Genomic DNA, 68,291 nt, shown 5'->3' with positions numbered 1-68,291 from the left:
AATTTAAAGTAACTTTTTCTAGTTTTGTGAAGAAAGTCAATGGTAGCTTGTAGGAATATTTCATCCAATTTTCCAAAGCTTACATGAAATAATTTTTTGAAAGAGTGCATGAGTAATCTAGGAGTAGAATTTCCCTGGGCTGACTTAACAGAGACAGCCAAGAGTAATAGGAAAGGATCTCCGAAACAAGCTCTATACTACCTTTCTCTTTTTGAATGTTCCAGTTGGATTTGTGTGTTGGTAAAGTGGCTAAATGAACAATTATGCCTGAGAAATATTCACAGTTGGTGATTTTACGTGGCACAGGGAATATCTTCCTAAGGGACAACATGTTTGCTTTGTAATAGTGAAGATGAAATGTGCTTGAGACTGAGATAGGGAGAGGAGTCACAGCTAAATCCCAGAAATTAGCTAATAACTTTGAGAGCAAGAGATTTAAAGATTATTGACTGCTACATTTTTACAACCATTGATCTATGTAACTCAACATTATCATGGTAAAAATCCTCTGGAAATTAAGGCATTGCACATTAACCCCTGTTGCTAAGGTTTGAAAGTAGTATACATTAAAGCTAAAGAGGTATTCTCCCTTGATCTGCGTAGGTTGGCTTTCAAACTATTGGTCTCTGCCATCAAGAAACATTTGCGCATCAAACCAATAAATAGAAGGACTTTTTCTTAGAACTTTGGGACTGGGTTGGTCTAACCTCTTTTCTCTTTCATTCATGTTATTTAAAAATTACCACAACAAATTCCTTTCTGCTGCTATATTACCTGTACTCTCATTCCTATATTTGTCAACTCCACTAGCTGAATAACTATTTACTGGCTAATTCTTCTGTTCTCTGTTAGAGACTCCATTCAGTTGTGAACAACTTCTCCTTCTTCCTGTCATCCCTTCCAATCTTATGACTTCCTTGCTGACCTCTGGCTGGATAACATCAAAACTTTCATCTCCATGTTACCTTCAGGCCTAGAAGTGAATTTCAAATTGCCTGCAGAGTCATGAAAGATTTACAGTGAAGCTAAGGAAGCTTGAGTTTGAGAGCTCCTCATTTGAATTGGTATCTTCCAAGGGCTCTAGAAATATGTTCATACAGTTTTGTAAAATATGTAATATTTTAGTATTTGATTACAATAAATTATGACCACTTTTAATTAAGATTCACTTTTGTGGTATAATTTTATCTTTGTATTTTTTTTTTACTTAAGGAGGACCTCTAAAATTGTATAAATGTCAGATGCCACAGAACCAGTATCTGCCTTGTGAATTCACAAATAAAAAATGTCTTATTTAAAAATTAATGGGAATAATTGTTTGTTCTAAGAAATTTTCTATTTGTCACCTAGGCCATTCTGATACACCTCAGAGTGTGTGCTAAAATACTATAAATCAATTTCAGAAATCACCTTAGTAAATCATGCTTAATAAGGTGGAAAAAGAAGTAATCTATTGCACTGAAAAAATATGATGTATTTTGAATTAACTATGGATCCGTATTATCTCATTCTTTGTTCCCCTTTATTGACATAGATAATGAAATTTTGGCAATATATTTAATTCTGTTCTTTTTGGGCAGAGGTAAGTGTATCTTTATCAGGTTGCAAGGATTTACCCATACAGTGAAAACTTTTTAACACTGAGGTAGAAATTATGGGCTGATATCTGACACAGATTGACAAAAATTAAGCAAAGTTTTCCCCTCTGAGCTTTGACTTTTTTTTTTTTTTTTTTGAGATAGAGTCTCGCTCTGTGCCCAGGCTGGAGTGCAGTGGCGCCATCTCGGCTCACTGCAAGCTCCGCCTCCCAGGTTCACGCCATTCTCCTGCTTCAGCCTCCCAAGTACCTGGGACTACAGGCGCCTGCCACCACGTCCGGCTAATTTTTTGTGTGTGTGTGTGTATTTTTAGAACAGATGGGGTTTCACCGTGTTAGCCAGGATGGTCTTGATCTCCTGACCTTGCGATCCGCCCGCCTCGGCCTCCCAAAGTGCTGGGATTACAGGCGTGAGCCACCGTGCCCGGCCGCTTTGACTTTTTTGGGACGGATGGGGAGATGTTGAGTGTTGAGTATCATTTGATCCATAGCAAAGGCTTTCATCTAACAATGCTATTTGATTGCTTAAACAACAAATATCCATTTCTCACAGTTCTAGAGGCTAAAAGTCCTAGATTATAATGCCAGCATGGTGAAGTTAATGGTGAAGGCCTTCTTCCTGGTTTGCAGGTGGCCATCTTCTCATGGTATTCTTCTAGTTGTGTTCTCAAATGGTGGAGAGTAGAGAGAGGAAGCAGGCTCTGTTGTGTTTCTTCTCATAAGGATGATAGTTCCTTAAAAGCACTTTACTTTTTTTCATTACAAAGTGAAGAGAGTTATGCATTTTACATTTGAACACTTCACTGATAGCCTATGTCAGGGTGTATCATAATAAAGTAAATAAAGAACTATGAGATAAATGCTTGAATAATTTATCCATTATTTCATATTTAAAATATGGGTCTCCATAAAGAGTATATATATAGTAAGTTTCATGTCACAATTATTTTTAAATAAGCCTGCATAATGAGTATCTGTTTATTAGAAATACTATAAATGTTTCTAATTGATTATTATATCTAAAACAATACACGTAGAAAAAAATTGTTTGACATTAGGATGGTGCTAAAAGGAGACATAGTTTAATGAAAAACTCTTACTGTGTAGTAACATTTAATATGTATATATAGATTATTTAAAATAATTTATTTTCTATATCCTATATTTCAAGATATTTTATATTTATATTTTATATAAATATCCCTTGAGACATGTTAGTTTATATACTCTGTCTCGATACTTGCCTGATTTTAACTCTCCAAAATGATTACCCCATTTTAAAACCTAATAGTGCCTTTTCATTTAAAAAATGAATGCCAAATATTTTTATATTACCACTTAAGATTTTAGTACTTTTTTCTAAGCATTTAACAATGATAACTAGGAAAATATAGTGCCAATAGTATGTAAATGGTGGAGTTTATTTAGTGTAAATTGATATTGATTATTGGCAAAAGGGTGAAAATCAAAACTTGAGAGAAAGTACAGCTAAAATTAGTCAGAACTTTATGTGATTCATAAAAGTTAAAGTATTATTATCATATTCTTATTTGTCACCATGACAATATGGTTTGAAATAATTTTTCATTTACACCTCCCTCTTTATTTCTGGATTGGTACCAAAAGCTATGCAGGAAAAGTCTCCGAAATTTTATGAGACTCTCTTAACTTCTAATTTATTCAGTTTATTTTAGCCAATCCAATCCAGTCCCATTTAGCACAATAGTATATATTCTAAAAGACTTGGTATAACTTACAAATGAGCACCTTAAGTTTTCTTTTAGCTTTCTATAAACTTCAGGGTCTTCTGAAGCAGAAGCAGGTATAAGTTTACATTGTGTTAAGAAGCTGAAAATAAAATAAATATACACTTACTTTTAAATTGTGAATCTGTGCAATCAATGTAGTAAATTTTTTGTTTCAAAATTTATCTCCTTAACACATCTTGTTCATTTATCTTATCTGACAATGTTGATTTTGATAAAAAACTGATTATGTTTATAAAAAGATAAATTATTTTTTAAAAACCAACACTTCCAAAATTTTGGACCTGAAATGCTACTTGCAGGTCACCTGAAAAAATGTCTGATCAGAACTTAACCTCAGAGTGACTTTCAAAGTGAAATACTCAGAAGCTGCATGATGGAGTGGAATATAAACAAGCTAGAAATGTAGACACTTGGCTCAAGTAGGAACTCTATTAGGCAATTTCTTGAAAAGTTACTCTACCATCTGGATTGCTCTAGCCAGCTTTAATCATTCCTAAGATTACGTAAGTACAAATAAACATTACTTTGTAAATTAGGTAAATTTATTTTAATTGCATATTGGTAAACTAATGTTGAATGTAATACCTCAGGTAAATCCTATTATAATTTTTAAAAGAATATTATACATGAATAGATGTTTTCTAGTTTGTTTCTTAACATCTGTATTGATATGCACTTGATTTCCTTAAAAAGGGTTACACAGACTAATAATTTTGTCTGATTTCACTATATTTCTTTGGTTTTCTCTTACACGATCATAATTTTATATTGCAAAGGTCACCCATATCATGAGTTCTTAAAGAAAAAATATATATTGTCAAAAAATATATTTACAGGTGCTAGGTTGGGAGATTTGAAAACATATTTAAGGCCAAGCACAGTGGCTCATGCCTGTAATCCCAGCACTTTGGGAGGCTGAGGCAGGAGAATAGCTTGAACCCAGGAGGTGAAGGTTGCAGTGAGCCAAGGTCATGAGATTGCGTGATGGCACTCCAGCCTGGGCGACAGAATGAGACTTTGTCTCAGAAACAGAAAAAAAAAAAAATGTTTAAAACCCAAAGAAGGTTAAAAAAAAAAATCAGAGTAATTCAATTTTGACATTGTAACTTTAACATAATAATATACTGCCCATTTATTTTAATGAAAAAGATTGCTAATATATACTTCTTTATAAGATTGTTTCTGAAAGAAAATCTTAGGGTTTTACTTTAGTAGAGAAGCATCCCTATTATTTTTGATGCTTTCAAAGCACCATGATGTGATGTTTAGAGCCTACGTGCATTTACCTATGTTGATTCCTCTTCCAAAAATGTTTATTCCACATCAACTCTGCATTTTTAAATCCAATAAATATTTCAACAACCAACTCAGGTAGACTCTCCTGCCTGCCTGAAGGGTTTTGTAGAACGGTTAATTAAAATCAATTAATTCAATTCATAGCAATTAATATCGAAATTTTAACTTTTGGTCTCATTTTCTTCTCATAGTTATTCAGTTTTATCTGTCTCAGACATTATGGTGACTTGAGGGCAAAGATTTGATGAACAGGTATACTAACATGAGATTGTGTTAGGGTGTGCAGTTGTGATTATATCTGATCAGTTTTTTTCTTTTTTACTTTTCTTGGGAGATGCAGGAGAATTCATAGTATGGCTTCAGAGTTTGGTGGTCAGCCAATGACGCAGGTGGATGTTGTGTTTACGTACCTTAAGTCTATAATGCTTCTAACTTTAGCAAACCAAGGTGTGTGGCTTAAGAAACTTCTTCAAAGTCAAAGCCGGTTCTCGAATTTTCCTTGGCTTCTATTTTTTGCAGAGACCTCCTAGATTTCTCCATATGTGCACAATTGAGAAATCAGCTATAAATATTTACAGCTTTTTATATCAGTATTTCTATTTTTTATCTCACTTACAGATCTTCCTGTCAAATCCTAGCTGTTCTTTCTCTCAACCCACACTTGGCCTGTAACCTCAGGATTGAAAAACTAAGTTTTTTTCCAGTAGTTACAAAGCTAGTCTTACATTTAACTGGAAAAGCCATGGGTTTTTGCTACATCCTACTACCCCGAAGCTTTCTATTGTGTCTTTCATCTCTTATTTCAAAGTCACTAGGTTTAGTCGTCAACCACAAACAGTGAAAGCTATAGTTTTCTCTAATTAAGCTGGTGAGTAGGATGGCAATAGCCTCAAACAAGAAGGCTGTAGATTTGCCACCATTCTAACCTAATAATATTGGAGTTTTGAAAAATTGTTTCTCAATTTGTTGTTTGCATTTGATTGTTTTCTGGTATTCTAAATTATGATATTTTGATTTTTTCAGTTTTGTATTTGTTTTCTGCTGAAGGGATCACTCAACCACCTCATATTGTAATTATCAGAATGTCTGATAAAGTTTGTTTTTTAAGGAATTCTTACTAAAACCCAATAAAATGTGGAAAAAAAGTGTAAAGATGCAGAGGATATCATTCCTTAGGCAGGTACTACTGCATCAAGTAGAAATTATAAACAAAATAATACCTAATAACATTTAGGCATCATTGAATATCCACATAGCTGAGTTTTGTAAGCATACATGAGCGTGTGTAGCATTTTAGCAGACTAAATAATGCAAAGGTATGTTACTTGATGTAAAATAGTTACATGTATTACAAAATAATGTTGACGTATTTCTCCAGAACAAGGAATAACATTCATCTGACCTCAAATCAGAGGAAAACTGAAAGTGGAAATTATGTGTTGAAAACAAAACAATTGTCATCTTCTGAACAAAGAACCCCCCCAAAAAAGTCATTTTTCTGTCATTTCTTAAAAAGCATCAAGTTAAGTCAAGTGCTGCATTAACTGGAGTATACTGTAAGATTTATGACCCAATTTCTTTTACAAAAAAAAAAAAATACAGTGTTGAATAGTTTCAAAAGTACCTTGCACTTAATGAGTTAAAGATATTGGACAGCCTTTTTAACTTTCAAAAACCAGAACATCTCTTTCTCTCCAAAGGATCACAACTCCTCACCAGCAAGGGAACAAAACTGGATGGAGAATGAGTTTGACAAATTGATAGAAGTAGGCTTCAGAAGGTGGGTAATAACAAACTCTTCCAAGCTAAAGGAACATGTTCTAACCCAATGCAAGGAAGCTAAGAACCTTAAAAAGGTTAGACAAATAGCTAACTAGACTAACCATCTTAGAGAAAAACATAAATGACTAGATGGAGCTGAAAAACAGAGCACGAGAACTTCGTGAAGCATAAACAAGTATCAGTAGCTGAATCGATCAAGTGGAAGAAAGGATATCAGAGATTGCAGATCACCTTAATGAAATAAAGTGTTACGACAAGATTAGAGAAAAAAGAATGAAAAGGAACGAACAAAGACTCCAAGAAATATGGGACTGTGTGAAAAGACCAAACCTACATTTGATTGGTGTACCTGAAAGTGATGGGGAGAATGGAACCAAGTTGGAAAACACCCTTCAGCCAAATTGGAAAATACCCTTCAGGATATTATCCAGGAGAACTTCCCCAACTTAGAAAGACAGGCCAACATTCAAATTCAAGAAAAACAGAGAACACCGCAAAGATACTCCTTGAGAAGGGCAACCTCAAGACACACAATCATCAGATTCACCAAGGTGGAAATGAGGAAAAAATGTTAAGAGCAGCCAGAGAGAAAAGTCGGATTACCCACAAAGGGAAGCCCATCAGACTAACAGCAGATCTCTCTGCAGGAATCCTACAAGCCAGAAGAGAGTGGGGACCAATATCTAACATTCTTAAAGAGAAGAATTTTCAACCCAGAATTTCATATCCAGCCAAACTAAACTTCATAAGTGAAGGAGAAATAAAATCCTTTACAGACAAGCAAATGCTGAGAGATTTTGTCACCACCAGGCCTGCCTTACGAGAGCTCCTGAAGGAAGATCTAAACATGGAAAGGAACAAACTGTACCAGCAACTGAAAAACATACCAAATTGTAAAGACCATAGACACTATGAAGAAACTGTATCAGCTAATGGGCAAAATAACCAGCTAGCATTGTAATGACAGGATCAAATTCACACACAACAATATTAACCTTAAATGTAAATGGGCTAAATGCCCCAATTAAAAGACACAGACTGGCAAATTGGAAAACAGTCAAAACTCATTGGTGTGCTGTATTCAGGAGACCCATCTCACATCCAGAGATACACATAGGCTCAAAATAAAGGGATGGAGGAAGATCTACCAAGCAAATAGAAAGCAAAAAAAAAGCAGGGGTTGTAATCCTAGTCTCTGATAAAACAGACTTTAAACCAAAAAAGATCAAAAGAAACAAAGAAGGGCACTATATAAATGGTAAAGGGATCAATGCAACAAGAAGAGCTAACTATCCTAAATATGTATGAACCCAATATAGGAGCACCCAGATTCATAAAGCAAGTTCTTAGAGACCTAAAAAAGACTTAGACTCCCACACAGTAATAGTGGGAGACTTGAACACCCTACTGTCAATATTAGATCAATGAGACAGTGTGGGGGAAAGAAAGAGATCAGACTGTTACTGTGTCTAGGTAGAAAGAAGAAGACATAAGAAACTCCATTTTGTTCTGTACTAAGAAAAATTCTTCTGCCTTCAGATGCTGTTAATCTGCAACCCTAGCCCCAACCCTGTACTCGCAGAAACATATGCTGTGTTGACTCAAGGTTTAATGGATTTAGGGTTGTGCAGGATGTGCTTTGTTAAAAATGTGTTTGCAGGCAGTATGCTTGGTGAAAATCATCACCATTCTCCAGTCTCGAGTACCCAGGGACACAATGCACTGCGGAAGGCCTTAGGGATCTCTGCCCAAGTAAGCCTGGATATTGTCCGAGGTTTCTCCCCACTGAGACAGCCTGAGATATGGCCTCATGGGAAGGAAAAGACCTGACTGTCCCCCAGCCCGACACCCGTAAAAGGTCTGTGCTGAGGAGGATTAGTGAAAGAGGAAGGCCTCTTTGCAGTTGAGATAAGAGGAAGGCATCTGTCTTCTGCTCGTCCCTGGGAATGGAACGTCTCAGTGTGAAACCCGATCATATATTCTATTTACTGAGATAGGAGAAAACCGCCTTATGGCTGGAGGTGAGACATGCTGGCGGCAATACTGCTCTTTACTGCACTGAGATGCCTGTGTAAAGTCAAACATAAATCTGGCCTATGTGCACATCAAGGCACAGAACCTTTCCTTAAACTTATTTATGACACAGAGACCTTTGCTCACATGTTTTCCTGCTGCCCCTCTCCCCACCATTACCCTAGAGTCCTGCCACATCCCCCTCACCGAGACAGTAGAGACAGTGATCAATAAATACTGAGGGAACTCAGAGACCTTTGCCAGTGCAGGTCCTCCGTATGCTGAGCACTGGTTCCCTGGGCCCACTGTTCTTTCTCTATACTTTGTCTCTGTGTCTTATTTCTTCTCTCAGTCTCTTGTCCCACCTGATGAGAAATACCCACAGGTGTGGAGGGGCTGGACCCTTTCAGACAGAAAATTAACAAGAATATTCAGGACTTGAACTCAACTCTGGACCAAGCAGGCCTAATAGACATCTACAGAACTCTCCACCCAAATCAACAGAATATACATTCTTCTCAGCACCACATCACACTTGTTTGAAATTGACCACATAATTGAAAGTAAAACACTCCTCAGCAAATATGAAAGAACGGAAATCATAACTAACAGTCTCTCAGACCACAGTGCAATCAAATTAGAATTTAGGATTAAGAAACTGACTCAAAACCGCACAACTACATGGAAATTGAACAACCTGCTCCTGAATGACTGCTGGGTAAATAACAAAATTAAGGCAGAAATAAATAAGTTCCCTGAAAACAGTGAGAATAAAGACACAATGTAACAGAATCTGTCGGACATAGCTAAAGCAGTGTTTAGAGGGAAATTTATACCACGAAATAGCCACAAGAGAAAGCAGGAAAGATCTAAAATTGACACCCTAACATCACAATGAAAAGAAATAAAGAGGCAAGAGCAAACAAATTCAAAAGCTAGCAGAAGACAAGAAATAACTAAGATCAGAGCAGAACTGAAAGAGATAGAGACATGAAAACCCCTTCGAAAAATCAAGGAATCCAGGAGCTGGTTTTTTTAAAGGATTAACAAAATGCATAGATCGTTAGACAGACTAATAAAGAAGAAAAGAGAGAAGAATCAAATAGACACAATAAAAAATGATAAAGGGGAGATCACCACTGATCCCACAGAAATACAAACTACCATCAGAGAGTACTAAAAACACCTCTATGCAAATAAACTAGAAAATCTAGAAGAAAAGAATAAATTTCTGAACACTTACACCCTCCCAAGTCTAAACCTCCCAAGTCGAATCCCTGAAAAGACCAATAACAAATTCTGAAATTGAGGCAGTAATTAATAGCCTACTAACCAAAAAAAGCCCGGGACCAGAAGGATTCACAGCCGAATTCTACCAGAGGTACACATTCTGAAACTATTTCAAACAATAGAAAAAGAGGAAAACCCTCTCTAACTCATATTATGAGGCCAGCATCATCATGATACCAAAGCCTGACAGAGACACAACAAAAAAAGAAAATTTCAGGCCAATATCTCTGATGAACATCGATGTGAAAATCCTCAGTAAAATATTGGCAAACCGAATCCAGCAGCACATCAAAAAGCTTATCCACCATGATCCAGTCGGCTTCATCCCTGGGATGCAAGCCTGGTTCAACATATGCAAATCAATAAACGTAATCCATCACATAAACAGAACCAATGACGAAACCCACATGATTATCTCGGTAGAGGCAGAAAAGGCCTTCGACAAAATTCAACACTCCTTATGCTAAAAACTCTCAATAACCTTGATATTAATGGAACATATCTCAAAATAATAAGAGCTATTTATGACAAACCCATAGCCAATATCATATTGAATGGGCAAAAACTGGCAGCATTCCCTTTGAAAACCAGCACAAGACAAGGATGCCCTGTCTCACCACTCCTATTCAACATAGTTATGGAAGTTCTGGCCAGGGCAATCAGGCAAGAGAAAGAAATAAAGAGTATCCAAATAGGAAGAGAGGAAGTCAAACTTTTTCTCTTTGCAGATGACATGATTGTATATTTAGAAAACTCCATCATCTCAGCCCCAAATCTCCTTAAGCTGATAAGCAACTTCAGCAAAGTCTCAGGACACAAAATCAATGTCCAAAAATCACAGGCATTCCTATACACCAATAATAGACAGAGAGCCAAATCGTGAGTGAACTCCCATTCACAATTGCTACAAAGAGAATAAAATACCTAGGAATCCAACTTACAAGGGATGTGAAGGACCTCTTCAAGGAGAACTACAAACCACTGCTCAAGGAAATAAGAGAGGACACAAACAAATAGAAAAACATTTCATGCTCATGGATAGGAAGAATCAATATCATGAAAATGGCCATACTGCCCAAAGTAATTTATACATTCAATGCTATCCCCATCAAGCTACCATTGACTTTCTTCACAGAATCAGAAGAATCTACTTTAAATTTCACATGGAACCAAAAAAGAGCTCACATAGCCAAGACAATTCTAAGCAAAAAGAACAAAGCTGGAGGCATCATGCTACCTGACTTCAAAGGCTACAGTAACCAAAAAAGCATGGTACTGCTACCAAACAGATATATATACCAATGGAAGAGAACAGAGACCTCAGAAATAACACCACACATCTACAACCATCTGATCTTTGACAAACCTGACAAAAACAAGCAATGGGGAAAGGATTCCCTATTTAATAAATGGTGCTGGGAAAACTGGCTAGCCATATGCAGAAAACTAAAACTGGACCCCTTCCTTATAACTTATCCAAAAATTAATTTAAGATGGATTAAACACCTAAATGTAAGACCTAAAACCACACAAACCCTAGAAGGAAACCTAGGCAATACCATTCAGGACACAGGCATAGGCAAAGTCTTTATTACTAAAACATCAAAACCAATGGCAACAAAAGCCAATATTGACAAATGAGATCTATTTAAACTGTGCTTCTGTTTAATTAGAAACCATCTTCAAAAGAAACCATCTTCAAGAAGAACAGCACAGCAAAAGAAACCAACTTCAGAGTGAACAGGCAACCTACAGAATGGGAGTAAATTTTTGTACTCTATCCATCCGACAAAGGGCTAATATCCAGAAACTAGAAGGAACTTAAACAAATTTACAAGAAAAAAAATAACCCCATCAAAAAGTGGGCAAAGGATATGAACAGTCATTTCTCAATAGATGACAGTTATGCAGCCAACAAATATATGAAAAAAAGCTCATCATCACTGGTCGTTAGAGAGATGCAAATCAAAACCACAATGAGATACCATATCACGCCACCAATTAGAATGGAGATCATTAAAAAGTCAGGAATCAACAGATGCTGGAGAGTATGTGAAGAAATAGGAACACTTTTACACTCTTGATGGGAGTGTAAATTTGTTTAACCATTGTGCAAGACAATGTGGTGACTCCTCAAGGATCTAGAACCAGAAATACCCAGCAATCCCATTACTGGGTATATACCCAAAGGATTAGAAATCATTCTACTATAAAGACACATGCACATGCATGTTTATTGCAGCACTGTTCACAATAGCAAAGAATGGGAACCAACCCAAATACCCATCTATGATAGACTGGATTAAGAAAATGTGGCACATATACACCATGGAATATTATGCAGCCATAAAAAAGAATGAGTTCATGTCCTTTGCAGGGACATGGATGAAGCTGGAAACCATCATTCTCAGCAAACTAACACAAGAACAGGAAATCATACACTGCATGTTTTCACTCATAAGTGGGAGTTGAACAATGAGAACACATGGACACAGGGAGGGGAACATCACACACCGGGGCCTGTTGCAGGGTGAAGGGCTAGGGGAGGGATAGCATTAGGAGAAATACCTAATGTAGATGACGGGTTGATGGGTGCAGCAAACCACCATGGCACATGTATACCTATGTAACAAATCTGCTTGTTCTGCACATGTATCCCAGAACTTAATGTATAATAAAAAAAAAATTCAAAACAAAGACATTGAACATACTATGTCATGACATAAACGGTCTTATTTGAATAGGATATACAAAATTTTATCTAGGTATTCATAATGTTGTGATTTAGTGTCTCTATGGTACCAACATGATCCTTAGATCCAAATAGGTACTATTTGGATACTCTTTCTCTCATTTCAAACACTGTATCTCAAAACCTGAAGCTCCATTGTATGGGGAAAGATATGAATACATTATTATTTTCTTTTTTTTAACCTAGAAAGACATGAGTTGTCATTTGAAAAACTAATAGAACATATTTAACATTATTATTTATATCTCATTCCTTCTATGACTCAAAACATCATAACCCATCAGTTTCTTCAAGCTGGTGTCTAAGAGTGTAAATTAGTTTTATCCTGTACTCTCTCTATACTGGTCCAGGCTACAGATATCTATTTGTTACACAAGTATGAACTTAGCAATTAGATATTTGCAATTAGCCTTTATTTAAAAGCCTAACTGCAATACTGATTTTAGTTTTTTGTGTTTACATTTTGAGACCTCAACAACTTATTTAAATATCCAGTTCTCAATATCAAGAAATATGGGCTTAATAATATTTACCTAACATTTTTTTTAAAAAAATAGAAGTAAAACATTTTTTAAAATTGTCAGTGTATAAGAAATTATTAAAATTAGCTGGGCATGGTGGCATGCGCCTGTAATCCCAGCTACTCAGGAGGCTGAGACAGGGGAATTGCTTGAACCTGGGAGGTGGAAGTTGCAGTGAGCCGAGATCGGGCCACTGCACTCCAGCCTGGGCATCAGAGGAGATGCCTTCTCAAAAAAAATGAAATAAAATAAAATAAGAGATTATTAAATTCTTCCTTGTTATTTTGTTGAGAAAATTTTAAAGTTAAATCCATGCAGTTAAGCCTAGAGAACAAATCAAATTCATCATTTAATATAAGTTGGCATTTTTTATCTGACTAAAATGGAAGAAGGGGATTAAAAAACTTTCTCTCATTTCAAACACTGTATCTCAAAACCTGAAGCTCCACTGTATGGGGAAAGATATGAATACATTATTATTTTCTTTTTTTTAACCTAGAAAGACATGAGTTGTCATTTGAAAAACTACTTATTTTTCAAGCACCTGTGGGGGAAAAGAAAAAAGGAAAAAAGTAGCATTAAATCCCTTTTGGACACATGATTACATAAATCTCTAATATCTGATTGTCAGATGGAGGAGAATGAGATAAAGCTCAACAATTTTAAAAGACTAGTTTTATTCCCGTTGGAAACTGTCTGATATAATAAAGCCCTTCAGAGGAAAGGTCTGACTCTGAAAAAGACTTGACCTTGGAAGTAGACTAGATTATTTGTTAAGAACACTCTCACCTAGAATGTATTCTGTTCAGGTATCATTGCTGAACCTCTGTGCTGAGTGAGTGCCCAGTCACACAGGACTTGATTCTCATGAGCCAGGATTCGTATAAAGAAATTGACTTTGATATGAAGTCACCACTTCCAGGAATATCGCTTTCAAGTCTATTCAGGTGGGAGACATAAATTTAAAAATATGTTTGGGAGAAATTTGATCAGTAGAGTAGAAAAAAACATAACATTTGCTTTAACTGTCAAGCAAGGAATTTGGAAAATAGACATGTGCCAGCTGAAAGGGAACTTGAGAAACACCTCATGGGAGATTGACGGGAAATGAAAATAGCTTGAGGAAAATCAGCAGCTTTGACAATATGTGAGTTAATTTGAAATAAATAAACTCTAAAAGTTTAAGATCTTAAGTGGTTCTTTACACTTTAACTTGCTAGAGGGGCAAATAATTTATCAGAATTCTAAGTTTAATTATTTCTTAGTATATCTATCCAAAAGATATTCTGTATAGAGAATTCACAAAAGAGAAAAGTGAGTAGAGTTGACTTATGTTCTTGTAAAGAACACAGGGATAAAAAAAAGTGTATAACTAGAAAGGGAAAGTCACACTGAAAATAAATGTAATTTCATGGTACTTTCTCCCATAATTTAACTTGCAGAAAAATTCATTAAGAGTTTGTGTTTGCATAGCAATGAACATATTTCTAACTATTTTAAAGTGCATTTTGTCAGTTTTTATCAACAATGACAATGATTGGAAAAATCAACTTTTAAAAAATGTGAATCTTGAATATCTTCCCTTTGAATAATGAATCAGAATGGAGAGGATAGATAAGCAAACTTGACATTATCTAACCTCAGAGGTGAATGATATTAGGGAAATATATTTGCTGTATTTCTGTGTACATTTTATATGTGCAGTGGTGATAGCAGTTACTGACAGCTGGCTAGGGTAATGTAACACCTGTTAATAAGCTACAGCACTGGGGAAGGCTCTAGAATAGTTATCAAAAATTATATAAATTGATTTTAATTTAGTTCTCCTTAGTCAAGTTTAGGATCTTCTGTAAATCTGCAGTTGGCTCAGTGACATTTTGAATGGTGAATCTTTGTTTTAGGACAGTAATAAATATTTACACAAGGGAAAAGGAATTTACATTGAGATTTGGCTTTTAGTTTTGCAAGATTTCAACCTTGCAAATTACATGTATTGCAAAATGCACGTCATGCGAAAGCAAAATTGTTGAAGTAAGCATGTCCTGAATTTACTCATTGGCCTGCTATACTTGCATACTTTGACTCCTGTATTTGCAGCCCACAGTTATCAAGGTGCAAAGAGAGGAGCCGAGGCAACTAAAAAGATAGAAATATAATAGAATTAATCACTTTTCCAAATATAGTCAGTCTGGGTCCAAGGAAGTAAGTTTTTTAAGTAGCAAAGGCATTTATGTGATTATAAATCTGGTACTTGTCACAATGTCCCCTTTTCCCACATGTATCTTTCTGTTTGAGCTGAACTCTCTAATTAACCTAATAAGAGGAGCCCCTAGTTTGAAACTCTGTCTCTTCTTTCTGTGAATGTATATGCCACATACTTGAAGATTTGACTAATTTTTCCAAATTGTATTATAAATTTGCCCCTTGAACAGAGTAAATTCTTTTTAATATCTAACAAATTACATTTTTTGTTCTATTATGTGTCTCAAAGAACCATTTTGCTCAAATTTAAAGTGCTAGTATATAAACTGAGCAGTTTTTTATTATCACTTTCATGTTGAAACATACTCTCATAGAGAAGAAAAAAAATAATGAAATATGCCTGAATTCAAGTGGCTAAACTCATATGAAATAAAGAGAGATAATTCAACTAATAATGTAACACATTCTTTCAAAGAATGTGTAAGTTGTTTCTGTGTCTCTTGGTTACTGTGAATAATGCTTCAATGAACAGGAGAGTGCACAAACTCTTTAAAATCCTAACTTCATTCATATATATATATACCCAGAATTGGAAATGATAGATCATATGGTAGTTCTATTTTTAAGTTTTCCAGGAGCTTCTATACTGGTTTCTGTAACAGCTAAACCATTTAACATTTCCACCAACAGTGTACAAGTGTTCCAATTTCTCCACAATTTTATCAACACTTGTTATCTTTGTGTTTTGCTTTGATTTTTTTGGATAATAGTTATTCTAACAGATGTTATGTGATATCTCATTGTGGTTATAATTTGCATTTGCCTGAAGATTAGTGATGTTGAACAACTTTTCTTATACCTGTAGGCCATTCGTATGTCTTATTTGGAGAAATGTCTATCCAAGTCCTTTACCCTTTTAAAAATCAATTTTTTTTTCGTTTTATTTTTGCTATTGAGTTGTGCAAGTCCCTTACATATTTTGGAAATTAGCTGCTTATCAGATACATGGTTTACAAATATTATCTCCCATTTCATAGGTTGCCTTTCATTCTATTGATTGTTTCTTTTGATGTGTAGAAGCTTTTTAGTTTGATGTAGTCTCATTTTTCCTTTTTTGCATTTGTTGCCTGTGCTTTTTGTGTCATATCCATGAAATTACTGCCAATTTTATGAATTGGCAGTTTTATGAAGTTGATGACCAATTTTATGAAGATTGTAACATATTTTCTTTTAGGGGTTATATGATTTCAGGTTTTATCATTAAGTCATTAATCCATTGTGAATTGATGTTTGTGTATGGTATAAGATAAAGGTCCAATTTACTTAAGTTTTTAACACTACGCTCAAGATGTGAAGTATAATAGTGTCTATTACTAGGGTTACTGTTATGATTTAGTGAGAAAATTTATGCAGAATGCTTAGGACAGCACCTATTAAATAATGATGACAGAAAGTGTTAGCCATTATTAATCCCAGTTTACTCTTGCTTGCTAAATCTAAAATTTGAAATGACTTACAGGCTCTGGAAATTATTTGAAATAATAATTTTTAGTTTTCCTTCTTTACACAGCACCTCAACCTCAAAGATCTACCATCCTAAAGTCATAAAATCTTTGCACATGTATTTAACAAACAGTATATCCCTCTCATCTATTTGCAAACTTTGCAAATTTTAAGTATTATGGATGAGAGACATGGCTTACCTTACAGAACATGGAAAAAGACAAAGCTATAAATAGATCATCACTTCTTAGCCAGGACTAAAGCAACTCTTCTCAAATACTTTTTCATCTTCTTCATCTCTGTATAAATACATAGATAGACAGGTAGATAGCTAGGTAAGTAGATTTTTGTTCATGCACACAAGCGCACACACACACCGACTTCTCTATGAGTTTAAATGTATTTGCTATAAGCAAAATGAGCACTTTTGAATGTTTTAGAATGCACTCTGATTCAGAAGTAAGTTAAAATCTTCAGCACTGTGTATTTTGATGGCAGATGTTAGATTGGTATAATAATAAGTTATATTTTAAAATGAAAGCCATAGCAAAAACAGAGAGCATAAACTTTAAGAATAAGAAGAACCAAAGAAATCAAACTACTGAAAATATCATTCAAAATTCAAGTATGTTTAAAATATTTTATTATATGTGTGAAAATGTAAGCACTGACAAGAAGCATTAAGTTGATGAAAGAGTCTCTTAATCTTCCTTGTAAACTTGTCTATCTGGCCAGCACTTCTGTAATTATATCCTAGATCACTCTCAAACTGGCAGGAACTCTTGTTCACTGAAAATCCTACTGACAATCTATTGTTCTCTTTTCTCTGTGGAGCCAACCTCTTGAATTGCATTGCATCTCTGTAAAATACACTTACCTGGGAATTCATACTTATTTATGTGATTGGATCATCTCACTTTTGGTCTTTCATATACTCATCCTCTATATCTGGGTATGTCAAGGCATGGGATGGCATTTTATTTCCTTCACTCCAACTTCTTTTTTTTATTTTACTTTAAATTCTGGGATACATGTGCAGAACGTGCAGGTTTTTTACATAGGTGTACATATGCCATGGTGGTTTGCTGCACCTATTCACCAGTCACCTAGGTTTTAAGCCCTGCATGCATTAGGTATTTGTCCTAATGCTCTCCCTCCCCTTCCAAGACCCCCACCCCTCAATAGGCCCTGGTGTGTGATGTTCCCCTCCCTGTGTCCATGTGTTTTCATTGTTCAACTCCCACTTATGAGTGAGAACATCTAACTTCTAATTAAACGGAAATGAGGTGGGACAGTAGAGTGACTGAAAAAGTACTCCTGGGTACAGAAGGTTATAAAGTGTGTTTAAAAGTACTATAAAAAGCTTACCAGTAAATGGCCGGGCGCAGTGGCTCACGCCCGTAATCCCAGCATTTTGGGAGGCCGAGGCGGGCGGATCACGAGGTCAGGAGATCCAGACCATCCTGGCTAAAAAGGTGAAACCCCGTCTCTACTAAAAATACAAAAAAAAAAAAAAAAAAAAAATCACTTAGACGGCCGCAATGGCGGGCGCCCGTAGTCCCAGCTACTCGGGAGGCTGAGGCAGGAGAATGGCGTGAACCAGGGAGGAGGAGCTTGCAGTGAGCGGAGATCGCGCCGCTGCACTCCAGCCTGGGCAACAGAGCGAGACTCCGTTTCAAAAAAAAAAAAAAAAAAAAAAAAAGCTTACCAGTAAATAAGATGTATTGAAATGGTACAGACTACCACTGTTAGAAAAAAATTAATAATGGAAGATTGTAAAATGACATACTTGATTCTGAGGACATTCTTTTTTCATTTATTTAAGAAATGTTTATTAAGCAACTACTGCAACTACTGGGAAATACACTGGAGTTTCATAAGTAAACAAAAATAAAGTATACACGTAAATAAGCAATCCCTATGCAATGAGGTACTTAATGAAAAAGTGTGATTGCAAGCACCTAAGAAGAACACTCGGTAGCTTTAATTTGAAAAACAGCGTAGATCATTTGTAACAAATGGAGTTAGTACCCTACTTACATCTCTTTAACCTTACCACTTGAATGACTGTTGTCCGACTTGCAACTAATGGTATCTGAATCCTTTGACTAGAAGACTTAGGAGGGGAGGAAAACCATTGTGGCAAGTGCCTATCAAGCCAAAAATACCAGAAAATTAACAACACTCCCTCATTCCTCCAGAAGCAGCCCTCAATCAATGACTAACAGGAGTTAGAGGTTAAAGACCCCAGTTTATTTGTCTCTTTTGTGAAATAACTCTGAGACTTGTATGTTATATAATTTCCCAGAGTTTTCTAAAAGATTTGAACTCCAGTCACCCATAAAAGCTGCTAACTTCTGTTTCCTTCCCTTCTTTGCCTCACCACTTTCCTACAAGTGTTTCTTGGATCTCCCAAATAAGCTATTCTCCCTCCAATCTTCATTTCAAGGTCTGCTTCTGGAGAATGCAAACGAAAACACCATCTAATCTAACAATTTCAAAAGTGGTGGAATGTCTATTATAATAGGAATTACAGCAGTTACATATTTTAAAAAATACTAAATATTTATATGATATAAAACTAGCAAACTCTTCTTCTCTTTGTCTTGTATCCTGAGTCTGCTGATATTTTCTCTTACTACTGTGTGATAATGAAACTCTGAGCCCAGAAGATAGTACCTTTTTGAAAGTTCGAAACAGCAAGACAAAAAGAGTATATCTGGGTCATTTTTAGGAATAACTTAACAGCCAGCTAGATTCTCAAAGTTGTTCCTTACAAAAAAAAAAAAAAAAAAAAAAAAAAAAAAAAAAAAAAAAGGAGGTGTTCTTGACTTGGGGATTTTAAAAATAAGAACTTGAATTTCCTTTCTTTTAGCTAAATCTTCATAGCCCAGTGCTTTTCAGCAATGATTAAGTAACACCAAGATTATCTTGTTATTGTAAATGTTATCACAAAATGTTTCTATGGAAAGGAAAACAAAATATATTCAAGTAAGTCTCTAAATATTTGGATGAAATGAGGACATTTCAATATAAAAAGGGAGAGAAAACTTAGAAGTTTTATGATTCTATCCTTTACTTACTCTGCACACCTCTAGCAAATATTTGAAAAACGCAGATACTTAGATTATGTCCCTTTATAACCTATTCTACTCTCAGAGAAACAATATTGAAATGTCTACCAATTGGTCTCACTCTCCCCCCAATTAACTATATTAAACACTACATCTCCTTTTCTGGCATTGCAACTGAATACTCTGAAGAAAGTCACTTAAATTCTATCCAAGGATTTTTGGTGTGACTAAATATCATAAAAATTTGAAACTAGAAAACAATGAGAATTATAGACATTGATATGAAATGTGTGTGTGTGTGTGTATATATATATATATACATAATATACATATTTTCCAATCTTGTTAAGAAAAAAAAATGATACTCTATCACTAGATGAAAATCTTCCTTCTGCAAGACCCTCAAGCCCTCACTGAGCTAAGGATCATAACATTTGCCAAAATATAACTTTATGATTTTCCCCAAATATACCTGGAATTGCTGAGATGCACATATTAAAATTGTATACACTTAAGAGGCTTTAATACTTCTTTGTGCATATTTATGTTGCATAAAGAAAAATGTAGGGAGAAGAAAAGAATTATATTACAACTGTCAAATGTATACTGCAGTGAAAAAAGAACTTATCTGCAAAGATGTGCTTCATCTCTACAATAAGATCGATATTTTTCTAGATGACTCAAATGGTTTTCTGCAGTTTTAAGAACTTCCTCTTATTAATATAGGGCACATGGATACTGAGCACCCGAATAGTTACAAGAGCAGCAGCAGCAACAGCAACAATAATAAACATAACTACCATTTTTTGAACTCCAAATATGTGCCAGAGAATTTTCTAAGCCCTGTACCTCTATATATCTACTAACACATTTCATCCCCACAACAGAGATAAATACAATTAATATCTGTATTATGCATGAGGAAAGTGAGACACAGAAGAATTCATTAAATTGCCCAAAGACACATAGCTCTAAATGGCAAAGCTAAGATTTGAACGTAGGCAGTATGAATTACGACCATTGTGCTACTCTAAATGCAGTTATATTACAATAATTTCAAGGTTATAAAAATTATAGCAAAAAAATTTTACAATAAGGCATAATATTGAGCAATAGCCTTAACCCATTATCCCTTTTCTCTGGAGTGACTCGATATGAAAATGTGAAAAGAATAATACAAACACTTATAGTTACTTTGGAAGAAAGGAAATTAAGTTTGCTTGGCAGAATGTTACCTTGTCAGCATACTAGAGACAGGACAGAGCCTCCTGAGGACTAGGATGTGGAAAAATATTCCACCTTTGACTTTAAAAGAAGAGGTTTTCAAATAAATGTTTGATCACATAGTAAATGCATGTTTCTCAGATTTGATGTTATTCATTAATGATGAAACAAAGATACTAGTAGAAGAAATGTACGTTTATGAATTATCAGAGGTAAGAAACCTGAGATGACAAATCTGACAGGATTCAAAATATGACAGAAACTAGAAGCATTTCATGAGACGAACAAAAGAGATTTTATTAAAATTAATGAGTCTTATCCCAATGTTGAAAGAACTGAGGTTTTGCCTATTAGAGTTATAGTTAAGTTGATCTATTTTTTCCCTACTCTTGAAGTATTATCAGTTATCATGGCTAAATGTATCCCCCAACACATCCTTACTGACATTTGTGGACCAGCAATGCCACAGCCAATTCATCACTTGACTCTCATATGGTCTAAATGCTGAACCTATGATCAAAAGGGGAAAAAAAAACAAAATATTGACAATATTGATAGTGTTTCTGTCCTAAGTTGTTTTTAAAATAGAAAAATAATATATGTCATAAAAAATATTTTTCCTCTTCAAAATACAGACATATTGAAATAGACTTTCACAGTGGCAAGGATATGAGAATGGGGAACAAATGAAAGGGTAGCACAAAGTACTGTGTTCAGTAGTCAACACTGTTTGTCAATCAATATGGACTTGTTTAATGAATTCTCAAATGTCATCATTAAGAGAAATGAGCATCTGTTATTTCAGTATGTAAAATGAATTAATTCTCTGTCAGTCCAGGAGAGCTCTGACAACTCTCATTTTTAGACCTATCATTATTATGCACACTGATGTCAGAATAAGGTATATTTTCACTTTAAGCAATGCATCTACAGACATATGTAGTAAGTGCCTCTCTCTGGCTGGCATGCACAGTCCATTTTTGCTACAAATTCTTCTTGATTTTTGATACAAGTATTACATTACCTTGGTAAGCAAGCTCATTTAATATGACAAAAAATAAACCCAACAGACTTGGTTGAAATAAGTTACTTCAGAGCAGGAAAAGCAGAGGCACAATGTAACTGAAAGGCTATAGGCTTTGCTGTCAGAGAAACTAGGACTTCTATGTGATATTGAGCTAGTTATTTAACCATGAGATTAAGTTTACTCAACTAGAAAATAGAGGTAATACGTATCTCATAACAGATATTGTGGAGATTCAATGATATTCATATGCCAAAGCTGTATGTGTTGTTAAATTATGTTTAACCTAAAACTGCCTCCTTACATACTTTAAGTTTGACCTAAAGATTTCTCCACACATAGTGAACAGTGACCTCACTGTATGTAAACAGACTGTAATGTACTCTTGTAACAAGTAGCCAAGTCTCAGCCAATCACAGCGGCTGAATTTTGGCCAATCACAGGCAGCCGACTGTTCAAACCATGTTCAAAGAAGGCAAAAGCCCAGCACTAACCAATCCAGATGTTTCTATACCTCATTTCCATTTTCTGTACATCACTTTCATTTTTTTGTCCATAAATGTTATTTGACCATGTGGTAACCCTAGAATCACTCTGAATCTATTCTGGTTCTAGGGGCTGTCCAAATTTCACTTTCTCTTTTTACTCAATTAAACTATGTTAAATTAAATTTGTCCAAAGTTTTTCTTTTAACAATGTTCAACATTTCATGTTAAACAGACTTGGGAATGACAAAATTGATAATGATTGTATAATCAAATTAAAATTTAGAGCTTTTGTATATTGTGAGTGGAATGAAAAGAAATAGGTGTTTTAGCCAGCCCCCAACAAAGCTGTTTCTTAACATTCCTTATAAATTGGTATATAATTTTCAAAATGTAAAAAGGAAACTCAATTAGAAAAAAAAATCTGACCTAATGAAATCTAATTATATCTAAAATTCAACATACTGAAATAATACTTTTTTGTATACCAACTTCAGATGGAAGTTAGAATGGCCTATCTTGTGTTAACCTGCATTGCAGAAAGTCATAGCACATATTCAAGTTCAGGACAGTGCTAGACAACTTTTTCTAAATGAATGGTTATCTTTATCAATGTAATTCACACACATACTTTAAAATAAAATAACAACAATAAAGAAAATTCTACAGAGGAAAAAACTGGCTTTCAATGTCATGTCTCAGCATTACTACCATGCCACCGACTGTCTTGCATTTGATGAGTTCCCAGAATTCCTTAGAGTGACTTTCTCTCATTTCTCTTAACTTGTCCCCTCTCCCCATGTCCCCTCATTCAGCATGTTATTTCCAAGTACTTGGTGGAGTCCTGAATATATTAAATAGCAGTTAATGCAATCTTGCTCTGTGGCTAGAGGTCCTTGGGATTTCAATGCTTGAACCAGGCCCCACTCAACTAAAAGAAGTTAAAAATTTTAACTGATTTCTTGCTACCCCATTCTATGGCAATTTTTCTTCCTTCTGTTGCTTCACCAAGGACACAAGCAATTATGATTTTTTGAAGAGGGTTGCATATTCTGCATTTTAGTTAATTTGGATTTCTTCTCTTTGGCTTTCTGATATATTCAAGAAAACTATGATGTTACATCTTTTATAGCTTTTACTCTGTGTTAGGGTGTAACTGATGGTAACTTGTCATTTTTATGTCTACATCCTAACCATAAAAAGAATACTTATCTTCAGTTTTAAAGATTATTTTCACTGAAAGTAGGATTTAAGGGTAACTGATATTTTATTTCAAAATTCAGCAATGTAATTCCCCATCTTCTTTCATCATTTATTTTGACAAATTATTTGTCATTGTTATTTTTTTCTCCCATGAAAGGAAGTCTCTTTTTTCTCCTGGCTGCCTGCAAAGTTTACTCTTTTTTTGTTTTCTTTTGGCAATATTATTATGGTGTGCCTCAATGTGATTTTTCTTTTCTTTTTTTTTTCATGCAGCACATGATCTACAGTTCTTCATGAATCTCTGAGTTCATGTCTTTCAGCAGTTTTGGACAATTTTTCGACATTTAATATTCTGCCCCATCTGCTCTCTCCCTTTCTCCTAGGAATACCTTTTACTATGAGGAAAAAAGGATATGTATTTTCACTTTTTTCAAAATTCCTCATAATCAATTTTATACATTTGTATTCTTTCTAGATTTTCAGATTTATAACTCATATTAATATGTCTTTTACTATACAAATTCAGTTTCTCTTATATATAGTTTGCTTTTAGTAATTTTAGTAATTATATTTATTATGTTGTTCAGGTCTGAAATTTTCATTTGGTTAATTTTTAGATTCACAGTTTCTAGTGACATTCTCAATTTTTCATCTTTCTCCATAATTTTTCTAGATTTTTAAGTATATTAGTCATAGTTATTTTAAAGAACTGAGTGTGATAACTTTCTTACGAGTATCACTTAGAGTCTATTTATATTGTGATATGGTCATATATTCCTGTCTCTATGCAGTGCTAGTCACCTGTATTAAAATAAAAAAATATAGAATCTTAAAATAATTTCTTCTCTAAGAGAATGTTTCCTCATCCTATCCCCGAGTGAGAGTTTATTTCTTGAATTCAATCTAGAACTAAAATAAATCACATCTTGGTAAGACCTTTAATAAATCTCTATCTTCCTTGTGTTTGCCAACTATTTACTGTAGGGCTTCTCCTTCTACTTCTTATCCCTCTATTTAAAAGTAAATAACAAACAAACAAATTCTTGGATTTGTTTGGGTTATTTCATTGCAGGTGTACAGAACCCAATTCCAATTAACTTGGTAAGAAACATGTAATTTCTTGCAGAATTAAAGAGCAGATAAAGGACCAGGCTTGTAACAAATGATAGGCAACATCTCATGAAATAAGTTAGTGCTGGGTGGATAAATTAATTAACAATCGGATTCAAGTTTCTTGCCATGAGTCCATTAAAATACAATTTCTTATTTTTCTAACTTTTTAATTTTTTATTAGATAGCAATTTCTTGGATTTTTTTTAAAGCCCAATTTTATAAGTTGAGATAATTTACTGACAAGTTCAGGAGAAGAACATGGAACCTCCGAGAACATAAGGGAAGGCAGGTAAATTTGTCTTCTGACTAAAAAATGTTTCTTATAAATGAGTACAAGGTAAAAGCCCAAATATTAGTATTTCCTAGTATTATCTCATGATACAAATGTCATTGTTTACAAAAAACCATTTTACATTCAGGACACAAAAATAGAAAATGAAATATCTGTTATCTGAAGCCAACAGAAACACCCGAATTTATTTCCAGGATGGCTAGTTATTTTTGGTATTTCTAGAAGGCTCACTAAGATCTAAAATTGTATGACTAAGGTATATTTTAAAAGATTTATTTGAAACATAAGATACATTGAATTCAAATGATTCATGGTTTTTTCATGTGATATGTTTGAGTTAATCTAGAAAAATTATAATGTGAATAAATAGTACTGACATTTAGAAATATTAAGAAACATTTACTTTCTGTAGTATGAATCACTGAATGTTACAGCTGAAGGGGACATTAGAGGTCAAATAAACTTAACATATTATTTTATATGAACTATTCTGCATGAAAGTGCTGAGTCAGTAAGAACTGTGTATGGCAATGATTCACTTTTGGTTTTACAGATTCTGAGATTGTTGGGCCTTAGGTCATGGCTCATGATATATTTCTTTAATCAAATAATTCTCATTAGTAAGATAATTTTTAAAAATGTATTTAATAGGCCTATTATATGAATTATCTTTTTTATATGGCTCTAGAGACCCATGGAGAAAGCAGTTGAGCACTATCACTAGGAGTTAGTTGATACTCATGCCAATGCTTTCTAATATAATGACAAAATGCATGTTAAATACTTATAAATAATATAAACTTTTACACAGAAACAGGATACCGTTAAGCATTCTAAATGTTAAAACTGAATAACCTGTATGCTACTGCCACCAAACTTAGCCTTAAGGAACTTCTCTGCTGGCAGAGCTTTAGACTTTATCATTAGAGTAACAGCAATTGCAGCACAAAATATCAGGTTATTCGTTCAAGATCTCACACTATAAGTTAAATGGCAGATCTAGGAAGAGTACTTACTCTCATATCCAAACACTGTGATATTCTGCACAAATTTAATGTAACTTTCATGGGAGGGACAGTTTTTTAACAAGGAATATTTGCATTGTTTTGTATATTAATGGTGTGTTCTAAAGAAGCACTTTATTCCTGTCCTTGAGGAGCTTATAGTCAAGTTGGCAGATAGGATGCAAATTTGAAATGTTTTTAAATTATTCAATGTACATGCATATTAGCATAGTAAAAAGTGATTATGTGAGAATTGGCAAATTATATAGGGTTAATCTAGTACTTTGTGAAGACAAATTTTAAATCAGGTTTTGACAATGATAAAGATGAATGCAGATATTAGGGGAAAAGTCTTTGTTAACACAAAGGGGGGAATGCATAAGTGTTCCTTAGAGCTTAGTAAAATTGTTTCATAGATGAGGATAGACAAGTGGAGAAGTAGTTATTGGGGAACTAGAATGCTACTCAGAAGGCCTTATATTTGTCGAATTAGGAAATATTAAAACAAAACCACTGTAGTTTCCTTAGCAGGAACATCGCACAGTGAAAATAGATCAGGAAAAGAGTATTTCAACTATGAGAAATATCATACTTTAAGAAAAAAACAGAGCATTTGCATAGCAAATAGCAATTTTTAATTCAATATTCTCATTTTTCTTCACAACTACCATTTTTGGCTTTAAGTACTAATTGTTCTCTTGCATTCATATTCTTTTTTTCCCTTTAATAATAGAACCTCTAAGTTTTAGTTACAAGATGATAACTTAGCAAGATATATTTCTTAGTCTTTTTTTAGTGTAGATGTGTCCATGTACTCAATTTGGGCCAATGGTATATGCAAGAATTATATGAGCAAGCTCTGGATCATGAATTTCCTTCTTCACCTTCTTCTGGTCTGGAAGGTGGATATGGATGCAAGTCAGCATTAATGATATGATCAAGAACAGAACACCTGGAGATAAGAGCAAAATGAAAAGAACCTGGATTCCTAAATGTTTTTATGGGTTAGATCATTTTCACCAACCTTGAACAATTCACTTTTATACTGGTTCGTGTAAAACTTCAGCAGTATAGCTTGGACACTAAAACATTAATTCAGAAATTAGTACCTAGTAGTGGGGTTTTGCAGCAATAAAAGTTTAAAATATCTGACATTGTCTTTGTGTTCTGACAGTAGACAGAGAAAGGGTATACCATATGCCGATATGCCAGTGACACTTGTCATGTGGAAAAACACTTGAACTATAAGCAGTGATAACTGGGAGTAATACCAAATGTTTTTGAACTTGTAGCTGTGTGAGAAGAGGCTAGAAAAATAGAGCTCCATTCCTTGCTAATTTTAGCAAAATCCTATAAGAAAGAGATAAGCCCAAGCAAGAATCTGCCAGTTTGCAGGCAAGGTGGAAGCAAGGTTCTCTTTACCTGTGGCCTGTAATTTAAATTACTGAGAATCAGAGACTCCGAGACATGGAAAAGCCAATATTTCTGTATTTTAAACAGCAGAAGATAAGATTGTCACTCAAAGCCTTTCCTGGTCAGACACGGTCAGCCTAGATTTAAAAAAAAAAACAAAAAAACAGATTTAGGGTACTATCCTTCCATTTGAACCTATTGTTTCATTTGGCAACCACTCCCGAATTATGGGAGAAAAGGAGGAGAAACTTAAAGGTGCGGTAATGGCTGCCCAATGTAATTAATTCCCTCACTGAAAACAAAAAAAAAAGTAGATAAAATGGGGAGGAAAGAATGAGCACTGAAGATCTGCAAGAATGTTCCTGGACCAAACTGAGGGTTGGGCTACTATTTTTCGCAGCCCAATAATGAGATGCAGATAAACTGGGGAAGAAGAGAGTTGTTATTTCTGTTACTGGTTACAGAGAGAAGGCCTGGAAATTATTGGCAGGCCAACTCAAAATTACAAAGATTTCCGGAGCTTATATACATTCTAAGCTATATGTCTATGTGTAAGTGTGCATTTATCTAAAGACATAAGTGATTAACTTCTTTTAGTCTATAACTAAGATGTGAGTCCTGAAGACCTTCCTCTGGAGCCTCAGTAAATTTATTTAATCTGAATGGGTCCAGGTGCCAGGATGATTACCCTTATCTTGTCTCCTGCTAAATCATGGAGGTTTGAGGAGTTTCTTTAGGCCCCCAATAAACTTATTTGTGGAGGCCTGGGGAGTTTCTTCAGACCCATAATAAAACTTGTTTAATTCTAAATGGGTCCTGTTAAGAATTCCTTCCTTATTTTGTCATACTTTAAGGCCCAGAAAAGGCCTAGGCAAAACTCTTGATGGGTTTTTGTTACAGGCCAGCCTTTGTATAAGGATACTTGCTTTTAACATTTAACTTAACCACTCAGTACTGAAACAGTTGTTAGTGAGACCTGACCTGCCACAAGGACAATGGGGGTTATCCTAGCTGATTTTTGATTAAAATCCTGTAACCAGAATACAATATCAGAAAACAAAAATAGGTTTTCTGGTTGCTTTTTGGTTCTAAAAACTATGTTTTATTGTTTGAAACTTGTTTTGTCACATGTGCTCTAGAAACCATTTTCATCAGAGCCACTTGAAGGCCTGGGTAAATCAAATCTTGGGTCTCTCCTCCTAATACTTAACAAGTCAGATCACTGCTGGTGGACTGTGAAAACTTTTTTTTTTTAACAAAAACCCCAGTTGATTGTTATGCACACTAAAGCTTTGAAACAACTTTCTTTTTTATTAAAAATAAGAATATTAGATATAAGTCACATGTCTGTTTTTCTTTATATGGCAATAAACACTGTCAATGACAAGCAGATACTAAGCATATTTGATGAGACTGAAAATAGAAATAACAGTTATTTTAAAATATCTATTATTCACACAGGCATATGATTATTAATCTACAGGCTGTCAAATAACTGTATGACTATATCTATTTTCTTTTTTCTAACTTTTAAGTCAGGGTACATGTGCAGGTTTATTATATAGGTATATATAATATGTATATTGTGTATATATAACATATATAACTTATGTATAACAATATATAAACTTGTGTCATGGGGATTTGTTGTAGAGATTATTTTGTCACACAGGTATTAAGTCTAGTACCCATTAGTTATTTTTCCTGATCCTCTATCTCCTCCCATCCTTGGCCTTCCAATAGGCCCCTATATGCAGTGTGTGTTGTTCCCTTCTATATGTCCATACGTTTTCATCATTTAGCTCCCACTTATAAGTGAGAACACCTGGTATTTGGTTTTCTGTCCCTGTGTTAGTTTGCTAAGGATAATGAATGACCTCCAGCTCCATCCATGTTCCTGCAAAGGACATGATTCCTTCATTTTTATGACTGCATAGTATTCCATGGTGTATATATACCACATTTTTATCCAGTCTAATATTGATGGGCATTTAGGTTGATTCCACGTCTTTGTTGTAATGAACTGTGCTACAATGAACACACACCTGCATGTCTCTTTATAATAGAATGATTCATATTCCTTTGGATATATCCCAGTATTGAGATTGCTTGGTTGAATGGTGTATCTCTTTATAGGTCTTTGAGGAATCGCCACACTGTCTTTCACAATGGTTGAACTAATTTACACTCCCACCAATGGTGTATAAACATTCCTTTTGCTCCACAACCTCACCAGCATCTGTTATTTTGTTCTTTTTAATAATAGATATTTTGACTGGTATGAGATGGTATTTCATTGTGGTTTTGATAGATTTCTTTTTTCATATGATTGTTGGCCATGTGCATGCCTTCTTTTGAGAAGTATCTGTTCATGTTCTTTGACCTTTGCCAGATGCATAGTTTGCAAAACTTTTCTCCCATTCTGTAGGTTGTCTGTTTACTTTGTTGACAGTTCCCTTTGCTGTGCAGAATCTCTTTAGTTCGGCTAGATCCCATTTGTTAATTTTTGCTTTTGTTGCAATTGCTTTTGACATCTTCGTCATTAAATTTTTGCCCATTCCTTTGTACTGAACGGTATTGCTTAGGCTGTCTTCTAGGGTTTTCATAATTTGGGGTTTCACATTTAAGTATTTAATCCATCTTAAGTTAATTTTTGTATATGGTATAAGGGAGGGGTTCTAGTTTCAATCTTCTGCATATGGCTAGCCAGTTATCTCAGCTCTATTTATTAAATAGGGAATCCTTTCCCCTTTGCTTGTTTTTGCCAGGTTTTTCAAAGATCAGATAGTTGTAGGTGTGAGGACTTATTTCTGCGTTCTCTATTCTGTTCCATTGGTCTACGTGTATTTTTTTTGTGCCAACTATGTTTGGGCTACTGCAGTCCTATAGTATAGTTTGAAATACAGTGATGCCTCCAGCTTTGTTCTTTCTGTTTAGGATTGCCTTGGCCATTCTGGATCTATTTTGGTTTCATATGAATTTTTGAATAGTTTTTTTCTAGTTCTATGAAGAATATCAATAGGTAGTTTTATAGGAATAGCATTGAATCTATAAATTGCTTTAAGCAGTATGGTTATTTTACAGTATTGATTCTTCCTATCCATTAGCGTGGAATGTTTTTCCATTTGTTTGTGACATCTCTGCTTTCTTTGAGCAGTGTTTTGTAGTTCTCCTTGTAGAGATCTTTCACCTCCCTTGTTAGCTGTATCCTAGGTATTTTATTCTATTTGTGGCAATTGTGAATGAGAGTGCCTTTCTGATCTGACTCTCAACTTGACTGTTTTTGGTGTATAGGAACATTAGTGACTTTTGGACATTGATTTTGTATCCTGAGACTTTGCTGAAGTTATTTATTAGCTTAAAAAGCTTTTGGGCTGAGACAATGGGTCTTTCTAGATATAGGATTATGTCATCTGTAAGCAGGATATTTTGACTTCCTCCCTTCCTATTTAGATGCCTTTCTTTTTCTTGCCTCATTGCCTTGGCCAGGATTTCCAATCATATGTTGAATAGGAGTGATGAGAGAGGGCATTCTTATCTTCTGCTGGTTTTTAAAGGGGAATGCTTCCAGCTCTGGCCCATTCAGTATGATGTTGGCTGTGGGTTCATCATAGATGGCTCTTATTATTTTGAGGTATGTTCCTTCAATACCAAGTTTGATTAAAAATTTTTAGCATGAAGGGATGTTAAATGTTATTAGAAGTCTTTTCTGTACTATTGATATAATCATGTGGTTTTTGTTTTTAGTTCTGTTTATTTGATGAATCACATTTATTAATTTGTTTGTGTATGTTGAACCAAACTTGCATCTCAAGGATAAAGCCTACTTGTTCATGGTAAATAAGCTTTTTGATGTGCTGCTTGATTTGGTTTCCCAGTATTTTGTTGAGAATTTTTGCATTGATGTTTATAAAAAATATTTGTCTGAAGTTTTCTTTTTCTGTTACATCTCTGCCAAGTTTTGATATCAGGATGATGATGGCCTCATAGAATGAGTTAGCAAGTTCCTTCCTTCCCTCAATATTCTGGAGTAGTTCTAGCAGGAATGGTGTCAGCTCTTCTTTGTACAGGTGGTAGAATTTAGCTGTGAATCCATCTGATTTTGAGCCTTTTCTGGTTGGTAGGCTATTTATTCCTGACTTTGTGAGCTCATTATTGGTCTGTTCAGGGATTTAATTTCTTCCTGGTTCAGTCTTGGCAGGGTGTATATATCCAGGAATTTATCCATTTCTTCTCAATTTTTCATTTATGTGCATAGAGGTATTCATAATATTCTCTAATGGTTGTTTGCATTTCTGTGGGGTCAGTGGTAATATCCCCCTATCATTTCTGATTGACTTTATTTGAATCTTCTCCCTTTTCTTCTTTGTTAGTCTAGCTAATTGTCTATTTATTTTATGGACTTTTTCAAAATATCTGCTCCTGGATTTGTTGATCATTTGAATGGTTTTTTATGTCTCTGTATCCTTCAGTTCAGATCTTATTTTGGTTATTTCTCATCTTCTACTAGTTATGAGATTTTATTTTCTCTTGGTTCTGTAGTTCTTTTAGTTGTGATATTAGGTTATTAACTTGAGATCTTTCTAGGTTTTTGATGTGGGAATTTAGTGCTATAAATTTCCCTCTTAATATTGCCTCAGCCATGTCCCAGAGATTCTGGTATGTTGTATCTTTGTTCTCACTAGTTTCAAAGAACTTCTTGATATCTGCCTTAATTTCCTTATTAACCTAAAATTCATTCAGGAACAGGTTATTTAATTTCCATATGATTGTATGGTTTTGAGTGAATTTCTTAATCTTGATAACTAATTTGATTGCACTGTGATCAAAGAGTGTTTATTATGATTTCAGTTATTTTGCATTTGCTGAGGAGTGTTTTACTTTTGATTTTATGATTGATTTTATAGTATCTGCCATGTGGCAATGAGATGAATGTATATTATGTTGTTTTGGGATGGCAACTTGTATAGGTATCTGTCAGGTCTATTTTATCCAGTGCTGACTTCAGTTCCTGAATATCTTTGTTAATTTACTGTCTGGATGATCTCTCTAATATTGTCAGTGGGGTGTTAAAGTCTTTGACTATTATTGTGAGGGAGTCTAAGTCTTTCTGAAGGTCCCTAAGAGCTTTGTGAATCTGTGTTCTCCTGTGTTGGATGCATACAGATTTAATAAAGTTAGATATTCTTGTTGAATTGAACCTTTACTATTATGTAATGCCCTTCTTTGTCTTTTTGATCTTTGTTGGTTTAAAGTCTGTTTTGTCAGTAACTAGGATTGCAATGTCTGCTTTTTTCTATTTTCCATTTGCTTGAGATATTTTTCCCCATCCCCTTATTTTGAGCCTATATGTGTCTTTGCATGTGAGATGGGTCTCTTGAAGACAGCATACCAAAGGGTCTTGGTTGTTTATCCAGCTCACCACTCTTTGTCTTCTAATTGAGGCATTTAGCCCATTTAAATTTAAGGTTAGTATTGATATGTGTAGATTTTATCCTGTCATCATTATGTTAGCTGATTATTTTGCAGACTTGTTTATGTGTTTGCTTCATAGTGTCCCTGGTCTGTATATTTCAGTGTGTTTTTGTAGTGGCTGGTAATGGTCTTTTCTTCCCATATTTAGTGTTTTTTTTAGGACGTCTTGTAAGGCAGGTCTAGTGGCAACAAATTTCCTCAGGATTTGCTTATCTGAAAAGAATCTCATTTTCCTTTCATTGATAAAGCTTAGTTTGCTCAAATATGAGATTCTGGGTTGAAATTTATTTTCTTTAAGAATATCCAATATTGGGCAGGGTACAGTGGCTCATGCCTGTATTCCTAGCACTTTGGGAGGCTGAGGGGGGGTGGATCACTTGAGCTCAGGAGTTTGAGCCCAGCCTGGGAAACATGGCAAAACTCATCTCTACAAAAAATACAAAAGAAAAAAAAATAGCCAGGCATGGTCACACACAAATGTAGTCCCAGCTACTTGAGGGGCTGAGGCAAGAGGATTGCTTGAACTCGAGAGGTAAAAACTACAGTGAGCTAAGATCGTGCCACTGCACTACAGCCTGGGTGACAAAGTGAGATCCTGTTTCAAGGAAAAAAAAAGTTCAATATTGGGCTTCAATCTCTTCTGGTTTGCAGGGTTTCTGCTGAGAGGTCTGCTGTTAGTCTGAAGGGCTTCCCTTTGTAGGTGACCTTACCTTTCTTGCTAGCTACCTTTAACATTTTTTCTTTCATTTCAACCTTGGAGAATCTGATGATTATGTGTCTTAAGGATGATTTTCTTGTAAAGTATCTTACTGGAATTCTCTGCATTTCCTGAATTTGAATGTTGGCCTCTCTAGCTAGGTTGGAGAAGTTCTCATGGATAATATTTTGAAATGTGTTTTGCAAATTTGTTCCAATCTCCTCATCTCTTTCAGGGACACCAATGAGTCATAGATTCTATCTTTTTATATAATCCCAAATTTTTTGGAGTTTTCATTCATTCCTTTTCATTATTTTGCCTCTATTCTTGTCTTACTGTCTTATTCAGAAAGGCAGTCTTCACATTCTGAGATTCCTTTCTTCATTTATCTATTCTGCTATTAATACTTGTAATTGCATTATGAAATTCTTGTGGTGTGTTTTTCTACTCTCTCAGGTCAGTTATGTTCTTCTTTATATTGGCTATATTGTTTGTCAGCCCTTGCAATGTTTTTTTCATGATTTTTGGCTTCCCTGCATTGGGTTTCAATGCACTCCTGTAGCTGAATGATCTTCCTTCCTATTCATATTCTCAATTCTATTTCTGTCATTTCAGCCCTCTCAGCCAAGTTCAGAACCCTTGTTGAAGAGGTGATGTGGTCATTTGGAAGAAAGAAGGCACTCTGGCTTTCTGAGTTTTCAGGGTTCTTGTGCTGATTTTTACTCATCTTCGTGGGTTCATCTATTAATAGCTTCAATCTTTGAGGTTGCTAACCCTTAGATTTTTTTTTCTTTTTTCCTTTTTGATGACCCTGAGGGTTTGATTGTGGCATTTCTGACTAGCTTCATTTCTGAGAGATTTTAGGGGTCCAAAACTCAGCTACCAACACCTGGACTGTGTGCTTTAACTCTGGGGGACTTGTATTGGGCCCCAACTTTGTTCTCTGGCTCCTAGAGGTTTGGAGTCCACTGCACTGGAGAGAGGTTTGAGATGCAGCAGCTGTGGCAAAGGGCTAATAAGTGGTGGGGTGCCTGCTTTTCCGTGGGTGTTCACCACAATGGCAGAGGTAACAGTTGTGGGAGCAACGGCGGCTACTGACAGATACTTTGTATGTGGTCGGTTGCACTGGAGGTGGTGTAGGCTTGGGGATGTGGTGCTGGTGGACACAGTTCTGGGTGGCTTCTCTGTACACCACAAGCACACATGATCATTCAGGGTCTGGAAAGATCCACTATTCCCTGTGCAGTGTTAGCACAAGGGCAGGGCATTGGCAGGAACAGGGTTTGCCAGCTCTGTGCCCACCAAGGCTTCATCTCCAATGGTGGTTGGTTGGGGCAGGGGGCAGACTATACTCCTGCATGTTGGTGGGGCAAGGAAACAAAAACATGCCCAGGCAGACATGTACCAGCAAAGCGATATGGGGAGTTGCCATGGGCCCAGGGGAAGCTGCAGTATGGGGAGGGAAGGAGCAGGCTTTTCTGTGGCCATAGGGGCTACCTCATTGGCTTCTCTACTGGTCAGGCATGGTCTTCTAGTGCAGAAGCTATGGTGTAGGCCCCAGGGCACCCAAGACTTCCCTGCAAGCAGGCACAGCTGGGCTGGGGTCCCACAAGTTGGCTAATAGACCAAGGGATGCTCAGGTCAGCCCTATCTAATGGGCAAGACCACCCTGCAGAGATCAGGTCTAACTGTTCCCTTAGGGCTAAGACCTCCTATGGGAGCAAGTAAAGCCTAGGGAGATAGCTGTCCCTGGCTGTGTTCTGCTACAGATGCTCCCACATCAACCCTCTGGGCTCCACATCAGCTGGATTGCTGCCCTTATCACTTCTATAAGCAGCTCTCCCTGCCAACTTGAGTGTCCATGGTGATCAAGGAGTCTTCTCCTGTGGGGTTCCGGAGGCCCATGGTGACAGTGGGTTTCTCCAGTTCAACCGTTTCTCTGGAGCTGCTGAGGTCTGAAAATCAGTTGTGGTGTGTGGTAGCCCTGTACTGGGTTCCCAGCTTTTTCTCCCTTCAGCTCAACTTCTGTGTCTTCCCTCTGTCTATTCTCAGTGCCTTCCCTCAAAAGATCTGTTAAAACCATGCCAGTAATCTTAGTCCCTCAGTGGGAGCTCTTCCACATGGCTGCAGCTAGTCAGTCATCTTAGATCCTACGTCTATTTTCTCAGAAGTAAACTCAACAAAATCACTTTCAGTTCTAACTTGCCATAGTTTTTAGAATTAAAAATATTATATTTATTTAAAATATAAATTCTTTGGAAAAAACAATGAACAGTTTTGAAACATTTGATGAGGAAGTATGCACAGAGGTGGGGGGAGAGAGAGAAAATTTGTATAGCCCTTCCTTATTAAAAAGAATAATCTTGTTAATAAATTAATGGCAAGAGATGTGACATATTTACAAATGAGCCTTTTAGAAAAGCTTAACTTCTTATTTTTTGAGTCCCTGTCTCAAAAGAAAAAAAAATAAAAAAGCTTTCATTAAGCTTTAAATAATGATATGAAAGTTAACCTGAATGGTCTTGGTAAATGTTAATTTATGAACCTTTTTGTTAAATGCAGAATTATCTTTGCATTCAAATAATACTTTACACCAGGAAAGAGTTAAGTTGTAAAAGAACATGGATATGAAACATGTCTTTGAAAAACAGATATTAGGCATAGCAAATACAAAAATAATCCTTGGTTTTAGCTTTCTATAAATATTTAATGATAATTTTTGCCTTAGCTAATTTTTAATTGCATTAGCATGCCCTTGTGCAATATGTATATTAACCTGCACAGTTAACTCACTTATTAAATCATATATTACTTTAAATCAAAATAAAACTTTTTATAAATAAGACTATATTATATTACAATTAAATATTAAAATGTCATTCAGTGAAAATAACATATGGTAGCTATATTATATATTTAATGGAATAACCATATATCTTAGATCAGTTCTGTATCCTCTGTTCTAGTTTAATTGCTATGCTCATCCCACAGATCATTTTGTAAAAATTATTAGACTGTTAAGATAGTTCTCATCTCTACCAAACTAAGTAAAGCACTTAACACATTTTAGCTGGAATTTATATCCAAATGACCACCTTATTTAAATATGAGTGCATATTATTCTCATATTATAACAAATTAGCTGGAATTTATATCCAAATGCCCACCTAATTTAAATATGAGTGCATATTAATCTCATATAGTAACTATACTGATAAATTTGATCTATGGGAATGGTAGCATCTGAATCTTGAAGGCTTTATTAACTTCTTAGCAATTTCATATTATTACAAGATCTGTAAACTAAAAATACTCAAAAAAGTTTCCTCTAAAGAGAAGCAAGTATTCTAAGCTAACTTTATAAGGACATAGATAAAAGTTAACTTATAAGCAAATATATGCTCAACCATCAACAGTGGACAAAACTTGTTTCTATGGAAACTAGAATATGTTAATAGCTTCCCTTCTTGGAAAACAGCAGGAGGAACAGTAATGTCACATCAATTAACAAACAGTAAAAGCAGGACAGGAGGTAAAGAAAGGAGCTTAATTTAAGTTTAAAAATTAATAGATAGCCAGGCACAGTTGCTGACACTTAGAATCCCAGCACTTGGGGAGGCCAAGGTGGAAAAACTGCTTGAGGCCAGGAGCTCGAGGCCAGCCTGGGCAATAGGGCAAGATCTTGCCTGTACAAAAAAAAAGCAGCTGGGTGTGGTGGTGTGTGCCAGTGATCCAAGCTACTTAGGAGGCTGAGGCAGGAGGATAGCTTGAGCCCACGAGACTGAAGCTGCAGTGAGCTATGTTCACACCACTGCAATCCAGCCTGGGTGACAGGGGGAGACCCTGTCAAAAAAAAAAAAAAGAAAAAGAAATGTGTAAAAATTAAAAAACATATACATTTTTGTCTTGAAGAAAAGAAAAAATTAGGCTGGTCAGAATCTCAAATTCAGCAGTGATTTGATTTTTAATGTACATGTTCTGGGGATTGGCAGCCGTGGACAATATTATATTCCACTCAAAGTGGGCCACCTATTTAAGTCATCTTTGAGGGAGGAACTCAGGGAGGCAGAATTAGATTTTATATCTAGGAGCTATTTTTTATTTAAATCTGTCATAATTTCTATATTTTGTGTAAGATTAATATTATGTAATGTGGTGATTAAATTTAAAATAATTGAAAAGAACTCTGTTGAAACCTTGAAGTAGACTTAACATGCTTTTCAAAAGTATGTGTACTCTGACTAAGTGAAAAAACAGTTCTGGACAATGTTTTTTCACTCTCCAATTAAAGGTTTATATTTCTAAAAGCATTAAAGTACACTTTAGAAAGCAATTATATTTACCTATCAATTTTAGAAAATCAAGTATTTAACCAAATAATTTTTGGTTTGTATCCAAATGTGATCATTCTAAAGTTTGTACATACTGTAAAATGAAAGAACTTTGGGAGGTCGAGGCAGGTGGATCACGAGGTCAGGAGATCGAGACCATCCTGGCTAACATGGTGAAACCCTGTCTCTACTAAAAATACAAAAAATTATCTGGGCATGGTGACATGCACCTGTAGTCCCAGCTACTCGGGAGGCTGAGGCAGGAGAATGGCGTGAACCTGGGAGGCAGAGCTTGCAGTGAGCCAAGATCGCGCCATTGCACTCCAGCCTGGGCGACAGAGTGAGACTCCATCTCAAAAAAAAAATAAATAAAAAATAAAAATTAAAAATGTAATGGCATGCTACAGAAACTATCTATGCCACTAGGAGTAGACAGCTTTTCAACTTTGAAGTGTTATTAACTTCAGAGCCTTTACAAAATTTTTTAACTTATTGAAGCTCTTTTCTGTGGGTATCAACATCTAAAGTAATACATTATATATATAGTTTTCTTAAACTCGAATATATATGTCTTTAAATGTAATTCATTCTTATCAATATAACTGATACTCAAGTTCACAAGTATAGGGGCTGAGTGTGATCACTTTCATCTCCATCATAAGGATCATGGCTACACTCCTATAATAGAAAACAGGTTAACAAGAGAAAAACATAACAAATGTATTTGATCATTTTTTATGTAACATGGGAATGTTCAGAATAAAGACCCAAAGATACAAGGAAAATTATCTATTTTTATGCTTAGGTTCAATGAAGTATGGACAGCAGTGTAGAAATATGATTGGACAAAAAGGGTATGAGCTAATGTTAATAGACTGAGCGGGGAAAGCCAGCAAGACCTCTGTTTAGATTCCTTTTGGCTTTTCTGTGCAGCATTCCAGAATTCCTTCCTCTGAGAGCGGGACAGGATCCTCTCTAGAATGTTGATCTTATGACCTACAGTCAAACAAGGTAAGTCAGAGAATTTCTTTATGTCCATTTTTTACACAGAAAGGTGAAAAAAAGTTAAAGTGATATTTTCAGGTTTTATGGATGACTGAGGAAAAAACATTCTGGTTTCTGCTACACATCTTGGGAAAGAGAGATTCCAGTATCTATGGCTGGCCTTGTGGAGAACAGGATGTGAGAGACAGGAAGGCAGGAGAAGGTAAAGGAGAAACTTTTGCTTTTAGGCTGCTTCTAATGCCTTCATTATGGTGTATTATTTTCTGAGCTCCAACATTCCCTGGTTTGAAACTCGCCCAAGAAGTTTTACAGTCCAGAAACTGGGATGATGAATTGGCTTACAAGCCATTGAAATGGTCTCTCTGTTCTAAGAATAGGCCAGTCCAGTTTAAACAGCTAACAGTTTTGTCTTATTTTAGGCAGTAGTGTTGCAGACAAGCTTCTACAAAAGTCCTAGACTTCTAATTTTGTATAATGTATCTAAACAAATATCTTCCCCACTGACAATAGGTCAATATATGCAGAATTAAAACATAGGCATCATTAATAAAGCATCCAAAATGTATAAGAATGCTAAAGGTATATTCAGGGTGTTGTAAATATCAATCTGACCCAAAGAACTATAGACTTTTGCTGATAGAAGAAACTTTAGATATAATCATCTAGTTTAAATTTTCTCATTTTAAAAATAAGTTTTGAAACTGAAGACCAGGAATATCATATCTATACTACATAACATTATTTAAGTAAGATTGTATGTTCTCAATCAAATATTTAATAATAACTATTTTGAGCATCACTGAATATTTATTTATATATTTTTTGCCTCTTCATAATAAAAAGGAGAAAAATATGAACACACTTAGACTAAGATATCCATGACAGTAGAAACCCTTTTGTGCCATTGAGTCTTCAGCCAGTAGCCCAAAACTTGTAAAACTTATTCCTCATTGGTATAAGAAATAGCAGTACAGATTTTTTTTTCCAAGATGGCAGATTAGAGGTTTTAGTATGCCTCAGCCACTTGGAAATGGCAAGATAGTATGGAAAGATCAACTCTGTGAACTTTAATTCAAGAAGGAAAATGGGAATCCACTTGAACTGTGAAGGATACCCAAGATCACAGGGAGGAGAACCCCAGCAAACAGCTCCTGTGATGGTGTCTGGGTGATAAAAGTAAGTGATGCCCTAGTATGTGAGCAGTCACTCCCTCTGTCACTCATTTTTCCACTGGGGATCCAAGCAACTCAGGCAGAAGGAGAGCACGTTGTTTCTCTCAAGCCATGAAGCTAACTTGAAGACAGGGTTGGAGATGCTGTGAGGGAAGGACAAGAGGAAAAGCTGCAAACATTTTTCCAGACCAGGTACTGAGAGCAGGATGCCATTTTTAATGTATGCACATAAGAAAGGCAACCCAGCAGTGTGGCCATGGAGATATTTTAGTCTTGTGTGGCCATGTAGATATTTCAGTCTCAGGCCAGAGATTGAAGTAACTGCTCTGGAGTGGAATAGGGGCCTCCATAGCCAGAATTGTGGAAATCCCATCAGAAGTAGGTATGGGATTATGCTCTCCTCAGTTGCAGGCCTGGGGTGGGAGGAGGGCTGCTACAGTTGCAGTATTTTCAGGTCAACAGGACTTGCAACGAGGACCACCTTAGTGACCTGGAACTGATCTGCATTTGCCATAGTTGGGTGCCCAAGCCTGCTCTTCTGAGATCATGTTGTAGCAGGGCCCACTCTACTCCACCCCCAAGCATAAATCCAGGCATTAGGAGCACCCACTTTCCTGGACCACCTCACACTTCCTGGACATGATTGTGGTGGAATGGGGTGCTCTCTGCTTCATGCCCAGGTACATCTCCAGATATTCAGAGCAACTGCTCATTTGTGTCAGCAGCCTGAGCCACCCCACTCATCCTGGACATAGATTGTGAACAAGATTCTCTCTACTCCATGCCCAGGCAGATCTCCAGGCAGTCAGATCACCTGCTTACCTGATTCAGCAGCCTGAGTCACCCCATCCCTCCTATACAGAGATCCTGGTGCAAGGGAGCCCTCTCTGTTACACGCCAAGGTATATTTTCAGGCATTCATGGCACCTGCTTGACTAGTTCAGCAGCCTGAGTTGCCTCTCCTCTCCTGTGCAAATACCTTGGTGCAGGAGAGCCCTCTCCACTCTATGTCCAGGCCCACCTCCAGGAATCTGGAGCTCACACTCTGTTGGATTAGAATTTAAGCCACCCTCATCCTCATACAGACAACTTGGGGCCAACGAGGTTACTCAGATCCATGCCTAGGCACACTTCTGGGTGCTTGGTGGTCACCTGTGGATTTTCCTTTGGCACTGGTGCTTGTGCCTTCCATCAGGGGACTTGTAGGCAAACCTGCCCAGTCCAGCCTTACCCATCACAGTCCCCAGACCCCTAGAGCTGAGGAGGAAGCCCAGAACCCTGTGTATTTCATGCATCATCCCAGTGCCCGAGGAAAAAAGAGTTTCTGCCGGTAAACTAGGTTCAAATATATATACAGCCATGTTGGCTACAGCCAGTTCCTCCCTATAAGCACCAACTAATGGCTCATAGGTCAAAGTGCACAGCCCAGTGTAAACCTGCAGACGTAAGTTCATAAGGCTAGAGAAGCAAAGCCAAAAGACCCTGCCCAGCATTCTCTACAGTTGTACTCCCTAGTTGGGAAGTGGGGGAGGAAGGGAAAGTGAAAGATAAACAATACTGTAGGGAAAAGAAAGACAAAGAAAAATTCTGCCCATATGAAAATAATTATAAAAATTACAAGTGCCAGCATCCCCAGATGAGAAGAAACCAGGGCAAGAATCTTGGCACAATGAAAAATACAAATGTGGTGACACTACCAAAGGATCACACTAGCTCTCCAGCAATGGTTGCTAATGAGAATGGAAACTCAGAAATAACATAAATAATTCAAAGTGTGGGTTGCAAGGAAGCTCAACCATATGCAAGACAAACTTGCAAATCACAAAGAAACTTCTAAAGCAATCCAAGAAATGAAAGATGAGATAAACATTTTGAAAAGAAATCAATCACAGTTGAAAAACTCACTTGAGAAATTTCAAAATACAGTTGAAAGCTTTATCAATAGACTAGAACAAGCAGAAGAAATAATATCAGAGCGCGAAGACCAGACTTTCAAACTAACCCAGAAAAAAATGAAGCAAAAAGAACTTTTAAGAATGCACAAACGTTTTGAGAAATGTGAGATGATATAAAGTGACCAAACCTACAAATTATTGGCATTCCTGAGAGAGAAGGACAAAAAGTAAATAACCTGGAAAATATATTTTAGGAAATAATTAAAGAAAAATTTTCTAATCTTGCCAGACATGTAGAGATCCAGATACAAAAATATCCAGAGAACACGTGAGAGATACTATACAACATGAACATCACCAAGGCATATAGTTAGCAGAGTGTCCAAGGTCCAAGGTCTAAGATTTTTTCTTTTAAGAAAAAATCTTAAAGGTGGCTATTGAAAATGGTCAAATTACATACAGAAGGAACTCCATCAGGCTAACAGTGGACTTCTCAACAGAAATCTAAAAGCCAGGAGAGACTGGGGGCCTATTTTCAGCATTCTTAAAGAAAAGAAATTTCAACCAAGAATTTTATATCTTGCCAAACTAAGCTCTAAAGGCAAAGGAGAAATAAAAGCTTTTCTACACAAGTAAGTCCACGGGAATTTGTTACCACTAGACAAGTCTTACAAGAATTCATAAGAGAGTTCTAAACATAAGAATGAAAGAATAATACCTGCTACCAGAAAAATACACTTAAATACATATCCTACAGATGGTGTAACGCAACCACGCAATGGAAATTACAAAGCAAACAGCTAACAACTTCATGATAAGATCGAAGCCTTACATATCAATATAAACCTTGAATGTAAATGTTCTAAACACCCCCACTTCAAAGGCATGGAGTGGCAAGTTGAATTAAAAAAAACAAGGCCCATTCATCTGCTATCTTCAAGACACCTATCTCACATTTAAAAATGCCCATAGGCTCAAAGCAAAGGGTTGGAGATAGATCTATCATGAAAACAGAAAATACAAAAGAGCAGGGGTCAATATTCTCATATCAGATAAACAGACTTTAAACAAATAACAGTAAAAAAGGACAAAGAGAGCACTACATACTGATAAAGGGTTTAATGCAACAAGAAGACTTAACAATCCTAAATATATATGCAGCCAACATTGGAGCACCTGGATTCATAAAATAAGAACTTCTAGACCTACAAAAAGACTTAGCCACACAATAATAGAAAAGGACTTCAACACTTATGGCATTAGACAGGTCATAGAGGCAGGAAACTAAGAAATTCTGGACTTAAACTTGACACTTGATCAATTAGAACTTATAGACAACTATAGAATACTCTACCTATCAACCACAGAATATGCATTCATATCACCTGCACATGGAACATACTCCAAGACTGACCACAAGCTCACCCTAAAGCAATTCTCAATAAATTTTAAATAATTGGAATCATACCAACCATATTCTCTGACCACAATGGAATATGAATAGAAATTAATACCAAGAAAGTCTCTCAAAACCACATAATCATACAGAAATTAAAAAACTTGCTTCTGAATGACTTTTGGGTAAACAACAAAATTAAGGCAGAAATCAGAAAATTATTTAAAATAGATGAAAACAGAGACTCAATATAGTAAAATGTCTGGGATGCTGGAAAAGCAGTGTTAACAGGAAAGTTTATAGCTCTAAATACCTACCTTAAAAAGTTAGAAAGATCTCATATTAGTGATCTCTCATTATACCTAAAGAAACTAGAAAAACAAAAACAGTCTAAACTCAAAGCTGGCAGAAGAAAAGAAATAACTAAAATCAAGGTAGCACTGACTGAAATTGAGACACACAAATACATACAAAAAATCAATGAAACCAAAAGTTGAAAATTTGAAAGGATAAATGAGATTGATAGACTTCTAGATAGATTAACAAAGAAAATGAAATAAGAAAAGTTTCAAATAAGCACAATGACAAAGGTGCTTAAATGACAAAGGTGACATTACAACTGATCCCAGAGAAATACAAAAGATCCTCAGAAACTTTTACGTACACCTACATGCATACGAACTAGAAAATCTAGAGGAAATGTATAAATTTCTGGAAACACACCTCCCAAGATTGTATCAAAAAGAAACTGAAACACTGAATAGACCAATATTGAATTCTGAAACAGAATAAGTAATAAAAAGCTTACCAATAAAAAAAAAAAGCCTCAGACTAGATGGATGCACAGCCAAATTCTTCCAGACATACAAAGAAGAGCCGGTACCAATTCTACTGAATTGTTACAATTCAGTAAAAAATTCAGTAGAATTCAGTAAAAAATTCTACTGATTTTTCCAACAAAACGAAGATGAAGAACTTCTCTCTAACTCATTCTACAAAGCCAACATCATCCTGATACCAAACCTGGAAAAGATATATTGAAAAAGGAAAACCACAGGCCAATGTCCCTGATTGATGAACGTAGATGCAAAAATCATCAACAAAACACTAGTAAATGGAATTCAAGAGCATACCAAAGAGTTAATTCACCACAGTAAAGTAGCCTTCATTCCTGGACTGGAAGGCTGTCGTAACATAAGCAAATCATTAAGTGTGATTCACGACATAAATAGGATTAACAAAAAATATAAGATTATCACATTAGATGTAGAAAATGATTTGATAAAATCCAACATCCTTTCTATATAAAAACCCTCAAGAAACCAGGCATCAAGAGAACATACCTTAAAATAATAAGAGCCATCTATAACAAACCCACAGCCAATATTAGACTGAACAGGCAAAACTTGGAACCTTGAGAACTAGAAGAAAACAAGGGTGCCATTCTCACCACTCCTAGTCAGCATAGTACTGGAAGTGCTAGCCAGAGCAGTCAGGCAAAGAAAGAAATAGCAGACATCCAAATAGCAAAAGAAGAACTTAATCTATCTCTCTTCATGAATGTTACATAGAAAACCCTAAAGACTCCACTAGAAGAGTACTGGAAATAATAAAAGACTTCAGAAAAGTTTCAGGATAGAAAATCAATGTACAAGAATCAGTAACATGTCTATACACCAATAATGTTAAAGCTGAGAGCTAAATCAAGAATGCAGTTCAATTTACAATAGACACACACACACACACACACACACACACACACACACACACAACCATAGGAATACATCTAACCAAGGAGGTGGAAGATCTCTACAAGGAGAACTACAGAACACTGCTGCAAGAAATCAGAGATGACACAAACAAATGGAAAAAACATTCCATGATTACGCATTGGAAGAATCAATATCATTGAAATTTCCATACTGCTCAAAACAATCTGCAGATTCAACACTATTCTTATAAAGCTACCAATATTACTTTCACATAACTAGAAAAAGCTATTTTAAAATTCATATGGAACCAGGCCCGGCGCAGTGGCTCATGCCTGTAATCCCAGCACTCTTGGAGGCCGAGGTGGGCAGATCACGAGGTCAGGAGATTGAGACCATCCTGGCTAACACGATGAAATCCTGTCTCTACTAAAAAATACAAAAAATTAGCTGGGCGTGGTGGTGGGTGCCTCTAGTCCCAGCTACTCATGAGGCTGAGGCAGGAGAATGGTGTGAACCTGGGAGGTGGAGCTTGCAGTGAGCAGAGATTGCACCACTGCACTCCAGCCTGGGTGATAAGAGTGAGACTCCATCTCAAAAAAAAGAAAAAAAAATTATGGAACCAAAAATGATTCCAAATAGCCAAAGCAATCCTAAACAAAAATAACAAAAGCTAGAAATTGAAAATTACCCAATTTGAAACTATACTATAAGGTTACAGTAACCAAAACAGCATAGTACTTATATAAAAACAGACACATAAACTAATGGAACAGCATAGAGAACACAGAAACAAACCCACACACCTACAGCTATCTGATCTTTGACAAAGTTGACAAAGCAATGGGGAAAGGACTCTCTATTCGGTAAATTGCACTGGGATAATTGGCTAACCACAGGCAGACAAATAAAATTAGACCTCTACCTTACATCATATACAAAAATTAACTCAATATGAATTAAATATTTTAATATAAAACCTCAAACTATCAGAATCATAAAAGAAAGAAAATCTAGGAAACACCATTCTAGACACTGGCCTTGGGAAACAATACATGAGTGAGTCCTCAGAAGCAATTCCAACAAAAACAAAAATTGACAAGTGAGACCTAATTAAACTAAAGAGCTTCTGAACAAAAACAATCTACAAAGTAAACAGACAACCTAAAGCATGAGAGAAAATATTTAGAAACCATGCATGCAACAAAGGTCTAATGTCTAGCATCTATAAGAAATTTGAACAATTCAACAAGCAAAAAACACCACCATTAAATGTGGGCAAAAGGCATGAACACACACATCTCAAAAGAAGACAAAAAAGTGGCCAACACATATATGAAAGAGCATGCCACATTAGTAATCATCAGAGAAATGCAAATTAAAACCAAAATGAGATACTATCTCACACCAGTCAGAATGGCTATTATTAAAAAGTCAAAAACTGCTGGGTATGGTAACCCAAGCACTTTGGAATGGCATGAACCCCGGAGGAGGAGCTTGCAGTGAGCCGAGATTGTGCCACTGTACTCCAGGCTGGGCAACAGAGTGAGACTCTGTCTCAAAAAAAAAAAAAAAAAATTCATAAACAACAGTGACGACAGACGTTGGCAAGGCTGTGGAGAAAAGGAAATGCTTATACACTGTTAGTAAGAATGTAAATTGCTTCAGCCACTGTGAAAAGCAGTTTGGAGATTTCTCAAAGAACTTAAAACAGAATTACTATTAAACCCAGCAATCTCGTTATTGGGTATGTACCCAAAAGAAAACAATCCTTTTAACCAAAAAGACACATGCAGTCACATTTTCATCACAGCACTATTCACAATAGCAAAGGAAAAGAATCAACCTAGGTGCTCATCAATGGTGAATTAGAGAAAGAAAATGTGGTCTATATACCCTATGGAATATTACACAGCCATAAAAATGAAGTTATTTCCTTTGCAGCAACACAGATGAAACTGGAGGCCATTACCCTAAACAAACTAACACAGAAACAGAAAACCAAATGCTATGTGTTTTCACTTATAAGTGGGATCTAAACAGTAGGTACTCATTGACATAACGACAGCAACACTAGAAACCGGGGACTACTAGATGGTGGCGGTAGGGAGTGGGCAAGGTTTGAAAAACTGCCCTATTGGATACTATGCTTGGTATTAGGCTGACAGGATCATTCACACCCTCAGCATTAGTAGCACAATATGCCCAAGTAAAAATCCTGCACATGTGTCTCCTGAATCTAATATGAAAGTTGAAAAAAAAAGTATAAAATCATAAAGAAAGAACTGAAAAAAAGAAAAGAAATAAAAGTATAGTCGAAATGACTACTTTTTAATAGGTAAGCTTGTATTTAAATCTCAATTCCACTAGTTCTGGGATAGTAACTATTGTATATTTGAAGAAATCAGAAGAAAATAAATTCTAGAATTTTGTGAATAGCAAGGATTATAGAACAAATTCCAACCCAGTGGTGTCCTGATAAACGTTTACAATGGTATGGGTTGAGTGGAGTGGAATTGTATTGTTTGCCAACTTCCATGGTGTAAATACTCCCAATGTGGCCCATTTTAAGCTACCAACTGTCTGGTAAAATACTTGAAAGTTTAATAATCAGCTCTAGTGCTAGGCCAGTGTGAGTCAGCTCTACCACACACCTGACTCAATCCTTTCATAATGAAGGTGACATCATCTGCAAAGCCAAAATGTATATTCTAATAAAAATAGAACTTATTTGTGGATTTCTCCATGATATATATGATAAAATGTTTCCTAACATATAAAATATTGTTAAATCTTAGTTGCCAATGACTTTTTATCAATAAGTATATAAATTAGCTATCTAGTTCCTAATACTGTCTTCTTCTTGTAAACCCAATTTTGAAAACAATATATGAATTTATATTTATTAATTTGAATTTTAAGCAGCATAATGTAACCTAAAATTTTAAGAAAAAATAAATTGGTAGTTTAGAAATAGTTGTCACTTTTCTAATAGTTTGTGATATATTTTGTGGGACTTTTAAATAAACTTGTGAAAATGGCTGTCATTTAAATAATATGGGGGAAAATAACTTCAAATACATTCTTAAACACAGCAAGTGACTTGAAATATTTATGTTCACAGATAAACATACACAATCTTATATTTACTGGGATAAAATTGAGAGTGGCATCTCGTTTAAAAAAAAACTCATCTGATTCTGGATTTTCAGATTGAAAGTGAAAGTGGTTTTGCTTCTCTTTTAGGATTAGCAAATGTGGCATTGCTTTCCCATTAGGATTAGCTGTCAACCATCAGCTGTAATAGTAGAAAAATCACAGCTGTTCTCCAAGCAAGCCCAGAAGATGATGCTAGGAAGTTACTATCAGTTTCTATCCAGGTATGCAGAGCCAGCAAAATTTACATGAAGGCAAAATCTGTATTGGGTGTTTAGCATGAAATGGTCTGCATTACACTTTCAGTGAATTTATTGCCACCAAACTTATTTCATTTAATGGAACACTCTAGGGTTTTCTTTTTCTTTTTATCTAAATTTGCCTCCTCTAGAGATAGAAACATCTAAGGTGGCATTGTCTTTGCAAATTCAGAAAAAAGATCCCCTAAAACAAAGATGTCATTTCTGTTTAGCATTCTTAGATTTGAAACTCAGTATCTGCTTAAAATATTTGGCATGCAACTGAGAAAGGAAATATCGCTCTAGTATTAAATTATATATGAATATGCATATGAATTTATAAACTGTTATATCAGTTTATATGTTGACATGTAAATGAACACACATATATCCACATTGATATGTTGGATATGGATATATATAAATATATACATACAGTGTATGTATGTATTTTCCATGGCTAATTTTTATTCAGCAAACACCTGCTGAGTAGTTAGAATTTTTAAAACATTGTGCTAGGAGCTGAAAGGAAAATAAAGGTGAATAAAACACTCAGGATAAAAGGCAGGATTTTATTTTCTAATAGAGAAGACTGGCACATATATAGAAAATAAGGTTGATATATGAGGTGGTAGGAAGGAAAGGAAGAACAGAGTATAAAATTGCCACACTGTAATTCAAGTATAAGGAATTTATTTAAAATACTTACTCAGCAAATTGGTTTTGAGTAAACAATTCTACTAGGTCTGGTGAGTGTAAATTGGGAAATTTACGCTTAAATCCTTTTCAGAGAGACACTTCCTTAGACATGAGTAGAACGTAATATCATCAGTCATGTGGCTAGAAAAGTGATAAAGGTTTTTTTAAGGAAAATTTTCTAATACCTATAATTTTTTTTAATGCACACAATCTTTGTTATAACAAATTCACTCCTAGGAATTGCCCCATACCTCTCCATCCAGGTATAAAAGAAACTATTTTTTTCCTCCTGAGAATACTCAAAAGAACTTTGTTATAATATGATAAAATTAGAAACCACCTACCTAACTTTCCAAGAGAGAAAAATTGTTAAATGGCATAAATTACATCTATACAATTTAATAGCAGGAAAAAAATAACAATGATTTTGTTTAAAATTGTACTTACTCCTATAAAAAAATGTTCACAATAGATTATCATCATAGAACAGTGTGTGACACAGAGTTAGCACTCCATACAGAACATTTTGCTCTTCCAAGCATGACTTAGTTGCATTTAAAAAGAATTTATTTAAATTTGAACCAAAATACTGCCTACTGATTTTTCCATAGCTGATAAATATTAATTACAACATATGTGCATTTGTGGTTAATAGCTCATGAATAATATTTCACAAAGTGTATCTATTTTTATAGTCAGTTGGACCCCATGATTATGTGGGTTATAGATGATTTCAAGAATTGCACCGTAGCTGCTCATAGCAAATACAGGTACTTGCCAAATTATGGTTGTTATTCCGTACCTCTATCATAACTGTGTGTAAGGGATATAAGAACCCTCTCTAAATTCAGATCAGATTTTCCCTGTGGTAAGTTGATTATTTAGAGCTAAGCATGGTAGGGAGAAAATAGACTTAGGTAAGCATTATGTCACATCTTGTTTAAATTGTTAGAATATCCAAGTACTGAATAAACTGTAATTGAAGTGGTGACTTACCTCTTCTATTCTCCTAAAACAAAAAAACAAAAAATCTCTCTTCAAAGTTTTTTCTTCAATTTTGAACCTTGTTATACTCTCCGGAGCTTTTCTTTTCTCTTGGTTATATCTATAAGCATCTTAAGTCTTTGAGTTGCCTCAGTGAAAGGGGAATATAAAGCAGCAACACTTAGCAATACAATAGATGAGTGCAATTATTATTTATTGCCTCAAATGGGAGTTGCAGAATTTGGAACGGATTTTTTTTTTGTTTGATAATGGATATTTCCATAGCCCTAGAGCTTCCCTTTAAGCAAACTTAATTATTCAAATAGCCCTTTGACTCTTATACTACCACACATCTGATTCTCCATAAATGCCATAAATTTCTTATTACATGCTGAACAAATATTTTTTTTAATTATTAATATTATTGTACTTTAAGTTTTAGAGTACATGTGCACAATGTGCAGGTTAGTTACATATGTATACATGTGCCATGCTGGTGTGCTGCACCCATTAACTCGTCATTTAGCATTAGGTATATCTCCTAATGCTATCCCTCCCCCGTCCCCCCACCCCACAACAGTCCCCAGAGTGTGATGTTCCCCTTCCTGGGTCCATGTGTTCTCATTGTTCAATTCCTATCTATGAATAAGAACATGTGGTGTTTTGTTTTTTGTCCTTGCGATAGTTTACTGAGAATGATGATTTCCAATTTCATCCATGTCCCTACAAAGGACATGAACTCATCATTTTTTATGGCTGCATAGTATTCCATGTTGTATATGTGCCACATTTTCTTAATCCAGTCTATCATTGTTGGACATTTGGTTTGGTTCCAAGTCTTTGTTATTGTGAATAGTGCCGCAATAAACATATGTGTGCATGTGTCTTTATAGCAGCATGTTTTATAGTCCTTTGGGTATATACCCAGTAATGGGATGGCTGGGTCAAATGGTATTTCTAGTTCTAGATCCCTGAGGAATCACCACACTGACTTCCACAATGGTTGAACTAGTTTACAGTCCCACCAACAGTGTAAAAGTGTTCCTATTTCTCCACATCCTCTCCAACACCTGTGGTTTCCTGACTTTTTAATGATTGCCATTCTAACTGGTGTGAGATGGTATCTCATTGTGCTTTTGATTTGCATTTCTCTGAAGGCCAGTGATGAGCATTTTTTCATGTGTCTTTTGGCTCCATAAATGTCTTCTTTTAAGAAGTGTCTGTTCATATCCTTTGCCCACTTTTTGATGGGGTTGTTTTTTTCTTGTAAATTTGTTTGAGTTCATTGTAGGTTCTGGATATTAGCCCTTTGTCAGATGAGTAGGTTGCAAAAATTTTCTCCCATTTTGTAGGTTGCCTGTTCACTCTGATGGTAGTTTCTTTTGCTGTGCAGAAGCTCTTTAGTTTAATTAGATCCCATTTGTCAATTTTGGCTTTTGTTGCCATTGCTTTTGGTGTTTTAGACATGAAGTCTTTGCCCATGCCCATGTCCTGAATGGTAATGCCTAGGTTTTCTTCTAGGGTTTTTATGGTTTTAGGTCTAACGTTTAAGTCTATAATCCATCTTGAATCAATTTTTGTATAAGGTTTAAGGAAGGGATCCAGTTTCAGCTTTCTACATATGGCTAGCCAGTTTTCCCAGCACCATGTATTAAATAGGAAATCCTTTCCCCATTGCTTGTTTTTCTCAGGTTTGTCAAAGATCAGATAATTGTAGATATGTGGCGTTATTTCTGAGGGCTCTGTTCTGTTCCATTGATCTATATCTCTGTTTTGGTACCAGTACCATGCTGTTTTGGTTACTGTAGCCTTGTAGTATAGTTTGAAGTCAGGTAGCCTGATGCCTCTGGCTTTGTTCTTTTGGCTTAGGATTGACTTGGTGATGCGGGCTCTTTTTTGGTTCCATATGAACTTTAAAGTAGTTTTTTCCAATTCTGTGAAGAAAGTCATTGGTAGCTTGATGGGGATGGCATTGAATCTATAAATTACCTTGGGCAGTATGGCTATTTTCATGATATTGATTCTTCCTACCCATGAGCATGGAATGTTCTTCCATTTGTTTGTATCCTCTTTTATTTCATTGAGCAGTGGTTTGTAGTTCTCCTTGAAGAGGTCCTTCACCTCCCTTGTAAGTTGGATTCCTACGTATTTTATTCTCTTTGAAGCAATTGGGAATGGGAGTTCACTCATGATTTGGCTCTGTTTGTGTGTTATTGGTGTATAAGAATGGTTGTGATTTTTGTACGTTGATTTTGTATCCTGAGACTGCTTAACAAATATGTTTATCTGACATAGCTATAAAACAATGTCAAAAACATCTGATGGTGTTGAAAAGTTAACTTGTCACTCTATATTTACATACTTCCAAAATCTATCCAAACACATGTTTAATTTACAGACATAGTTGACTAATTCCTAATTTTTGTAGTAGAAAAGCCTTAAAATGTAGATCTCAATGCCAAATTGTCAGTGTAATTCACTTGCATTTGTATTTTGTTCACTTTAATATTTTGAATTTGATTCAGACACTCTATGACATTGACCAGTAAAGTTGGATATCTCTGAACTAACATCAAAGCAAGGCATTTTCTATCGTTGCTGAAAATATTCTTCTGAAGTTTTCTAAAATGTTACATTCAGCAAAATTATTTCAATAGCTCCTGGACATGGGTAGCAGTTTTTCTTTCCTTTTATATTTTATCAATCCAACTCTCCTCGTTTTACATAAGAGAGAAAGAATAAGATTCAAGGGTGAGCCACTTTCTACCTGCTAGCAGGGGAATGTGGGATGGCACCAGAGACAACCAAAAGTTAGCAGGTTCCTTTCAGACCAATTGAACCTGAATGAACTTCTTATATTTAATCCAATTCCCTTTCTACCAATTCTCCTCTAGGTAGATAATTCTAATAATGCATTTAAAACAGGGTAATAACTTTATCAAGTAATTGTTACTAATTAGAAAATCCTTGGCATACATAAGTTTTTTTTTTCCAATTCTTCCCTTTAATAATTTCTGCTTTTCTAGCTGATCTTTTAGGTGACCCCATTAGCAGCATAGCTGAGAATTCACAGTTAGAAGTCTTGTTCAGCCAAATTAATTAAGTGCCATTTTCCTTCTAGGAGGAAATTAGCTGCTTAGGTAAATATATTAATTGAGTGTTTGTTTCTGTTTGTTGTAATCATACTCAGAACCCCTTGGCACAATTATACCTTGTTCCAAAAATTCTCTTTTAAATAATTCTTTCAGATATTTTAGTCAGCTTTTGAAAACACCTAGAATTTTCTCATTCATGAACAAATAATTTATATTTGTCTAAATTTACTATAGGATTATTAGCTTTATATCACTTCTTGCCTTTGAAGTAATTTCTGGAGACTGTTGGTCTCGGTGAGTCTATATAAAATCATTCATTCAAAGCAAGACTTGGCTCAGTTTCTTTAGTTCCTCAAAGTCTGATGACTGACATTACTGAAGATGATCCCACAGTGATGTCCTCAAGGGAGGCCACGTCACTCACTGACACTCTGCTAAAAGATGTGGGGTGTACAAAGATGGATATGCCATGATTCTTGTCCTCAAGAGATATAAACCACAAATAACATGAAATAGATGTTAAAAGTGCATTAATAGGGAAATAAAAATGTTTCACAGGAGCACTACTAAACATAAATTTGGACAGGTATGTGAGAGGGAAGTGTGGTAACTGCATTCAAAACAGAGTGAAGTGTGAGAAATGTAATGGCACAGTGAAGAAATGGCAAAAAACATCTATTTTGACTAACATGCCTGCCCTGGGCACCTAAGTGTACACACTGACCACTAAAGATGAAGCATATACTTGAACCAAGACCCTGTAAAACTTAGTTCCTAGCTGAGAAGTTTGAGTTTTAGCATATCAACATGCCTAAAGACTCCATTACAGAGTCTTAAAAAGTGAGTTCAATTTAACTGACATCCTAACTTATTTTGGGCAACACCAAGAGATTCTTGAATAGAATCTATTTCCCTCACCTACCATCTTTCATTCATTACATCATTCAAACATTAAAAAAAAAATTATTAGGGGGTTACAGCCATATTTCTAACATAGGTCAATTACCTAACCTGCCATACTATATTCATTACCATGACATACAATGATGACTCAGGTATGATATTATCATTCATAATTCAGAAGGCAAGATAAGAAAGTATGTAACTGTAACTGTAGAGTGAATTTCAAGAGAAGTAGTGGATTCCAGAAATAATAATTTCAAAAGTGGCCGGGCGCGGTGGCTCACGCCTGTAATCACAGCACTTTCGGAGGCCGAGAAGGGCGGATCACAAGGTCAGGAGATCGAGACCATCCTGGCTAACATGGTGAAACCCCACCTCTACTAAAAATACAAAAAATTAGCCAGGCGTGGTGGCAGGTACCTGTAGTCCCAGGTACTTGGGAGGCTGAGGCAGGGAGAATGGCGTGAACCCAGGAGGCAGAGCTTGCAGTGAGCCGAGATCGTGCCACTGCACTCCAGGCTGGGGGACAGAGTGAGACTCTGTCTCAAAAAAAAAAAAAAAAAAGGGGGGGTGCCTAAGCATTGGACTCAAATAAGCTTACATTTATAAGTGTTATTTTACAAGTTAGAACATCTCAAGGAGAAATAGACATATTGAAAAATAAATCATTGGATTTGACGGATTCTAACTGCTGCTCCAAAGTAGCTGTCAAAAGACTACAAAGCCTCCTATTTTTCCTTTAGAGAATTCCATTGGCTTATCTCATTGTACTTCAGCTGCATTTGAGTTATCAAGTTGAATGGGTTGTGACAGGTCATGAGAGGAGTAGCTCACCAGTGTGTTACTGAATTTCATGATGCCTTAGTGTGTTAATTTATCAGATCACGTTTTTCCATAAAAGTAATTTAAGACAAGAAATTCAAATTTTGATAACATTGAGATGCCAAAAGATAATGTGGATCATTGCATTAGGGTCAGGAAGATGATAAAATGATTGCATCTAAGACCAGCGGGAAGCATGAAGATGGTAGAATAGTAATTCAGAGACCAGGTATGTGGAGGAAGGAAGGAGATCCTGGGAATTATTAAACTAAGGCAACCTTACAGTTTTGCTTACCATTGGTTCTACTCAGCTCTAACATATCCTGGGCATGTACCATCGCCTGTTCTGACCTGTCAGTGTCCTTGTGGTATCCACTGTTAAATATTCTGCTTCTTCTTAGAACTCACATGGTACCTGTGGTTCATGTGGTACCTCCTGTTAAATATGCTAATTATATTCCACACTTATATTTAAATTAAATTATTCATGTTAAAACAAAGCATTTTAAAGTACTATTATCTCTCCGATTCAGTCTTTATTTTTTTTAACTCTTTCAAATTCTCATTTGATTGGAAGAAATTATAGAGTAAAGCTCACTACCCTGACTGGCTTTAGTTTCTTAGTCCATCCAATCTTTTCTTCCTAGAGCCTGGTTCGTTTCTCTGTTTCACAGTTCATTGAAGCCCTTTGTGGTCACCGAGTACCATCCATCTTATTTTGGGTTGACTTTGTGAATCTCACACATTTAGAGTAGGTGATAAGGATAAGTGGAATGTGGAAACAAAGGTCTCACACTGGATAGGCAGGTGACACCTAAAAGTAGATTTGACAAAAATGAAAGGGGACAACTTTGGAAGTGATAGATATGATGAATACAACACATTCTGTGACCTTGCAAAGAAAATAGTCACTTTTCTTTTTTTTTTTTGCAGTACAAATAACATTGATGTACATTTTCAGAATCTTATATTTTTACTGAGTTAATACATGTCAGCATCTTTTAAAATATATTTGGTTCCATGTGAGTACTTGAAGTTAATTTTTTCCCAGCTCATCACCTGTGCTCCTTCATATCTTTCCCTGCTTTCCAACTCTATTATAATTTTATCTTCCTCCTTTCATCTCTCTGACTTGTATAACTTCTGATTGCGTCTCTTTGGTTTTGTGTTTTATACTTAGCACTCATTTAAGGCTGTTAATCTTCAAAGCTCCTAGAGAGCATTACCTAATTAAACTTCCCCATAATATTGTAAAGAAAGTCATTATTAGAATTTCTACTTTTTACATGTGGGAAAAATAAGGCAGAGGTTAAACAGCTTACCAAAAATCATAGTGAGAGCGAGTTGCAGCTTGTCCTGAGACTGCTGTGCACAATCTATTTGATCACGTTGCTCTGTTTTTTTTTTTTCCTTTTCATATCTTTTCTCTGGTGTTCTCTAGTATAATTTGTTTCATTTAATGTTATAAATTTTAATTCTTTATATTTTAAATCTCTCACAATGAACAGTAAATTTCCTTCCTTTAATAATATTTTTCTGTTAATTATTTTTCATTTTTTCAGTACTAGTTTTTGGCTTATCTTATTTTTGTGTTTATTCTGAATTTTCTAAGTCTTTCACAATGTCTTCCATATTCTTTTTAATCTGTTCACAATTTTACATTAATACAATACTTAATTAGCTAATCCACTATTAAAATGGAAAAGGCAACAGCTTTAAAAATCGTAATTCAGATTGAATAATTACTCTCATTATTTTTCTATAGAAGTTGGTCAAATAAATCAATGCCTCTGATTTATGATATCTTTATATATTAGAAAAATAGAGGCGGGGCGCGTGGCTTACGCCTTTAATCCCAGCACTTTGGGTGGCCAAGGTGGGCGGATCACAAGGTCAGGAGATTGAGACCATCCTGGCTAACATGGTGACAGCCTGTCTCTACTACAAATACAAAAAAATTAGCTGGGCATGGTGGCTCCCGCCTGTAGTCCCAGCTACTCAGAAGAAGGCTGCGGCAGGAGAATCGCTTGAACCCAGGAGTTGGAGATTGCAGTGAGCCGAGATCACGCCACTGCACTCCAGCCTGGGTGACAGAGCAAGACTCCATCTCAAAAAATAAAAATAAAAAATAAAAAGAAGAAAATGAAAGGAAGGGGAGGGGAGGGGAAGGAAGGGAGGGGAAGGGAGGAGAAGGGAGGGGAGGGGAGGGGGGTGAAGGGAGAGAAGGGAAGGAAAGGGAAGGGAAAGGAGAAATATATTTCACTGCACTGCTGTAAAGATGAAATAGATAACACAAGTAAAGTACCTAGCATAGCTTCTGGACATAGTTCTTTCAGTTTTCTGTCTTCTTTTTAAAAATCTCCATTGTTTTTCTAAATTCAGGTGTATTTTGCATACATTTAAAAGCTAAGATTTTAAGTGTACAGTTTTATAAGTTTTGACAGATGTAAACTATATGGCTCAAGATATTTCCATCCTCCCTGAAGGTTTTTCAATGACTGCTTCAAGTCAATACCATCCTTGAGGCAACATTTTTCTGATTATTGTGGTTATTCTAGAATTTCATACAAATAGAATCATCCAGAGTGTATGCTTTTTATCTGTCTTCTTTCTCTCATGTTTATTGTTGTATATTGTGTTAATATTAGTAGTTTTGTCTATTTACCAATGTTTCTAATTTTCCTGTTGATTTAAGTTGTTTTCAATTTGGAGCTGTTTTGAGTAAGGCTTCTAAGTACATTATTGGAAAAAACTTTTTATGAACAAATATTTTATCTGTCTTGTGAAAATACTTAGGAATGGAATTGCTAAGTCATAAAAATAGGTAATGTTTGACACTGTATGATACTGCCAGTCAGTTTTACATAGCGGTTTTACCATTTTACAGTGGGCTAAGAAATGTACGAAGTTCCTGTTGTCCATATTCTTGCCAATATTTGGTAATACTAGTATTTTAAATTTTAGGTATTTTATTAGGTGTATAGTAGTATTTAATTATGGATTTTTTTTGTATTTCTCTAATGATTAATGATGTTGAACAATTGGCCCAATTATTTTTTCTAGAATGCTACAGTTAATGTGTTAGCAATGCTATTATTCCTCAGTAGATTTTTCTTCACATTTAGAATTTTAAATTTAGTTTTATAATATTAACTTTACACAATTTCTTACAATAAAAAGTGTTCTGTCAAAAGCAAGAAAATATATAGTCAACTCTACTATATTAATTCTTAATATGTTCAATATAAAATTGGCAAGAATTATCAATTGTCCTCTTTATGATAAAACAAGCATTGGATTTTTTTCTGCAGATAGAACAATATTTACATTTTTTAGTTTGATGGAAAGATTTTGGTGAAAATGACAAATAAGTCTGGAAAAACTATAATGGAGCAGTTATTTTCTATAACATTATAGAGCAGATTGAAAGGCAAAGCATATCAACAATTTGGAAGCAATATTTTCATGTTTATTAAAACTATATGGATTAAGTAATTTGAGGAAAAATGACTTAGAGAATCAAACTGTAAGTCTGCTTATTAAATGTGACTCATCTGAAGATAGGTATCAGAGAGGAGGGGAAAAAAGATCAGGAACCACTCAACTAGAGTTCAAGTTCCTCCTGAGAATAAATGATCAGCATTTGTATTATACCTTCTCCGACTTTGCATCACCTAGCATATTTTTTATGTGAATAGTAGATAAAAAACTATGGTTTTTCTAGTTGTGACTACTAAAGTGCACTTCAAATGTTTTTCTTAAACACACTTTCTTTGAACTTCTTTTTCCACTTGTCATTTATCACTCACTTTAGAAAATACTGAAATATGAGAGTTGTTTTTTAAAAAAGGTTAAAAGTATATATGTCACAGAGTAAATTTCTGCACATGGTATATAGCTGATTGCTTTTGGGCTTTTCAGGCTGATAACAGCATAGTTGACCGTGCTATCAATCTCAGCTACATAAACTACTGAACCAAGGCCGCTGTTGGTGATATTATTGACTTCTCAATTAGTAGCTTTAAAGAATGAGAAAAATAAAATGTCCATAGGCCAATTAGTCCTTTGATTCTATGACTTGAGATGGCTACATTATATAAGCTATCTGCCTTTCTGCAATAGATAGATGACAAGTAGATAGAAAGAAAGATAGACAGCTAGCTAGCTAGATAGATAGATACAGATACATAGATATAATAAAAAAATAAATAGAGACTGTTCTCCCTTAGTAACTATATTTGGATTCTCATAATTAATAATATAAAAATATTATATTAATTGATTATCTAAAATTTCCAAACCTTCAAAATATTCCAGACACTGAACTCAAAATTAAGTTGAGAATAGGACTAATCAGAGATAATCTATGCCTGAATATCCAGCTTTTTCATCCTGATTTCAGAGTAGTTGTTTTGGGTGCATATGAGTGTGAGAGTGTGTGTGTGTGTGTGTGTGTTGCCCATTACAACAGACTAGGAAACAGATACAACCCCAGGACAAAACCTTTGGAAAACAGCAGCCGTGGAAAACAAGAGTAAATTTTGTGGTTGATCAAGGTTAGAATGCTGGTAAAGTTTTCAATAATACACTATCTTAGTTTAAGTTATCTCAAAGCAAACTATGAGGTGGGGATTGATGTACAAGTGTTTTATTAAAAAGGTGCTCTCAGGATAAGCCAGTAAGAGAGTGGAGGAGGACAGTGAAGGAAAAACCAAGCAAGGGTGTGATTGTAGATTATTCCACTTTCAATTACCAGGCTAACCTACAAGGGGAATCCTGGAGTTTATACCTCAGTTTGAGGAATTAATTTGAGGAAATTACACCTTAGTTTGCCACCTGTGAGTCAATAAAGTTGGTCATTCATACTCCTGTATAGGTCAGTCACTGGCTATGAAGCTGCCTCAAGGAAATAAACATTTTACTACTTCCATCCTCTGGAATCCACAAAGTTACTCTTCTAATCTATTAATATTCCCTAAGTAAGGACACCAGAAAACAGAAAAGCGAAAAACTTTCCAGACTATAATAGAATAAAATTAAGTCTGCAAAACTGTTTCTGCCCCTGGCCATTACATACATTTTATATATTTCTGACATTTATGTTGGTCACAGACATAGAAAAACATAAAAACAACAATATGTGGGACAAGGCAAATATTTCACTATCAATTTTCAAAAAGCCTAAAACTAAGCAAGTCTGAAAATACATTCCCTGGTTTTGTGTTTAGCAATAAAAAAGGAGGGGTTACTTTATTCTAGGTTTGAAGCTTTTGGTCTTTCCCAAAAGATAACTAATGATTCTGTGAGTTTTGCGGAAAAACAAACAAACATACTCTTTACAAAGCCATTAGAAGCAAAGCACAAAAAAGCTGAGGGTAGATTCAGAGAACTACAAAAATAATCCAAAGAGGTCCAGGCAGGGCACTAACAGTTCTCAGTATAACTCTCAATTTGGAAAGAAGCAGACTTAGCAGTTTTAGAGGCATCCTGGAGTGTTGGGGGAGTACTGGGAAAATTTACTAAAGTGAAACTTCCCTATTCTACCAAACTTGTCAGAGAAGGGAGAGATAACTTTAGTTTTTTTACCATTTATCTCTGTGCATATTGGGAGAAAAACAGAAAGAAAAAGCAGAATAATCATAATTATACAGTGCTAATTACCCCAGTAATAGAGACTTTGTGGAACATAAGAGAAATGCTAAAATGAAGAGACCACAAAAGTTCAGGTGAAACTGCCCTTCCCTTCCAACCAGCGTACTATGAAATATCTGGTGAAAACTTAATGGCTACATAGAAGCGAAGAAGGGTAGAAACAACTACTATGAAGGGATAGAACATACCACTGAACATACCACTCCTGTATTGTCTATAATAGTAATAGACATACCACTACCAAGTGAGAACTATCCAAAGAATGGGATTTTATCATATCTTTTATTATTATAGACAATATAGGAGTAGGATGGTGTCTTACAATATTAATTTAAATGGCTATATGTACATTCATATACAGGATTTAAACTAAAAGATAAGATGCTTAAAATAATTATGCAAGATGTCTCTAACAGTTTAGGCTGCTATAACAGAATATCACAGAGAGGGTGGCTTAAACAATTTATTTCTCACAGCTCTGGAGGCTGACAATCTGAGATCAAGATTCCAACATGGTTATTGTATTAGTCTGCTTTCATGCTGCTGATCAAGACATACCCAAGATGGGGCAATTTACAAAAGAAAGGTTTAATGGACTTACAGTTCCACGTGGCTGGGGAAGCCTCACAATCATGGTGAAAGGCAAGGAAGGGCAAGTCATATCTTATATGGATGGCAGCAGGCAAAAGAGCTTGTGCAGGGAAACTCCCATTTTTAAAATTATGGAACATCTTGTGAGACTCATTCACTATCATGAGAACAGTGCAGGAAGACCCACCCCATGATTCAATCACCTCCCACCAGGTTCCTCCCACGATACATGAGAACTGTGGGAGTTACAATTCAAGATGAGATTTGCGTGGGGACACAGCCAAACCATATCATTCTGCCCCGGCCCCTCCCAAATCTCATATCCTCACATTTCAAAACAAATCACGCCTTCCCAACCGCCCCCCAAAGTCTTAACTCATTTTAACATTAACTCAAAAATCCACAGTCCAATATCTCATCTGAGACCCAGCAAGTCAATTCTACCTGTGAGCCTGTAAAATCAAAAGCAAGTTAGCTACTTCCTAGATACAATGGTGGTGCAGGCATTGAGTAAATACAGCTGTTCCAAATAGGGGAAATTGGCCAAAACAAAGGGGCTACAGGCCCCATGCAAGTCTGAAGTCCAGCAGGGCAGTCAAATCTTGAAGCTCCAAAATGATCTCCTTTCACTCCAAGTCTTACATCAGGGTCACACTGATGCAAGAGATGAGTGCCCATGATCTGAGGTACATCCGCCCCTATGGCTTTGCAGGGTACAGCCTTTCTCCTGGCTGCTGTCACAGGCTGGCGTTGAGTGTCTGGGCTTCTCCAGGTGCACAGTGCAAGCTGTCAGTAGATCTACCATTCTTGGGTCTGGAGGACGATGATCCTCTTCTCATAGCTCCACTAGGCAGTGCCTCAGTAGGGACTGTGTGTGGAGGCTCCAACCCCACATTTCCCTTCTGCACGCCCTAGCAGATGTTCTCCATGAGGGGCCAGCCCCGGCAGCAAACTTATTCCTAGACATCCAGGCATTTCTGTATATCCTCTGAAATCCAGGCAGAGGTTCCCAAACCCGAATTCTTCACTTCTGTGCACTCACAGGCTCAACACCAAGTGAAATCTTCCAAGGCTTGGGGCTTGCACCCTTTGAAGCCATGGCCTGAGCTCTACATTGGTGCCTTTCAGCTATGGCTAGAGTGGCTGGGATGCAGGGCACCAAGTCCCTAGGCTGCACACAGTGCTAGGACCCTGGGCCTGGCTCATGAAACCACTTTTTCCTCCTAAGGCTCTAGACATGTAATGAGAAGGGCTACCAGTAAGGTCTCTGACGTGCCCTGGAGACATTTTCTCTATAGTCTTGGGCATTAACATTTGTCTCCTCATTACTTATGCAAATTTCTGGAGCCAGCTTGAATTTTTCTCAGAAAATGGAATTTTCTTTATTATTGCATTGTCAGGCTGCAAATTTTCTGAGATTTTAATGCTCTGCTTCCCTTTTAAAGCTGAATTCCTTTAACAGCACCCAAGTCACCTCTTGAATGCTTTGCTGCTTAGAAATTTATTCTACCACATACCCTAAATCATCTTTCTCAAGTTCAAAGTTCCACAAATCTCTAGAGCAGGGACAAAATGCCACCAATCTCTTTACTGAAACATAACAAGAGTCACCTTTGCTCCAGTTCCCAACAAGTTCCTCATCTCCATCTGATACCACCACAGCCTGGAAGTTATTGTCCATATCACTATCAGCATTTTGAGCAAAGCCATTCAACAAGTCTCTAGGAAGTTTCAAACTTTCCCACATTTTCCTGTCTTCTTCTGAGCCTTCCAAACTGTTCAAACCCTTTCCTGTTACCCAGTTCCAAAGTTGTTTCCACATTTTCAGGTATCTACAGCAGCACCCCACTCTACTGGTACCAATTTACTGTATTAATCCATTTTTCATACTGCTGATAAAGACATACCTGAGACTGGGCAATTTGCAAAAGAAAGAGGTTTCATGGACTTACAGTGCCATGTGGCTGGGGAAGCCTCACAATCATGGTGGAAGGCGCAGAGGGGCAAGTCACATCTTACATGGATGGCAACAGGCAAAGAGAGGTTGTGCAGGGAAACTCCCATTTTTAAAATGATCAGATCTCATGAAACTCATTCACTATCACAAGACCCACCCCCACAATTCAATCACCTCCCACCACATTCCTTCCACAACACATAGGAATTGTGGGAGTTACAATTCAAGATGAGATTTGGGTAGGGACATAGCCAAACCACATCAGTTATGTTCTTGGTGAGGGCCCTCTCTCTGGTTATGTCCTCACATGACTTTCTTTGATGCATACATGCAAAGAGAGAGAAAGGGAGAGCAAGAGAGAGTTGCCCATGTTCCCTCCTCTTTTTATAAGACTATGAATCCCATCATGAGGGTCCCCTCCTTGTGACCTCATCTAAACCTAATTACCTCTCAAAGTTCCCACCTCCAAATACCATAAAATTAGGGGTTAGTATTTCAACATGTGAATCTTAGGAAGACACAAACATTCAGTCCAAAACATAATACCTAGAGGCAAGTTTACTGTGAAGGTAATGGAACTTAAACTTCAGTGTCCTCACTTGTATGAGTTCACTTCAGAGTTTTAGGAAAGACTTCAGTAGTATATTCACATGGATATTTACTTTTGTAAAAATTTTTAAAAATAAGATTTTAACTCAATTGGTTGTGTACAGTATCTCAATGGTAAATTGTACTTGGTTTTCACCACTCTGTCTCTTCTGATACATTAGAATGGGCATGAGCATTTTAGAATCTGGAGAATAAACTTGGAGGCACATAATGTTTGGATTTATTGTATCTACTTACATGAACTGCAGCTATTTTCCTGTGTAGTTAAGTTATTGCTAGTCATTCTGGTGTAAGAATGGCTTCCAGAAAAATCCCTACACTAATGTGGTATTTCATCTATTGTTAAGACATAAAGGTACAGATGTGATGTTGTATCATAATATAAATGTTACTTATGGCACTTAGTCCTGGAAGTGTGGTTTAGTTGAGGAGAAACAAGATTTGACATGTGTGGGGCCAATAGCTAGTCTATGGAAATTTCTCCCAATCATTAAACTTGTAAAATTGTAAGAAAAGCAATTGGTCCATATGTATTTCTGGCTGAAACTATCAACCATTAAAAAAAGACTACTTTAGATTAACTATGCTAGGAAAGATGGATTAATATATTCTTCACTCTAAAGAAAATATTACAAAATTGTCATCATACAAATAAGTAATCAAATGATATTTAGCCAAAATTTTAGGATAAGCTTATTATCTAAATATGTTAATTAATTTTTTTAATTAGTTAATTTAAAGAATGTTACATTATATTTCTGAATTTTGTGATGCATATGATGTTTTTCTGCCTTTGGAGCATGAGATTTGTTCTGATTTATTTTGTTGACTCTAATTGTATATCCACTTTCATACCTAATTATATATTTCCAAGTTTGGATCTAACCCTGGTAAAACCGTTATAGAAAGAAAATCCCTTAATAAAACAATGCTAGCAAATGGGAACAATACAAGAAAATTCAGGTACTACATTTTTGAAAAAGATAATTGAATATTAAAAAAGGTCAGTTCTACTTGAATTTATCTATAAATTGAATAGAATTTCATCCCAGTTACTAAAAGGATTTTTAATTTGACAAAAATATATTAGGTTATATTTGAACATTAAACATATGAAATCAGTAGGAACATCATAAAATGAGAAGTGTACAGAACCAGGGAGATAAATCTTACCAGATAATTTACTCATATTTTGAATCTATGTTAATCAAAATCTTTTGGTCTAGAAATAATTAGAAAGATAATAAATCCATCAAGCAGAATAGGTTCCAGATATAAACTAAAAAGTGTGATTTTAATTTATGATGGGGTTAATTTCAATGTAGGATGAAGAGGTAACAAATGACATGGGAGAACTTGCTGATCATGGGGCAAATTATAAATCATTATTCCTAACTTTGCATTACATCAATATAAATTCAAAATACATCAAATCTTCAAACCTGACCTTAAATTTCAATAACAAGGAGTGGCACCATCCTAGCAGATATCTTGGATATCAAAGGACAGTTGGTAGCTGTACCTGAGAAGTGTGAATGTACGGTTGCATGGCTTAGAATTAGGGAACATTACAAACCACAAGTTGATCAATTGATAAATACTTTCACTGTAATCAAATTCTGTTGAATATATTTTGTTATTACCCATAGACTGGTACACATATATTTTTTTGGCCATCATCCATCAGCTAGACAGCTAAACTATTTTAGTTTAACTAGAATATAAATTTCTCTCTTCACAGCTGCAAAACTTGAAAAGCACTCTTCTAGTATTGCTAGTCATATTAGTAGCATGTATTACAAAAGCAGTAATACTACTGAAAAAATGTTAGAAATTTCTCACATCAACATACCTCAAGCCATCATTGAGTAAAACACACATTTGTATAGTCCCAAATTTTTATAACTATCAGGAGAACTAAGAAGAAATTCAATCACCTCAATCAGTTGGCACTAATTTGTGACTTTGAAATTTTCTTCCATCCATACAGCTGTTTGAGAATCATAACAAACCTTAAACAGTTAATGGAAAAGAAACTTTACAGAAGTCTTGGCCACTCCTCTAGAAACGTGAGAGACCCAAAAAGGGCTGAAACTGACAGGAAAGTATCTTTAACATCTCCACACCTGTGTTTAAGTTATCTTTTTCCTATATGTCTAGCATGCCTTCTCCTAAGTTTTTCCTCACTCTTTTTTTAAACATCTTCTTAAAACACATGTTTAAATATACTGCTTTCTTCCTTAGTATTCTTCAAAGATTTCTCATTGCTCCTCTCAATTAATAAAAATCCTTAATATGACCCACAAGTTCCTATGAAATCTAACTATATACTTAATTTCTGTCCTGTACAATGTGCTGCACTTCTTACATAAAAGCTTCTCATATGCTGTTTCCTCTACCTACAACATCTAACTCTTTCTTTCTCTACTAATTTATATCATCCCACCTTTTAGTTTTTAGTTAAATGTCACACCATCAAGTAGACTTCCCTAAAGTCCAGGATTAGACAGGTTCTCTGTTCTCAATCAGGCCAGCCTCAAAATTTGTGGGGCTGGGAGTAATAATATGAAGGGAAATCCATGTAACAAAAACTGAAATGTTAAAAGTTATAAGCATGCCGGCCAGGCACGTTGGCTCATGCCTATAATCCCAGTACTTTGGGAGGCCGAGGTGAATGGATCAGGTGGTCAGGAGATCGAGACCATCCTGGCCAACATGGTGAAACCCTGTCTCTTCTAAAAATAAAAAAAAAAAATAGCAGCATAGTGGCGTGTGCCTGTAGTCCCAGCTACTTGGGAGGCTGAGGCTGGAGAATTGTTTGAACCCGGGAGGAGGAGGTTGCAGTGAGCCGAGATCACGACACTGCACTCCAGCCTGGGTGACAGAGTGAGAATCCATCTCAAAAAAAAAAAAAAAAAAAAGTTATAAGCATGCCAAAGATACAGATACACAACTGAACGTTTAGCTAAAGTTTGAAGAATTTTGGAGATCATAATGAATTCAGTAAAATTGCATGATACAAAAATCAACATATGAAAATCAGTAGCATTTTTAATACAAGGATAGCAACTTAGCAGAAAAAGAAATTAAGAAAATAATCTCATTTATAATATCATCAAAAAATTATACCTAGAAATAAATTTAATCAAGGAGGTGAAAGATTGTATAGTTGAAAACTATAAAACAGGGGGGAGGAGCCAAGATGGCCGAATAGGAACAGCTCCGGTCTACAGCTCCCAGCCTGAGCGACGCAGAAGACGGGTGATTTCTGCATTTCCATCTGAGGTACCGGGTTCATCTCACTTGGGAGTGCCAGACAGTGGGCGCAGGCCAGTGTGTGTGCGCACCATGCGCGAGCCGAAGCAGGGCGAGGCATTGCCTCACCTGGGAAGCACAAGGGGTCAGGGAGTTCCCTTTCCGAGTCAAAGAAAGGGGTGACGGACGCACCTGGAAAATCGGGTCACTCCCACCCGAATATTGCGCTTTTCAGACCGGCTTAAGAAACGGCGCACCACGAGACTATATCCCACACCTGGCTCAGAGGGTCGTACGCCCACGGAATCTCGCTGATTGCTAGCACAGCAGTCTGAGATCAAACTGCAAGGCGGCAACGAGGCTGGGGGAGGGGCGCCCGCCATTGCCCAGGCTTGCTTAGGTAAACAAAGCAGCCAGGAAGCTCGAACTGGGTGGAGCCCACCACAGCTCAAGGAGGCCTGCCTGCCTCTGGGGGCAGGGCACAGACAAACAAAAAGACAGCAGTAACCTCTGCAGACTTAAGTGTCCCTGTCTGACAGCTTTGAAGAGAGCAGTGGTTCTCCCAGCACGCAGCTGGAGATCTGAGAACGGGCAGACTGCCTCCTCAAGTGGGTCCCTGACCCCTGACCCCCAAGCAGCCTAACTGGGAGGCACCCCCAAGCACGGGCACACTGACACCTCACACGGCAGGGTATTCCAACAGACCTGCAGCTGAGGGTCCTGTCTGTTAGAAGGAAAACTAACAACCAGAAAGGACATCTACACCGAAAACCCATCTGTACATCACCACCATCAAAGACCAAAAGTAGATAAAACCACAAAGATGGGGAAAAAACAGAACAGAAAAACTGGAAACTCTAAAACGCAGAGCGCCGCTCCTCCTCCAAAGGAACGCAGTTCCTCACCAGCAACAGAACAAAGCTGGATGGAGAATGATTTTGACGAGCTGAGAGAAGAAGGCTTCAGACGATCAAATTACTCTGAGCTACGGGAGGACATTCAAACCAAAGGCAAAGAAGTTGAAAACTTTGAAAAAAATTTAGAAGAATGTATAACTAGAATAACCAATACAGAGAAGTGCTTAAAGGAGCT

General features: G+C 36.0%; 1 long non-coding RNA gene across 2 annotated transcripts, besides 2 other annotated features; it reads left to right on the top strand.

Annotated features, from left to right (window-relative positions):
- Window positions 1–13,828: 13,828 nt before the first annotated feature.
- On the top strand, window positions 13,829–48,612 carry LOC105369839 (uncharacterized). 2 transcript variants are annotated; one of them, XR_001749105.1, is made up of 3 exons: window positions 13,829–13,967; window positions 38,994–39,071; window positions 48,484–48,612. It is a non-coding gene; the product is annotated as an uncharacterized LOC105369839 (long non-coding RNA). The 2 variants fall into 2 exon arrangements; XR_001749104.2 differs by lacking the exon at window positions 13,829–13,967 and adding an exon at window positions 35,633–35,682.
- Window positions 40,370–40,869: an enhancer, noted in NCBI's record as "H3K27ac hESC enhancer chr12:73709711-73710210 (GRCh37/hg19 assembly coordinates)". NCBI's record gives its function as "activates a minimal SCP1, AML or CMV promoter by ChIP-STARR-seq in primed H9 embryonic stem cells {active_cell/tissue: H9 hESC(primed)}" and the evidence as "EXISTENCE:reporter gene assay evidence [ECO:0000049][PMID:30033119]".
- Window positions 66,797–67,421: an enhancer, noted in NCBI's record as "H3K27ac-H3K4me1 hESC enhancer chr12:73683159-73683783 (GRCh37/hg19 assembly coordinates)". NCBI's record gives its function as "activates a minimal SCP1, AML or CMV promoter by ChIP-STARR-seq in naive H9 embryonic stem cells {active_cell/tissue: H9 hESC(naive)}" and the evidence as "EXISTENCE:reporter gene assay evidence [ECO:0000049][PMID:30033119]".

This window comes from Homo sapiens, chromosome 12, assembly GCF_000001405.40.
Source record: "Homo sapiens chromosome 12, GRCh38.p14 Primary Assembly".
Lineage (NCBI taxonomy): Eukaryota > Metazoa > Chordata > Mammalia > Primates > Hominidae > Homo > Homo sapiens.
The sequence above is the reverse complement of the archived record's forward strand: the minus strand, read 5'-3'. Positions and strand labels throughout refer to the sequence as shown.